The sequence below is a fragment of the Stegodyphus dumicola genome, chromosome 10 (assembly GCF_044657685.1).
Source record: "Stegodyphus dumicola isolate Sdum_Otavi_A_Nest chromosome 10, ASM4465768v1".
Lineage (NCBI taxonomy): Eukaryota > Metazoa > Arthropoda > Arachnida > Araneae > Eresidae > Stegodyphus > Stegodyphus dumicola.
Genome location: NC_140777.1, coordinates 42,608,437 through 42,680,525, shown reverse-complemented (window position 1 = coordinate 42,680,525; position 72,089 = coordinate 42,608,437). Strand labels below are relative to the sequence as shown.

The 72,089-nt window shown below is 32.4% G+C and overlaps 1 protein-coding gene and 2 long non-coding RNA genes across 4 annotated transcripts in view; 1 reads left to right on the top strand and 2 right to left on the bottom strand.

Moving 5' to 3' along the window:
- The window catches only part of LOC118195414 (uncharacterized), a 2,398-nt gene extending 186 nt beyond the window's left edge, over nucleotides 1–2,212 (bottom strand). The window contains exons 1-2 of one of the 2 annotated variants that reach the window (XR_004759243.2): nucleotides 1,617–2,212; nucleotides 1–206 (exon numbers count right to left, since the gene is read on the bottom strand). The exon at nucleotides 1–206 is cut by the window's left edge and continues 186 nt beyond it. This is a non-coding gene — a long non-coding RNA (uncharacterized LOC118195414). The remainder of the gene's footprint in view (nucleotides 207–1,616) is intronic. The other variant, XR_015043392.1, reaches the window with a different exon arrangement.
- A 27-nt stretch (nucleotides 2,213–2,239) lies between these two features.
- Nucleotides 2,240–5,359, top strand: LOC118195357 (mid1-interacting protein 1A-like). The gene has a single exon (XM_035366662.2). It carries the CDS (start codon nucleotides 2,297–2,299, stop codon nucleotides 3,095–3,097), a length of 801 nt encoding a protein of 266 aa, XP_035222553.1. The 5' UTR covers nucleotides 2,240–2,296; the 3' UTR covers nucleotides 3,098–5,359.
- A 14,473-nt stretch (nucleotides 5,360–19,832) lies between these two features.
- On the bottom strand, nucleotides 19,833–38,969 carry LOC118195422 (uncharacterized). Its single transcript, XR_004759247.2, has 3 exons — nucleotides 38,849–38,969; nucleotides 30,745–30,862; nucleotides 19,833–20,279 (listed from the first exon to the last, which is right to left on the bottom strand). It is a non-coding gene; the product is annotated as an uncharacterized LOC118195422 (long non-coding RNA).
- Between the last annotated feature and the right edge of the window lie 33,120 nt (nucleotides 38,970–72,089).

Sequence of the window (72,089 nt, the reverse complement as noted above, 5' to 3'; positions counted from 1 at the left end):
ATTCAGCGTTTGAGCATTGGTGGTTCGATGGGGATTCGAGTCCTTTCGAATGGACTGGCTGCGTGGAAGCTTTCGTGGTTTAATATAAATATGAGCCAGTTTATTTACAAATTCCTTCACGAAGGTATCCCTCTCGTTAGGCAAGTAGTCCTACGTCCAAATCCACAGTTCCCAACAACTTCACTTTTTATTTTGCAAATAAAGCCCTGGAAAAAAAGAAACAAGCATCGATACTTTCGCCCTCATTTGGTAGAAAACGAAATAATCAAACAAAATGATCTCTATCAAAATAGAATCTTTTTTTTTAAAAAAACCAACCAATCATTAACATTTTAGAATAAGTAAGAGCCAACTTCACGAAACAAAATATTTCTGATCGGAGAGAATGAACTAAAACTTATTATCTAAATGTACATCTATGTTATGCATAATAAAATTGTAATGCAGTTGATAAGTACAGAAACAAAGTTAAATAAAAAATACAGATATTATACAGCCTTTCCAAGAATATATAATTTTAGAACCACTCATACTACTAAATGCACTCAGATTCAAATAAATATCTAATTTAAAATATCGAAATAAAAATCTTATAAATGATAATAATTAGTAATCTTTCAACCATATTATTATATTTTTGATAAACTGAAAACAATTATTCAAAAGTAAAACGTGTTAGGCCATTAAAAAAAAAAAAAAAGAAATTTTATTAACTAAAAACCTCTTCTGCTATGGAACAGGTAAAATGTTCAATTTTTCAATGCCAAAAAGCTTTCAAAGATAAAGCTAAAATGTAAACAGATACAAAATAATAATTAATTAGCTGTTGGAAAAATAAAATTGATTTTATCTTCTATTAAAATTAATTTCCATAAGACTAAAGACCAATCATTTTTTAAAATATGCTTATCTTGAATTGAACATAGAGTTTAGAGAGACATTCATACTTTTGTTTAAATATTTCTGATCAAGTCGAAATTTGAATAATGTTTTAAAATTTTTTTTTTAGCCAATAGTATATCCTTTATTGAAGTTATTAACATCCATTACCTTTATTTTGAATTGTTTTAAATACATTTGTTTCGTATTCTTTTTTAAAAAGCCCTTAAGTAGCAGAAACAGGTATTGATTTTATATATTTACGACTTTATGCATTTATATTTTCTGTTCTTCCATCAATTGTTAACTTTTAAACTAATTTTTTTTCTTTCAAGATAATGATTTATAATATATATATAACATTCTTAGATTAAAAAAGCAAATCATATTTTATAATATATATATAGAGAGAGAGACAGAATTTAATGTGAAAATCACAGTTGTAAATGCTTTTAAATAATAAAATTGTTAATAATTAATATTTGCTATATTAATTATTAGAGAGTTCCATATTAGTTTTCTTTTTTTTAATTGACATTTTAATTTTATATACTGATTTAGAATGCGAAAGAACATTCTAAAATTCTAATCAAATTATATTTGTGCACTGTGAGCTACTAAAAAATATGATTAATACTACACGTATGCACATTTGCTCTAAAAATAAAAACACCCATTTTTCTTTTAATTTTAAATACTTAAATTCTATCGGCATACTAAACTTATCATGAACGTACTAAATTCTAATTTCACAAAGTTTTGAAATTTACATCAAACCTTCAACAAAGTTTCTCCGAGAAAATTATACAAAACTTTTTTAAATTGTTCATTACTACTCTATAATAAGGAATTAATATCAGAACATCATTTTAATAATAATAATTGCAGGCAATGAATTTTCAATTTTAAATCAGTAGATGTTAAAAATCCTCGCACGTCGAGCGAGCTATATTGAATCTGAGCGCGTCTCAGAAATTTACTATCGCGATTTCTCTGGAAAGCAAAGTAACCACTCAGCAAGCACGTGCCCGCCGGCATAGAGAGGCGTGGCGCAGTCTCTGACGCGCACCAATGAAATAGCCATCTGCTCACCTGATCATGGAACGATGTAATGTAGCGGATGTGGATGAATCCAAAATAAACAAGGGAACGGCCAATCCTTAGTAATAATTAAAAAGCGCTTTATATTCCAATAATTATATATTAATGATTGAGGAAAATTTAGAAAAATTGTGCTTATTTTTTTCTAATTTTTACGCCTTGATCAGGAAAAATTTTGTACGTGACATTTAAGTGTGACGTGGTTTCGAGACTGTATGATACGATAGTGACGTACTTCCTCCTTCGCTGCTGAGGAAAAAGGCTAAGTTTGCCTAAGGCGTTCTACACGTTTTAAAAACCTGCTGTGTCGCGCATCATGGAACGCCCAAGGCGATTGTCGTACGCAGGATTGGTGAAGCCACCTCAACAAAAATCAAGAAGAGTGTCTGACGCTGGTCAAAGCGGAATTTATTCTCCAGCCGCGTGTATGACTTTGAACAGCGGCTCTACAATCCACACACCTGAACCTGTATCCACTATGTTACACGACTCTGGTAGGTACGAAATGAACCTAAACCGACCGACACGTCGTACCAGCCGGCCCAGCCGTGGCGATGATGGTTTTACATGCTCGCAGCAATCAGTCCTCAGTGCAATGGACAGATTTGTTAAAGCTGTAAATAACATGGATTCCACAGTTTTGGTGCCTTCTCGCCTTCAAGATATGGATGTTTGCAACGAGAACAGTAAGTTTTCTCGGTGCTTGCCTGCAGGCCTTAGCAATATAGATGTGTACAGATTTTATGTAATGCTTAAAGATGTGAAAAATGAGTTATTATGGGGGCCAACGTCTGTAGGCCCCACACCTTCGTTACCCAGCAGTGGTAGGTCATCCCCAAGCAGCAATAGGATAATGAAGCATATTCGTCAGCCTTCCGACGATAGTTTGGGCAGCACAGGCTTTCCATCTGACCAGGAAACAGATAGTGATATCGAGAGTGTTGTGACTGATCGGGACAGTATGGACGAACAGACCACAGCTTCTCCTGGTAATCATTTAGCTTCAGCTTTTCGCCACCATTTACTGGGACTGCATACAATTTTGCATGAACTGGCAGATTCAGCTGATTATCTGTCTTCCAGGTATCAAGAAGAAATAGAGGCTTCTTCCTTGTAACCTTTGAGATGTATAAAGTTTGTAAAATTGAAGTAACTGCTCAGCAAGTTCTTTGTGATATTAATGCTTTATTGCATAATGGTAGCAAAGTTCTGCTGTATGACAAACTGTTGAACTCTTGAATAAGTGAAAAAAGTCAAGGAAACCCATGTTCAGTACTATTTAAGAACCAAGGCATTATTTTGAAAATTTACCACTTCTGTAAATGCAAGAACTATGCATTTCCCAAATAGCATCATTGCATCTTGTAATTGCTTTTAGAAAATATTACAAAATTAGTTTCCACTGCTTTTTGTCACAAATATTGAATGAGCAACAGGTCCCGGTGTAAATTTTGATGCTGTAAGATTTCATCCAGCTTTCTAGGTAAATTGTGTATTTCAGTATAAATTAAATTGTTCTTGCCCTTTTTTCCCCTCTAAATTTTGAAATAAAATAAAATGTCGTAAAAAGTTAAATTTATTAAATGTTGCAATTGATATTGTTGAAAAAATTAAAATGCTAGTTCTTTATGCCCTGAAAATTTTTCAGGGAGTTTGAGTTGCTGTTTTTGAGTAAAAATAATTATGGAAGTATAATATCTTGAAAGCAGTTCCTAGTCTTACTTTATTTAAATTTTTTGACATTCCTAACTTTTCTGAAGTGTAATTAGTATATTTATTTTAGTAATGTATTCTATATTTGTTAGGAACTTTTAACTGCTGATTTCAAACTATGGTCATTGCTGGCTGAGTTACTGTTCATATGTGTTATAATGCTGCAAACAGAATGTCAGAAATTTTGTATAGAGCATTATTGAATTCAGACCATATATGTGAATTCAAGCTTAATTAGCCCACATAAACCAGTTGTGAATATTTATTACAAGGGTTAGTTACTGGTCCTATATTTTGAAGATGAGACAGTTGTACTTTGTATGCTGAACATGTAATGCTATTCGAATTTCTGGCATTATTCAGAAGAATAGATTCCAATCTAGAATTGATATTAAGCTATTATCTGTTTTTAAATATGTTTCATTCATTTTATATTCATTGTTAAAAATTAATTCGACAGTCGTAAAAGGCATTCTTTTCGCATTAAAAATAAAGTGTTTCATAAATAAAAGAATTTTTAATTTACTTTGTAAGGGTAGTAATTTTTTAAAAATTCTTAAAGTTGTGCATCTTTTGTCATCTAAAACTATTCATAAAATTTGAAATGTTGGAATAAGAGTCAAATACCATTAACATTTCATTTATTTTCAATTAAATGTTTTTGTAATTTAAGTGCTTTTATATAGTATGTTTTAATTAAAGTAATTGTGATACTAAACAGATAAAATATACTAATTAATGTGAAACTGAACCATACAGCATATTTATAAAATTTAAAGTCCCACATTAAAAATGTCCTCTCGCATTTCATTGTAAAATATTTCATGTTTTCATTTTTGTTTGAATTTTATTTTAAAAAATGCAAATTAATATAACTTAGCCCAAATGACCTTTTTTGAAGTGTAAAAATATAGCGTAAGTTTATTATGTATTTAATTTCTCTGCATTATATTTATGTACAGCATATTTGTTTTTTGTTCAGTTTCAAAATAAACTGGTATTCCCAGAGATAAGCTAAAAAAATTACTAGTTTTTTAACATATCGTTTTGAGAGAATACTAAAAACTTGTTAGTTAAGCTTTTTGACGTGTTTCTGATTATGTGATTTGTCAGGGAAGTTTTATGAATCAAGTATTAACTGTAACTGACTTGACTGATTTTCAGATAATTAATATCATTGTAAAACCTTTACTCAAACTGAAGAGAACTTTGTTTGAATTTGAGACTTCCAAATTAAGTTTTTGTTCAGGAGCCAAAGTCATTTGATAATAAGACTTTGAATTTTAATACAGTTATTTATAATTTAATATCTGATTGTGTGTTGATAACATTAAGGCATATCATTCATGTTATTTATGCAAGTACATATATGGCATATTTGCAAATTAATGTAGAATGGCACTTTACAACCAACATTTGTTGTAGGCTTAACCTGAGATCGTTAACTGGGAAGGATAATGAAACCGTGTTCTGTTCTTATAAACATGGGCTCACTGCCACCACTTCTCATTAGCTACTTATATTAATGGGAAATTTCACCTATAGACATTTTGCATGCCAAACTACATGAACCAAAGATCATAATTCTGCATTAATGAAATGTTGTTAGCATTTTAAAATGTCTGTATATTGATGGTCAATCTAATAAATTTAAGCTATTGATAGATGTTTTGCTTTCTTATAATTCTTTTAAACATATAAATCAGATCTGAATTGGTTATTTTTAGCTGATTATTTAGCCTCATTATGCATCAAACATTCACTTATTCAAAATATTTTCCTTTTAATTATATTTAGCATAAGCATGGTGTCAACAGTTATGTTATTTTTTAAGGTAAGAATTATGTTTTAAGCATCATCTAAAAAGTGTTGGGGTAAGGTTCTAGACTTTATAAATTGCATCGAATTCTTACTTAAAATAACTAGTAAATATGATATATAGTATTTGTACATGTGAACATAATCATTATTGCTTTAAAGATAGCAGCCGTATCTTCGTTAAAGCAGTTGTTGGTGCAGATTTTACTAAAACTCATTTAAAATATTGCACAGTATCAATTTAAAGTAATATCATGGAAAGAATTTATTTGAATTTTATATATTTAAAAACTGGATAGCCATATAATGTTGCATATTAAAAAAAAGTAGCAAAATAAAAATTAGTGTAACACTTAATGTTGTATACAACAAATAAAATTAGGTGCATATTTAATATATTCCATGTTGAACAAAAAATCTATCAACTGACGGTCACAGCTGACTAGTGTAAGATTAAACACCAGTGTAAAGTTAGAATTGAACAAAATCAAGGTGGAGGGAATTAAAAGCAGTAAAAATGTGTTGTAAAATTTTATAACTTGGCTCATCTTATTTTTTCTTGGCAACATATATGCTTGTTTTATGTTGATACAAATGGTGAATTAAGCCATAATTAATTGTGTTTGATTTGATAAATATTTCGTATGTTTAAGAAAAATTAATTTTACAAGTTTGTGATCCAAGGCTTTCTGTCTGAAGAAATCATCCTAATCAGCAATCATTATTTGAGAGAAATGATGATCTTTAGATTTACTCTGAAGCTTATTTCTTTCATTATTAAACTGCGTAGATACTTTTAATATATACATGTCAAGAGATTTATTTTCCTCTGCAAAGCACACATATTTAAGTAAAACAAACTAAATGTTCCTCCTTTTCACACTGTTTTTTCACATTATTAGAGCCGTGGCAATATTGTCATAATTGTTTACAATCATCATTTTTAAAATCTGATAATTAGCATCACATATCTGCTTTTGCAGTTGCTGTTCTTTGTGTCTCAATGTCGCTTTATCATCATGATACAGTTTCATGAAATTAATGCTTTATGAAAATCTTGTATTGTACTTAGATATTTTAAGATTACCATTATCATTTACGAGAAGCTTTTCTTTAACTGGTCCAAATTAATTTTAGTATCTTTACTAGCAGTTATAAAACTGAAAATAGTTGATCTCGGAGTGCATGTTTGCAAGCACAATTTAAGTTGATAAAAGTATTTTACTTAAAGTAATTTTATTAGTTGTTATTCTTGGTATGTCTGTGCAGATGTTCATATCTGTAAGGCATCTAAAACAAAACAAAAACGAAATTCCTGTTTGAGGTGCATTATATACAAGCATAATAAATTTTCAGATTATAAAAATGCTTATTACTTATGCATGTAGTGCATAAGAAACTAAAAATTAACAAATTCTTCATCATTATGAACATTAATGCAATCCAATGTATTTATAAAGAAATCAGCTTCACTTCTTTATAATAGAAAATTTTTCCTGTACTTGTGTTATGATATTATAAAGATGAGTATATATTTTTTTTTTTCTTCTTAACTCCAGTTTGCGCATACCTATATAATCTTTTTTAACTTATCTCTGTGTAAATGGAAGTTTCTGTTATTAACTCGTAGAGCATCCAGATGAGCAATTTTCACTTTTTTTCAGTATTTGCTGACGTGCCCCTGTAGTAACTTGTATAGTTTTGGCAGTTGTCCTTTTCAAATTTTTAAATCGTCTCTTTCCTCAATAGCAATTTTTTTTTGGTAGTTCATATAGGTTATGATTAAGTTTTTTCCTGAATTTCCAGGAAGGATTTTTTTTGGTTTGTCTTAATTTTGAGTAGATTTTCTTACCATTATGATTGGAGATCAATAAGTAGACTCAAAATTCAGCCATTCAAAGATTTTGCACAAATTATAAATGCAAGATCCAACTTTTCAGTTATTTTTAAAGCAAGCACTTTAGTCCAATTTTTAAATGTTTCAAAAGCTCTAGAACAGTTATTTATATAAATCTATCCAAAATATATTTAACCCTCTTTCAACCATCTTAAAGGTCAGCTCTGAAGCACCCAAATTTCTTAAAAATGCCTTGGAAAAAAGTTGTCTTAATATTAATTATAAAATGCTCCTGTTTTATATCTGGATTCCTTTTCATTAAATAACATCCTTAATTGTTGGGACAGGTTTTAAAATGCATATGTGCATAATTATTTAGAAGCATTGGTAAAAATTTTTTGGACATATATGCCTTGGCCAGTTAGGGGATAAACTAATTCTGCATGGTGTTTAAGTACTGTGGTAACTGAAAGGCTTTGGCCTGTTTTATTAACAATGGCTTTATTTTTGGTAATAATCTCATTTCTGCAATTCATCAAATGAATACTTCTTTTCTGTAAGGTTAAGTTTAAGGTAAAGCAATTTGAGGGCTATTTGCATATGAGGAAGGATGCCTTCATGGAAGACTTTCTTAGGGAAATTGCATTGTATCTATGTTACACATAGGAAGAAGCATGAAAATGTTCATGCGGCTAAGTCTGTCTGCCATTTTTCAAACTTGGTTTGAAGTATAGGTGGTTAGTGTCTGCTAGTGAGCTTTCTGTTGCTTAGTTATTTTTGATATTTTACCCTTATTAACTAAAGCTACTTATTATATAGATACATGAACATAAAACTGACATGGAACTTTATTGGTAAGTCTCATCAGTGATTATTTTGTAAATGATAAAATTTAATATTATAATGAATCCTGCATTAAATAACCAAAGACAAATATGTAAAGCAGTGACACAGAATGGGATATCTATAGCTGTAGAATCCACACTGGAATGAGTCTTTCTGTGAAATGAGTATATGCGTGATTTGGATGGCAATGACTCTATTAAGAATATCTACATTGAGAGAAGTCTGAGCTTTTCTTATTTAAACAAAAATGGTGCATAAAGCAGGTGCAGAGATTATTGTAAAAGATTTTTAAGTGCACATTAAAAAGCTGGAACTTGATTTTTATAAAACTAAAATATATATTGTTTGGTCCTCAGTTTCTAAATTCATTCTTAAATTTTTTCTTGTTACAATGTTTGTACAATCAATACTTTATTCTGTTAAAGTTTAGATATATAAGCTGCCAATTTGCATTATCTTTGCAATTTTTCTCGAGTTTCTGTGGATCTAACTGAGCTTTTTATAGTTTCAATCCAGTAAAATTATAGCTTAAATTTGTTGCTGGGTTCTTCTAAAATTTTGATGTGGTATAGTTGATCTTCTGATTCAGTTTTGTTTCAGAACCTATCAAATGTTCTTTGTTAACCCAACCCTTCTGAATTTAGAATGACCTGGAAGGTTTTTCTGTTACTTGTGTTTAATGTTCAGTTTTAACTTATGTTAATGGATTAGAATATGCAGGATTTAATTGTACTGTAATATAAATCATTTAACAAATTGCAGGATTAACTTAGTCCAAATTAGCAAAAAATTTGTGATTATTTTATACATTTGAAATTTGATTTGAATTTAAAATTATGAATTTGACTGTAAATATTAGATCAGAAAAACAAATGAGATTTCAAACTTTATTTCCATGATGTATATTTTGAATACATGTTACAGTTAAGAATTCTTTTTTTAAGTAAAAAAAAAAAAAAAAGAGTATGTAAATAGGCATTAGATAAAATAAGAATAGAAGAGTTTTCCTTAGAAACTCCTCTGCAAAAGCATTTCTCTCCTCAAGCACATAACAGTAGTGTTTGATGTAATGTAATATCTTCATTGGATAAAAGCCAATTTCTTTGTGTAGCATCATTTTGGTGTAGGAAGAGTAACTACGAAGGTTTATTATTTTAAAAGTATTAACAATACAATTTTCATTGCTATTATATATTTGAAAACTTTAACATTCATTTAATATAAAGTCTCATCTTGCAAAGTTTAATTTTGAGGCCTGCTTACAATTTTTATACTGGGAAGCAAATTACAGTTGAACTTTAATAAACTGAAAACCAATAGACCAAAATTAAAAATAATTAATTGAAAATTTAAGATATCAAGAGAAGATATCATTAATTTGATGTTCCAGTAGTGGAAGTGGTTAAAGCATTGAATGATTGTTGTTTAACCCCAGAACTAATGGGCTGGCTGCATAGTTGGTTTTCCACATTGTGTAACATGATTGCAAGCCAGTTTCTCTTAAGTCCTCCAAGATGGCATTTCTTCCTTTAAAAAAGACAAGTCTCGTTTGTGTTGCCATATTGTCTCCTCAAGCTGCCAAGGGTTTGACCTTGAAATCTGAAGTTGCCACAAAGCTCCTGAGCTGGTAGTATTTACTTAATTATAATTCCAAAATGGCCCTCCCACTTCTGTACTGTGATGTCTTTTCTTCTATTAAATATGCTACTTGGCACATTTCAAGATGCATACATGTTTACTTAAAAGAATTGTGATAAATATTCATGAACTTATGAAAATGTTTTATTTCGTACAGTGTTGCCACTGCTCGCTTTGAAATCGTTGAGTTTGTTAATCAAAAATTCGTTAAAGTGTTACAAAATATGAAATTGATTGTAGAGATGTTAGGATTTTTTAGAAGCAGACAAGATGAAAAATAAGCAATCGCCTTTACCGGGAATCGAACCACAGACCTCTAGAATACCGGCCCAGCATGCAGAACCACTACCTTGGTCATTTAAAGATCTGGATTAGCCTAACCTAATAATTTATATAAACTTTAATGTTTAAACATCCAGTCCAACTTTAGAAATGTATATGGTTAGCATCAATTTTATGTTTTAATTAACATTAATTTCACGGTTTCAATTTGATTTACTGAAGATAAAATTGACAGATAAATTCCAGTGTATTTTCTACGAATTTCATATGTAAATTTCCAATATACATGTGGGTCCATTACCAGACAAGGATGTTTTTATGTTCTGGTCAGAAGGCTTCCTCTGTCATCTTTTATTATAGTACTTGGAAAATAACTTATTTATTTTAATACATTTGGTTGTTCAAGTAGCTACCCAGTGCTGTCTTAATGCATGGCCTATTGTGCATTTGCTGGAAGCCCCATGCTAATCTGTGTATCATTTGCCATTTATAAGAAATATATTTGTTCTAGGGATCCTGAGCACACTGATTTGCCCAGGTGCTAATAATACTGTTAAGATAGCACTGTGGCTCCTGTATATCTAATACTATGGGTAGCCAGGAGTGCATTTAGGGTAAGTTTTAATCTTCCAAGAAAACTGAAGAAAGCCTAAACAATTTTTTTAAAAAGTTAAATAAGTAAATCTAATCTTATAAAAGGCACAATTATGGTATTACAATCTTCTAGATTTCTGGTGATAAGAATGAATTTCCATCACTTACCATTAGTATTTGATAAAAATAATAATGTTATGCAATCATGATTCAAAATGAATATTATAGAAAAAATTAATTTCTCATTTTGTGCATAATTTAAAAAATGTTATCTGCTGCACTCATATCTGCAGCTACTGCAGAAAGACAGTTTCCCAATTTTAGATTTTTTGTTATTCTGAGAAACAGAATAATCATCATCAACCAAATGTATTAAAATAAATAAGTTATTCTGATTTTTAATGGTTTAGATGCCATGGGAAAATTCAGAAACTGTAAGGAAGAAATAATAAATATAACAGTGATGAGTTCTTAAATGTTAAGATACAAAATTGTAATAAATGTCATAAATGAAATAATGTAAGAATGAAAAGTGAAGAAATTAGAGATAGTAAGGTGAGGCATTGAGGGTAAAGAAAATAAAATGTTTTGATTACTTTAAAAAATATATATCATTGTCTATATTATGTGTCATAGGCTTTAAATTAATTCATCTCTTTCACATATATTAATCAACTGGATTGAATTGTCCTCCAAATGAGGGTGTTCAGTTTACATTGCTTAACATTCAAGTTTTGATTTAAAGCTTAAATGACAAAAAATGAAGTATTTATTCAATAACTAGCTCTCGTAATTTTTATCAAGAGCTAAAAGATGTATGACATGGCTAATTAAATTCCTATCTGATGATATGGCAGTTAACTTCTGTGATAAAGAAATACTCGAATTAATCTTACTTGAGATTTCTTCACTCCAGCTAGAATTTATTTCTTTCAAGAATTTAAAAGTACAAAAAACAGGATTCAGCTAAATTTGAGTACTGTTCCACTGGAATGTAAATGTAAATGATGATAAAAAATATTTGGTAAATTTTCAGGTGTAATCAGAAATTTGAATTTTGTTTTAGTAATTAAATTATTTTAAAATAATTCACTTTATATTATCTTATCAAAGCTTAGTTTGTGTTTTACCAAAGGTTTCCAACTTTTGTTTTCATGGCTTCCTTGATCCAAGGTGTATAACAGAAGTTTGAATTCTACTTCCTATTTAGCATATTTTGTATACCTTACTATTTTAGTATAGGTTCATAGTTTTATTAAATGAATACTATTTAAAAGGCTATTGTCATTGACTTTTAATTACTATTTTTTTTAAACATTTAAAAAAAAAAACTAATTCCAATTCCCATGTATCAATTATAAAGAGCATTTAATAATGCTACTAATTGCAAGTTAACAAGAGCTGGAATGTCTACGAGAAACTACCTGCACTAAATGTTAATTGTTTTACTATATTAAAATGTATCTGCACTAGATTTGGTCATCATTTAATGTGTTCCTGCTCAAAGACTTGTAATTCAGTAAAATGCTATTAAATAATTTTCAGTTTCTAACTGGTTTCAATAATTTTGCAAATTAACTTTCATTATACCGTAACAAATTGTTAAAAACGCATAAACTCTTAAAAATTAAGAGAAAATAACTTACTACAAGATTTTCCAAGTTTATATATTTTACTTTTATCTAAGTGAACGGTCTTGGGGAAAACATTTGACCCACGCTGCAAGGAATACATTGTTAGCTCTTCCGGTTTCAAGTTTTAAAGATCATCAAATTAGTATTCCTCACATTTAGATAACAGTGAATTATTTCACATAAATTAAGACAATTAATAACATGCCCTATATTTTACACTATGAGGAACTATCAATTTAAGCTGCAGCTTCACTGCATAGAAAGATTGTTATTTAAATATGCTGGATTTGGCAAGAAGTCGCCAAATGTGTAGCAAATTGGGGGAATTGAATCTCCGCGGGTAGTTTGCTGCGTATGGATAACTTGAAGAACAGGGTAAAAAGCTGTGAAAAGGTCGTTCTAACCTTGTACGTGTTCTCAGGTTAGCTTGTCGTGAAGTATAGTATGAATTATTTCTGAATGCACTGGTATCTGGTATCTCTTTCAGACCAGGAGTAAAGAGTAAGTAAGGAAAGATACTGCAACGAGGTGCCTTTGTTAATGATTCCGGTTGCAGGTCACTCCATGGGACAAAGGGATGAAAGAAGTCTTCTCATCAGGGTCAGAAAGCGGACACATTTTGCTACGTACGCGTGAAGAAATGGTTTTCCTCCCGGAGTTCAGCGCAGGTAACTAGCACTGGTGGATATCACAGCTAAAACTGCTACTACAATGACCAACCTTCAGTTCTCAGTCGAAGATATCAGGCCGTAGATCAAACGTAAAATTCTCAATGAATGACAGATTGGGAGGATCAAGCAAACAATTAGCAAAAGCTGAGAAGTGTTAAATCCACTGCTGAGTGCTGGCCATCTTTTGTAAACAGAAGGGAAGAAGTATTCTTAACTCGTCACTGAGACTCGCTCACTCTCGACTGACTCATGAGCATCTTCTGTATAGCATGAATATGAGCCTGTTTTCCTTAGAAAGTCAACAACAGAGGCATCTCTTCCCTCAGTATTCTCTCATGTATTGCTTTGCCGTATTCAAATAATTTGACCTAACCAAGCTTTATATCAGCTTTGGATGGAGAACTAGGTTCTGGAAAGAAAACATTTAAGGGTCTCTTAACTCTGTTTCTCAACCACCATCCTCTGGAAGGGATTTTTAGTTCAATGGTATTTTAAGTACTCTCATGCCACAAAAACTATGCATTGTCAAACATCCATGTCTTCTAGATTTGTACTAGGCCCACTGATATAGCAACCTGTACTGTAAACCACTGTACCAGTATGTTAAAAATAAGGAATTTAAGGGAAAAAATCCTTCTTTGGCTTATAATTGTAGTTAAGTTTTTTTTTTTTTTTTCAAACTTTTGCAGCTATGCAGCTAAAAAAATTCTCAAAATAATTTAAAATTTATGTTATTTGTTGTCTGAATTCTGATATTATTTAAATGTATTTCTGCAACCTATTTTCAAATTATTTTTGTGCTGCGATAAACACGAGTAATGTGCAATATTTGCTGTCAGTTACTGAAAATTCGTGCATGTATCTAATAGTAATTATTTCGAAATTTTTGCGATATATCAGAAAAATGTTAAATTTTAGCGTGTACGAGTGAAAACTGCATTACATATGATCTTTATACTAACAAGAACGAGATCTTTATGCGAGTGAATATTATAAGGTATTTCCTCTCTCTCCTTCCAGCATGTCTTCATGGTGTAACGGTCACACAATCGGCGCGTATTCGAGAGGTCCAGGTTTGAATCCTGGCGAGAGCATTGCATGTTTTTCACATCTTCTGCTTAAAAAATCATAATGTCTCTACAATGTGATCTTTAAGAGTAGAAATTGTATTTCGGGAAAACTTAATTACACAATTCTCTGTGTTTTAGCATTGTGTCTCTAGAAAAATTTTTTTCATTTACCCAATTATGACAAACCATGTGACAGCTGTCTGCTTAAGGGAATGTCTTATATTCATTACACACATTATTATACTACATTCATGGTGTGGGGGAAATGATAAAAACACCCATGCAGAGAATCCATTCCATAAAATTTAAACATTAGTCAAATTAGCCTTAGCCACTTGACAGGGAAGCGCCTAAAATTATTCGTTTTTGATCTTGTATTTTTTGTATGCAAACAAATTCAACATAACTTTATATTTTTGTGTTCTTAAGATTAATTAAAAAAAATTCCTTATTATTAGTTTCAAAAGCAGACTGATCACAATTTTTTATATTTATATGATTTGGACTTTTATTTAAAAGCCAAGTGGTTAATTATGACAAACAGTGAAGAACTGTCTTTCAAGGAACGGTTTCATAGAAGGCTTTCTGGGGATTGTGGTATTTGAATATGACAAGGTATGAGAACTATCTGCTTAAGGGATGGGAGGCCTTCATGGAGGACTGACGGAAATAAGGTCATTTTCATGTTACACAAATGGAAAACTACAAAAACCAAGCACGCAGCTGACCTATTCGCCTAGGATGAAAACCTGAGTCGAACTATCAGTGGTCTTAACCACTCAGCCACTGTAAGATTTACATTCTGAAGTAAATGATTTTTTCTTACCCAAGGAAAACTGTGTACAGTCAATCCAGAGAGGAGAAGCATTCTGCATTCAATAATGTTATTTGTTCATCTGTTATTATACATATGTAAATTTCAAAGATGAAACCGTTTTTTAATGGTAAAGTATAAAACATCTTCCATAAACTCTCTGCCCAAAGGAAAGGAATGCCTTTGTGGCGGAATTTCTGGAGGAAACCATGAAAATGCGCATGCAGCCAATCTGTTTGCCAGCATTCGAACAGAATCAAACTACCAGTGTTCATCAGTCTCATCCACACGACCACTAGCTGATCCTAAGAATGAATTCAATTATTAAATTGAATGCTATGGATTATTATGTATTTAAATGCGTAGTGAATGGGAAAACGTCTTACATAGCAGAAACTATCTTATGTACGGAAAATTTCCTGGGGTTTATTGGTCCTGTTCTGTTACTTTTGGTCATAATAGCTTGGTGAGAAAGACATTCTTGTCACTTTTTTCTTTTTGTTTTTCTCTGTTTTCTTTAGCTTATACTTGATTTTATTTATGATTGTTATTTTTGGTTTCATACGCTACTTTTCCTGTAGTTTCTCAATTAAGTGTTTTAAAAATGACGCCCAAAAGTAAGTATAATTTAAAGACTCTGCCGCGGAATTAAATTTTAATCCTTTTGTTGCCCAGAGTTTATAACCGGAGGTACCTGGAAAGTACGGATGTATTCATAGTATTTACAGACTAACCAGTACCTGGTCCATCGCCAGCAATGCAAGAACGATGTATCAACAACCCCTCCAAAAAAAATCGGGTTCTAGGCTTGCCATAAGGCTGTAAAGGAAGTGGATTCATGGGTGGTGATGTTGACATCGTATCGCCACTTTCTTTCCTTTTTCTCCATAATTATTTAAATTTTTCAGATATCATCTTGAAGTCTGATTTATTTATTACAAGGTCATACTGAGATGTTTTGCAATAATTACAAATTTTATTGCTCTTACAAATCCAAGAGTAAAAAATACTTTCTATTAAAAGTTTATCATAGCATGCTGTTTAATATGTAAGAATAAACATTTTAAACCATCAGCAAATAAATTAAATAAAAGTAGAAAACTGACAATTACGTGTTTGAATTTTAAGATTTTCACATAAGAAACTTTGAATTAACAGCTAATTGCATAATAGGAAAGCCGACATTGATACTTCTCTTTAATGAGAAAAAAAATTATGTTTTATGACTCAAGTGCAATTTTTATACTTTCAGAAATATAGCCTTCTAACTGGTGCAAAGGCTAGTTTTCCACTCTGTAGTCAAAACAGTGAAACACTAATATGCATATGTTGCACTGATAGGTAAGTATATGATTATACACGTGTAATATATTAATGATACTTCATTTAAATATACAAATCTGCATATTTTGTTTTCATCATATAAAAATTAAATTACTAGGTGTTGATCCATCGCATTTTAGTATTTTATGGCACATACTAAAATATTTAACTCAAAATAATGCATACTGTTATTGAAACTGGGTCGTATTTATAATGGTTCGGAATATGAGAAAGCTCTCATGTATGTTAGTTGTAGGACTAGAATTTTTTAAAATTCATTACTACAAAAGGTATGAAGATATTAGCTAAGGAAAGAAATGCCTTTCCGAAGAACTTTCTAAGGTAAATCGGCATGTTTTTGCCTTAAATGCGGAAAAAACATGAAAAGCAGCCCTGATAATTCGTTCTCAGGTGATTTCTTGGGAAACGGTCTAGTTCAAATAATTTTTTGTGAGTTTCTTTAGGTATAATATGACTACTATCCAGCTTCTGATAGAACGTCCTCTACGAAAGCATCCCTTCATTTTGACAGATAGTTTTCAGGTGCTTTGCCATAATCAGTTAAATTAGCAAACTACTGAGAAACAACCAATAGTTTGTTTTTTGACAAGCTAAGAATTTTTCGCAAAATTCAAAATGTGAAAAAATGAGTCTGCAAACCTAAAAGTTCCATACGTCTCCAGAGATTTCATCTCGATGATTTTTAAAGTGGAAGGACGATATCGAAAACAGAATAGTAAAGTTGTAAGGAGGACATAACAGAGTTTCAGCGAAGCTTACAATTGCGCAAAGAATCGTCTCCAGCATTTTCAGTCTCTGAAGCTAGAAAATGCAGCAAAGGGCCAATGCCTTCTTTTCTGAAGAGAATCGATTGAATCTGTATTCGGAATCCAAATATCAGCTCATCTGGTCTGAAAGGGGCTTCAAAAATGCATGCAAGAAAGGTATCTTTATGGTGATGATTTAGGGGCTGCACTATGATGAATAGATATACTAAGCTACAGGTACTGAACAGCGGCATCATGACAGGCGAACATTATCATAAAGAAAGTATTGGATATCATATTTGCCTAATGCTATTGGTGAAGCAAAGTTTTTTCTTTTCTCAATGTATGGTAATGCTAAATCTTATCGTCACAGAACTGTAGATTACCTCCACAGCAGAAGACGATCAAATCAGGGGTGTCATTGGCTCTGCTCAAGAGGTTGTAGAGACAGTTAGCTTTCCCAAATTGACGGTGCACAACCATCTGGTGATTCATCAGCAGATTGAGAGCAACAAGCTTGACAACATCTCTGAGTGTGATTAACTGTTCTGCATACAGGAAAAATATTTTTCAGAAGACTATTACGGCTGATGAATCTTGGATTCCATATGACAACTTGGAACGAATGCGGGATTAAGGAATTGCAGGAAAATGTTACAGATGGCAACGGAGCAGGGCTTTATCCAAACAAGGTTTTGCTGTTGATCTGTTAGGACCTTGCAGGAATTCTCTTTTTTATGCTATTTTCTTGTAATCAGACAGTAAACTTCGCTGCATGCCTTGCACAACTAGATGAACTGAAGGCGATGGTCAATTCTAAATGCCTCGCATTTACAAATCGTGGGGTGGTTGTATTTCATCACGACGGTATCAGATCTCATGTTTCATTAGAGGTGTGAACAAAGCTCCTGTATTTTCAGTGGGATTTTCTCTCACACTCACCATGTTTTTGGAATCTTGCACTGTCTGGCTCCTAATTATTCAGACCCTTAGAAAAGCCTTTTTTTCGTGAAGAAAAATTCATTTTTCTTGAGGGGTGAGTCTACCTAATTAAAACATACTTATAAAGGTTAATTTAAATTCGCCAGAGAATTTCAAAGAATACTTTTATTTATTTAGAAAATGAAAATCATCAACTAAAAGCGAAAAGTACAAAATTATAATACAAAGTATAGAACTGCACAGTGAACAATTACTTGGAGAAAGGGAGGGTGAAATGGACTGGGATCACATAAAGGATATAAAAGTTCATCTTTTAATTCGAATATGTTTCAGATTTCTACATTTCAGTTATCTTAAACAGCAAGCCGCCATCCTGCGATCCTATTTTCTCAAAAGCTACCGGAATCTTGGAGGAGAGTAGAAGAACAAGATGGAAACTATACAGTAGAATAAATAAAATTTGGAGAAATTTGTGTTTGTTGTGACCTTGGTGCAAGACTTTTCGGGGAACACAATGCATAAATGGTACGTAAAAAAGTCATTGAAAAAATCTAATAAAATTAAATATATTCAAGTAAATTAAAATGAAATTTAATAATTTTACAGAAAATTTAATAATATGAAAACTTATTAATTAAATTTAATAATTTTGCAGAAAAAAGTTTGAATTTAGCATTTTTATTGATAAGAATCTGGAACTCATACATATATTTTCATGGTTTCGTCTATAAAATAAGATATATTTGAAATATAATACGAAATTTTAATATGCTTTTCGTGTCACCAGTCCATTTCCCCCTCCCTTCTTCCAGGTAAATGTTGACTATAGTTTTTAATCTATCGTTTCTTAATCAATCGTTGACAATCGTTTTTAATTGGTGCTTTTCAGTTTCTTAATCAAAAGTATGCTTTGAAATTCTATAACGAATTCAAGTTAACTCTCTTAAATATGGTCTCATTCCCTTCTGCGTTTTGTTACGAGACAGATTTTATATCTTTGTGGGAGTTTTATACAGCGTGTGTACAAAAGTCCTTACTTGGCCTTTAGTTTCGCAACCGTTGGTCTTAGACATATACTTCCTATTACAAAAAAGTTTTAAATGATGAAACTATCTATGGTTTGGAATTTAAAAAAATATTATAAGAATTACGAAATCAATTTTATACGGTCACTTTGTCATTACATATATATTTCGGATATTACAAAATAAATAAATAAATAAATAAAAAGGTTTGACGCCCGTAAGACAAACATTGAACCAGATCTTCAGTTTCAAAATTTTGGGTATTTGATGTCCTTCCTTTTCATATTTGCTTTCGGAATCGAGAAACGTGAAAAATCAGTTGTATTTTCCATGTCCGGATTTGAACTATTTACCTTTTAGCTGCGAGCTCAGCAAGTTAACCGCTTACTGCATGACAACACACCAGGGAAATGTGATAATTCCTTACAACGTAAGGTGAGGTATTTGCATGGCTATTTTAAGATTACAGATAACCATTCATTTAAGAGTTTAGCTGTGCATTTATTAAATATTTTCATTAAAATTCAGTTAGCTGCTTGACACCTACGCCATCTGCAACTCTCGATCAGACTTGGTGCTGGAAGCCAAATTATTTTCATATTTAAAAAGAAAAATTTTGATTAGGAAACTAGTCACTGATGTTTCGATAAACTTTCTTCGGATACATAGCATCTGTTTCATACAAGGACTATCTAGAGACAAACTGTTGTGCTTTGGATTTTTACAGAAAGAAAAAAAAATTACTATACCAAATTCTCAAAGAAGTTCTACTCATTTTTTTAGAAAGATTCGATTGATAGCCTTCTTCACACATGTCTAGCAATGAGATTAATTCAATATTGCATCATTTCTAGTAACAAGAGATTTAAAACAATTAATTCTAATCAAGTATTTATTTGATTAATTTTTTAATATTATCGTGTTATTATTTGCACATTTTGGCGCAGGTATCATTGCGTGAAGTTTGCTCTAAATATTGAATAATAAGACATCGAGATATAGCTTAAAAGAGTGTGCGTGAATGTGTCACGTGTTTTAAAGATAAAGAAACAATTATATGTTAACAACTTGCAAAAAACTGACCCAATGAAAGAAATTACTCAAGATTTGTGTTAAATGCCTGTGGATTTGGTCTTTCCGGTCTATTCTTTACCGAACACGCACACACACACACACACACAACGGAAAAAAAAAAAAAAAAAAAAGACATTCTTGGCCATTGGTAGTTAAATATGTAACCAGGCTCCAGGCTTTCGTTCGAATATTTCAGCTGGACAGTCAGACATCAAACATTTGCATCAAGCTAAGCAAGCACAATCTTTCTGCTGAAAAAAAAAAAAAAAAAAAAAAAATACTATTACTAATAAGGATTTAAAATCATTACCTTCAAAATACTTTATGTTCTTTAATTCATAAAACACATTAGAAAATAATTTAAATCTAAATAAATGTATTATAAGGTATTTTCTTCATGTTTTTATGGTGTAATTGGAAAGCGTACTTGGCGCGTATTGGAGAGATACAGTTCGAGTCCCGAGGAGGGCACATTTTTCACATATCCTGCTTCCAAGAAAATCCTAATGACTCTACAGTGGCTCCCGAACTAAAAGGTGGTGGATGACGATGCTTCACCACCAGGATTTGGCAATTGGGTCCCCTAATAACTTGTCGCCCTTTAAAAGGGGGAGTATATAAGGTATTTTCTCCCTCCTTTCAGCATGCCTTCGTGGTGTAACGGTTAGCACACTCGGCGCATATTCGAGAGGTCCAGGTTGGACTCCCTGAGAGAGCACTGCTCATTTTTCATGTACTCCTGCATTAAAATAACCTAATGACTCTACAGTATATATGTATTTCTCAAGTTTGGGAAGGGAGAGGGAGAGATGACTTCTAGCAATGGTGGAAGGGGTGCACGGGGCAAAAAAGGCTGAGACGTTTTAAAGTACCATTATATATTTTTAATTAAATATAATTGACCATAATAATTATTAATAAGAAATAATGTATTGGCAATAAAAGATTCTTTAAATAGTTTAAACAGCTGAAGTATTCTTATTACATGCAGTCAAACCCCACTATAGCAAACTTAAAGGGACCGGAAGCTTTGTTCGCTATATCCGATCTGAAAAAGAAAAAAAAAAAAAAAAAGAAAAGAAAAAAAAAAAAGAATTATCTCATAAATAGTATAAAAGTTGATTGATGAATCATACAAAAAGTGTGATTAGCATTATTACCCAAAAGACTTTAATAGAAACTCTAAAAAAGAGCATAATTATTAAAATTAATTGCAGTTTTTATTATGGACAGTAACTAAGTTTTTCTTTCGTTGCTTTTCAGTTTCACCATACATTAATAGTTTTACACGAGAAAGTACTGAGCATAAAAATCTTGGTTTAGATTCATCCCTCCAGTTACACCCCCACCCTAAAATTTCTATCTTAAATACGCACTTATATGATTAACTGTAACAGAGTGCTGTCTCACAACTCAATCAAAAAACGGAATCAAAGACCCAATTAAAGCTCTTTTTTTCAATAGAGTAGCTACAGATGATCAGCAAATTTATTATAAATTATAATGTATAAGTAAATGTATCAATGGTGTAGCTACAGATGGGCAGTCCACCCTGGGCGGTACATTTTTGTCGGGGTCAATTCTTGCGTGAAACGTTATTTTAGAGGAGTTAGCCATGTGGATCGAAGCACGTTCTGAATTGCCATACGGAATTAATAGAGGGAAAAAAATAATTTTTACTCTACATAAAGTATTCAAAAATTCATCATGAGAGTTCAACAGCTACATATTTTTGATTCCATTGAAACATTTGAATAAAAATCCCGAATAAATAAAATTATGATCACTGTGACATTAATAAGGTAGAATTCCTAGATAAGAGAGAAATATTTCAAAGTGTTATTTTCGCTATTACTAGGAAAAACGAAATAGAAACGCGAAAGTGCGGTTCTTTTGAATTTTGCCGTTTATTCTAAAATACAATCTCAATGTTCCAACTACTGTAATACTGTAGCGAACTTTCTTTACAATTTCTCTAAGTGCCGCTAATTGTGAGATGAGTTTTCTAAATAAAAATCATTTGACTGGTATTTAAGAACTACTAACGTTTATTTTGCATCTAAGCAATCTTTCTATACTTTCTACTTTATAGCAAATGAAGCACTCAAAAGTAGACCTGTACCAGGGCCAACGCTAGGCATTTTGCAGCCCCTGTTGCAATCTTTGCAGGTCTTAAATTCTGCTCCCCCTGGGCTTTTATATATTCTAAAAAATTTTCTGCCACTAAATTGTGCTGCCCAGTGTATGCCCTAAATTCTAAAAAATTGCCCATCCTGAAATTTTGCGGCTCAATGCTTCACTTAATTCTAAAATTTTTACCGTCTCTAAATTCTGCCACCCGATGAAGTCGCACCGGATGTACCGGCTCTGAACACTCCGATGTTATCAATAATAATAATAATAATATACTTTTAAAATGTTAAACGTTTTTCAAAAAAATATACACATACAGTATAAATTCATTTCCTTATATGTAATTTTGAAATTTTTTTGTTGTTCTTTGTTTATATATTAAGAAGGGCAATAAAGAGATGATCAATTATATCTCAAGATGGACAGTCGAAGAGAGATCAATTGTATATGAAGAGACCGTCCCAGGCAGCGAAAGCTCTCTGTCTCCGTGGAACGGTGTTTGGTACACCAGGGTACCTGAGCCAATGCATTTCTTTGCCTGAGTGACAAGGCTTTACCCCTTGTTTGCGAATTTCGAATGGTAAGATGAAATAACCTAAAAGATATCTAAAGTAATTTGATTTTTCTAATAAAGTTTTTAAAATGAATAATTAATAATTTAGAATTCATCGAGCTGGTGAGCGTGTGGATAAAGACAAGGTTAGGCGAACACTGGTAATTTGAATCCGATAAGTAAGACATCAATTCTATGAACATAAGACTAAAAAGAATACATAGCAGATACAATAAAAGAAGATTAACATAAACGGTAAAGGCATTATAATAAATATTACATAGTATATACATTCAGTTGGGCCATAGGCTGTCCATATTTGCTAGGTCGTCGTAGTCATAATTGCAAATCTTAATGGTTGTTAACTGTTTTTTGTCTTTCATAAAAGCTTTTAGAAAGTTTATAATAATGTAAGCGTAGTTGCTCCATACCCAGTTCTTCGTGAATTCTATTGTTGCGGATATACCACTCCGTTTTAATTATTTGCCTAAGAACATAATTTTGGCAAGTCTGTAATTTTTTCCTATTGCATTTTTTGGTATAGGCCCAAACTGGACTAGCATAACATAGTAATGGACGGAGAACGGACCTATAAGGCAGAATTGCCATTGCAATGGATGAATGGTCCATGGGTCCATGGGCCATTGCACTGGATGAATGGTATCTGATTCAATAGCATCGTGTGAAGTAAGTTTATTGTATGTCTTGGTTTCCCAAGAACTGCGTGTTACACTGGTTGCATAGCCTTTTGTACGTAATATAAAAGACGGTAGGGGAGGAGATAAAGGAACAGTAACCTGAAGGTGTTTTTCATTATTCTAGTAGTCTAAACAAGGGGAACTGAAGGACTAGCCATTTTTCAGTTGAAAGTTGTTGAAATTCTGAGAAAAGAAAGTTTGAAAAATGCAAACAATTTCCAGTCCAAGATGAAACTCATTATATCCAATTCATACCCATTTGTAAGTTCATAATGACATTAAACGTATAGGAAACTGGACGGAACCAAAAAGTTATTTCATCACATCCGGGGGTTCTTTATAGGCTGGGCTCGCTACCGCAGGATTTCAGTGCATATATCTCTCGAAATGCTTGTGGACTCCTTAATAAGCTATTAGGTAATTATAGAAAGTTTTCAAAATCTGTTGTTTGAATTAATGTATTATGGAGGTATAAATAAAAAGATTTTTGAGCATTATTGACCTGGGCATTGTCATAAAACTAGATAAATAGAATTTAAATATATTTACAAGATGTATTTTTTTCAATTTTTTCTACTTCATATAACTCATCATTTTGGAATGATTCCAGTAATACCTTTTCTCGAAGTAGTACCATTAAGCGACTAAACAAAAAGCGAGAACTGCAGAGCGCAAATGTATTTCTGTTAATCTACAACTTTAAAATAAATTACCTTAGAGTCCTTTCTTTCCCTTCAGAATTAATGAAATAAAAATATTTGTGATGTACAGCACTTTTATCTTTTGAGTATATTTTAGGCTGATGGCACAAGCCTTGAAATGCTTATGAACTAAACCAAGAAACTATTGATCAACTAACTAAACTAAAAATTACTGTTCAAGCCAACTAAACCAAAAAAACTACTTGTAGTTATTTCTGTAGTAATTTTAAGCATGGAATTAAACAGGGAAAGGAGAAATGCAAGAAACAAGTATATTTCTGTAAATCTACAATTTTAAAATAAATTACTTTCTTTTCCTCTAGCAAAAGGTAATAAAAAAATTGTGATGTACAATTTATTTTTTGAGTATATTTTAGGCTGATGCACAAACTTTGAAATGCTTAACTTAACCAAAAATCTACTGGTAGTACATAATAAACACTATGTAAAACTTCATATCTCAGGCAACAATTAAATAAGTCTTCAACTAGTCTCTTTACTGGCAAGCAGGGCCGTTCACTTGAAGATTTCAACAATTAGAACACTATTTTTGGATCGTAATTAATATCTGTAGCAATCTATTGTAAAATGCCATATCTTGGCTCTAACAAGCCAAGCATAAAAAAGAGGGCTGCATTACGACAGATGCGTTAAACTGAAAATAGATTCCTGTCCTGGCCCATTGCCCATCTATACCTTTCTCCGTGTTGGCTAATAATTCTTCCACGAATTTAAACACATGAAAGCACGTGGTGATGCTTTAATGTACTGTAGCCTGTTTACAAGTACGAAGCAGAACAAATATTGTTATTCTTGGCTTGATGGATTAAATTATTCAAAATGCCGCCGATAGAAATTTAAAAACAAGTCACTCTCACTTAAAATTTCTAATTACAATTTAAATGTCTTTGCTACTAATTTGGTAGCTAATTAAATTTGAATAATTTGCTCATTCGAGAAATGAATAATGCATTAGAATGAATGTTCTTGAAACTAAGCATGATTACTAAAATTAAATACTTTATAGCTTGTCATCTAAAAATCTAAGAGTAAGCAATGCATTATTTCATGATTAAACTTTAAGTCAGCAGCTTAACATTATATAATAAGCCTGAAGATAATAACCGAATAAATATATACTCCTTTAAATTGTAACTATTGTACTAGATCAGGTATTAAAGAGCCGGTCTTAAGCATGAAAATAATACATAATTCCCCTGCAATATTGCTTTTTATCCTATAAAAAAGAATTATTGCAGCTTAGATTTTGTCCAATTAGAATTTCAGATCGGGAAACTTTTCCAACATAACGAACAAATCACAGTGATTAATGTAAAGAAAGTATATTTCTCTACTGATTTTAAAAGGTACTTAAGCCAACTGCGTTATTAAGAAATATTCTGTTAAACAAAATTAAATAAATTAAAAATAAAAATGTCTAAAAATTTGAAACTCCCTTCCCCAAAAAATAACATTATTTAAAAAAAATTGTTAAATCAGGTGAAAATTTTGCTTCGACATGCATTTGAATACATTTTATTCAAATGCATTTTTTGAATAAGAATGCATTTTTTTTATTATTAGTTGCATTTTTCATTTTTTATGCATAAAATGAAATGAAATGCAATATAAATAAAATGAAATGCATTTTGCTTGAAATGCATTTGCTTGAAATGCATGAAATGCATTTTTTATTATTAGTTGAAAGATATTACCAGCAAAACAATTTTGCTGGTAATATCTTTCAACTAATAATAAAAATAATAATAAATAAGCAATGCATGTCGAAGCAAAATTTTCACCTGATTTAACAATTCAATCATAACAAGAATACTACCATCCTACGATCTACTATTTCAAAATTAATTGCAATGTTTGAAGAGGGTACTTGTTGAAGGCAGTCTTATGTAACCTTTGTGTTTAGATTTTTAAATTTTAAAAAGATAGTTTTTATATGAATGATATTTTATATGAAAGAGAACATACTCGTTAATTGAGAAAAGCATAGGTGTATGATTAAAGTTTATTTTAAGTTCAGAAGTGCAGTAATAATATTTCTTGATCGTCATTACTATGAGTTTAATTTTGCGGTTTATTGACATCATTTCAGACGGCATAACGTTAATAAACAAGTAAAGCGATATGCAGTACTCTAAGAAAACCTTTAAGTTCGTAATAAATAACGAACTTGTATACTATGTTATTTCCACTTTAAAGTCAGTGTTTGAATCCATGAAAATGACCAAATACCAGCAGAACAAAAGCGCATTCATTAAAAAGTTCTGTTAATCTCTTTTCGTGCGTATAAACTCAAAAAATTGCTTACTTTGATGAACCATTAAAAAGAACATTCCTGGTTAGTTATAAATGTGCCTTCCTGGATTACGAACAAATCCTTTACGTAATGCAAGAGGGCCGTTTATTATTACATCACGACGTCATTTCGTGAAGCAAAGATAAACATACTTTACTTAATATAAGTTAAACTATTGAGTATATGTGCACGTGTCATCTTAAAGTAATTGAAAGGGCATTATATGCACCCAATTCAAGTGTGTGCAGCTTCTGGCATTTCTGTAACATCTATAAGGTAAAACAAAGATTACAGAATTTTATTTGATCTGCAAGCGACTAACATAGCACTTTTATGCTATTAAAAATATATATATATATAAGCGTATTAATATTAAGGATTACGTTGACTAATATTTAAGTGTTTTTGCTTCATTTAAAAAATTTATACCTTTAAGTTAAAAAATAAAAGAACATTCCATACATTTTTTAAATTCTGTGTTTTGAATCAGCACAACTGAAGGAAATCTGCTCAATGTTTCGGCTTTCTTCAAAAAGCAGCTATCGTAACAAAGGCTCATACCATGAGACTTAGGGGACAGATTTTAGAGACTGCGAAATCATTCTATAAATTTAGTAATGATGGAGTACCTTTAACGTACGTATATTTAATGTCGCAAAATTTTAAAGAACAAATGAGGAATATTATGTTACATTACAACCGGGAAAGAGAGTGTCAGATGGTCTAAATGAATGCTGGTATCAAAACCTCAGACAGTTCTTAATCAGATCCAGATCCTTATTATTAGAAACATACCTTTTTTATCTTCTTTATTGATTTATTGTAAAGTGATAATGTTTAGACGTGACTGCGAATGTTTTTTAGGATATTTCTTCTACAGAAGAAATGTAGGTTAGCAATGTAGTAAAATTAGAAGTAAAATAAAAATATTACTAATTTCCATAATAATTTTATCATTAATTAAAATATTACTTATTACATTTTGAAATTCTGAGACTTCTTCCGTTATGTGTTTCGATTTTGAAGGGATTCTGAATAAATTGAGAAAATCTATTCACACTAATAACAGACTATGTCATCAAAAATTGCCCCCTTCTTATCTAATAGCATCTTTTTTTTTAATTTGTTAGTTATTTCAAAACATTTGTGGTTTGGGCACGTTAATTTGCGTTGTTACCTTGTTCTATTCGAGACTGCAACTTCAGAAAATTTAAATGGATAGTTAAATTTTAACTGATTTTGTATTTACTAGCCATGAGGAGTTACGATTTTTTTTTATTTGAACGCATAAAGCACAAAACGATGCACCACAAAACACAGAGCTTACAAAAAAAAGTCACTTAAAAATTACATACGTTAATAATAATTATTACAATAACCACAATAATAATAAACACAACAGCAACTTCGCCAGAACAGCTAAGCTCACTGGTCAAGTCATGTCCAGCTTTTTAAGTGGTTCAGAAGGCATACCCTCGCTCCATAAAAAGTAGGGCAGCAGAAAATTAAATTTTTCACATCTTGAGGCACTTTTTTTGAACATTCACATGGATTACTTGATCTATGAATTTGCTTTTTTAAGTGGCTTATGGATGCGTTCAAATCAATAAACTGCATGTCAAATATTCCCCAGTCTTGACAATTTTCTTTGTTAGCTGAGGCTGACTGATGAGACTTCGGAAAGAAATGCTTGAGCTTACGTTTTTTATTTTATTCAAATACAAAAATTAGCAAGAAAGAAAAAAAAGGAGCGCCTTTTTTAAAAATCAGAACTAAAAAACATCGATTTTTGGAAAGTATACCGTATCTAATTCTTTTAAGCTTCGCTTTTAGACCAGTTTTTTCAAACTGAATTGTCCTGCGAAACGTAGGTCAACTGATAAGGATTAGAAGCATCCTGTTCAAGGAAGTTTCCGAAAACACGATTCAGCCATACGTCTTAAGTTAGGTTAAAAGGGTTGTTTACTTTCCAGTTACCTCTGTAAGCTATCCCAATGCTTTCTCTCTATTCCTCTCTTACTGATGTCCACCCTTCCTAGGAAAATGAAGAAATATATAGATGTGATAAGTAACTCGGAGATGGTCCAAGTAAAAGTGACCAAGTAGCAGGTAATTGAAAGGAGTCCTTTTCTATCTGATGGTGATTAGTTAAAAAGTCCTTTTATTTAAAGTACTATGATTTCTACTTTGCTTAGTTTAAGGAGGAAAAAAAACTCTTTTTTGGTTAATTAAATTTTAACTTAAAACCGCATGCTAAATTTTAATTGATGTAGAACAGGGCGTAGTAAATTTTAGAATGAATTAGAGGAAAAAAGTTAATGAAATTAGAAAGGAAGAATTTAGTAATTATAAGAAGTGAGGAATTAGAATAACGTTACATGCGTAATAATTTTGAAGAGAAGACGGTGATATTTACTATCATGGCAAGTAGAAACACTCTTTATTTTTTTGACCAAATGATATTTGTTGTAGATAAATATTTTTAATGAAAACATCGAGAAAAAAAACCTCAGAATCCGCCCGTTCTCGATTTCATTTCTGCCCTTTCTCTATCTTCATAACAATTAATTTCCATGGAAGAAAGAGCAACAGTAAGCGAGCTGATAGGATATATGCAGTAGAGACAATGCGACGTGTCTAAGGTGAAAATCTGGCTCAGAATAATTTAGCTTTTGTTAAATTTATTATTGATTGTTTATTTTAAGTTTTTTTTTTTCATTATATAAAATCAAGATATAATAATTAAATAAAACTTTGTAACAGAAAGAACACAGATAAAAATTGAAGCAAAAACAAAGCAACTCAGGAAAATAACGTAAAACTAGCTGATTGTAACGCCGAAAAAGGTTCTTAAAATGTTAGAAAAGAAGACATGGATGCGGGTAGTAATCACCACTCAAATCTAAGGTAAGATAAAATGAAAGATAAATGAAATGAAAATGAAGAAAATGAAAGATTTTTTTGCCAAAGTTTTGGTAGTTTTTAAAGCTTTTGGCCCAGAAACTTGGTGGTCGCGAGTCCAAAAACAGATCAACCTCATTTCGAACGTCCTGTGTACAATGGAAGATAGCAGCAGCAAGATGTAGCTGCAGGTGGAAGAAAAAATAGAAGCCGAAGGAGCGATGTAGGGGCTCTATGGTGGTTTTAGCAAAAGATGCCATTCGAATCCGTACAGAGTCTAGCCGGTGAATGCAGGTACATGTGGTCTTGCATTATCTTGATGGAACATTATCTTTTTGCGCCGGAACTCAGTGAGACGTTTTCCTTGGTAGCAGCGTCAACAACTTAACCTTTTGCTTTGGCTTAACATTTTGAAGTAAATCCGCTTTTCATCACAAGTGAACGATCCAGTCCAGAATTTTGTCCTTGCCTGTTTATTCGAGCAGATTAGTGCAGACTCGAACACGTCTGTTCTTATCTGCCTGAGTCAGCTCATGCGGCACCCAACGATTGAAATTGTATGTCAAGTTTATGCGATGCAAAGGACATGGCACTTACGAACTTCTTAACAAATTCTTGAGTGGTTGCATACTGATCTTCTTCCACAAGTTATCACAGACATCAACATCAGTAGGCCGGCCAGAGCGCTCAGCTTATTGAATGTCATAGTTCTTGATTTTGAACTTTTGGTACCAAACCTTCCACAGTGTCATATGATACAACATTAGTACTTAAAGCTATACACATGATTTGGTAACATCTGACGTTTTGCAACAGAACTGTAAATTCATGATGGTACTTATCTGGTATACGATGATAGTTCCGTTTCAGACACTTTGTAATTTATGATAACAATAATTTTTTAAAAAATTTCACAGCACAATGTTCTAAAACAAGTCTCTTTCTTTCAAATGCCAAAAATCATGTAACAAAAATCATATGACAAAATATGCCAAAAATCATATGACAAAATATGATTAAACACGCCAGTAATGATTTGCGCAGACAATATTTGCGGTGGCGGGAAACTTCCGTTAAAACCCGATAATAATATAAGAAATTAGATGAAAATTCTTTGTCTTTTTTCAAGGAGCAGTCGAAAATTTTCAGCAGAGCTACGTTTGTGAATTATATCTGTATAATTATAAGTTCATGAAAAAATGCAAAAGTAAGTGTTAAGTTAAAAAAATAATTAAAACAATAATGTAAGGCTATTAAAATATTTTATAATATGAGTTAAGAATGAAATAAAATAAAAAGTAAATAATTAAAAAAATTATTTGAAAAAATAAAAATAAAAAATTAATGATTAAATAACCTGTTATTTGTAATAGTTTTTAACATTATGTACATATATGAATTTAAAAATACACACACATTTTCCCAACTGGAATCGCTTTTTCAAATATTAAACTTTTTGATATTTTTCTATTACTACTACTTTCATTTTCCAATCGGGAAAGAAATGCAGAAACAAATGTAGAAGCTTCTCTGCCTAAAAAGAAAAAAAAGTGCGTTGAGTATAATTTTTAACATTTTTTAAGTAATAATATGTTTACATTTTTTTAAATTAATAGAAAAGGGTTAATGTTAAGTTTTAATATAACTCTTTTTGCTGATGTTCGAAATAAAAAAAAAGAGTTCTCTTTTTAACTACATTAGTTAGGAATTGCTCTTTTACATTTATTCTATTTGATTTTCAAGAGGAGGACTTCATATCCATGTCCTTGGGCGCATTTTATAATTTACGCATGTGATGACTTCACAATCTATTCTATTCATTAAAGTCCTTGCATTTGTTGTTACTTGACTTCTTTTAATTTAATTGCAGCTGTTTGCATTCCGTCGCTGTATCACTTCATTCAGCTTTTCATTCATCCTTTCAACTCAACTAAAGAAAATCCATTTTTTTGGTGTGTCTAATTATAATTTTTCTTTGGGTGGGGATATTTCAACTGAGCCCAAAAAACGAAACTGATAGGATAAAATCGGGGTTCAATTAACTTTTTCCAGAAGCTGCTACAAATTGTAAAACTATGACATCAATATTTGTCCTTGAGTTTGCTAGATGACAAATTCTAATTACTGAAGTTTCTAGAGGATGTCAGAACACGTGCCAAAATATAAACACGTAGTAGTTTGCAGTCAGAACGACAGGTGGATGAGCTTTAGTAGTTCATTGTTACGTCCAGAACGTTTTTATATTAGTGTCATTATCATACAATGATGTAACTTTTGTTGCCTTATTAAAGATAGAAATACTTGCTTGTGAGTAAAATCGCTTTACGTTTAATGCATTTATTTTATAAAAGTATGAAACTGAATGGAATAACACTAATCTTTTTTCTTCTTTCTTCTAAGAGAGAAGAAAAATTAGCAGGATTTCATGCTAAAATCATTGTAGAGATCTCGTCTCTACGTTCCAACAGGAAATGCCGTTATGTACTATATCTCTCTATATATAATATAAATTAAATAAATTAACATATAAATTAAATAAAAAATAACAGGTAAGATAAAATGAAAGATAAATCACGCGTTGAAAGTTGCAGTAATTTAGTGGCAATAATTTAAAATTAAATTTAAATTTAAAGAAAACTCAAATATACAAATCAAAATGAATTAGTAGAAAACAATGTGCACAATTACTACTCAAAACTGATGTAAGTGGAAAAACAAATTAAATAATTTTATGATATCTTTAAATTGAAAACAAAATTGAAACTGAGAAGAATTTTAAGAACACCAGATAAAACAAACCTGAACAAAAGTGAAATTTTGATAAAAAAAAAATCATTTAAAAATTTAAGGAATACGAATAAACAAAAATTTTTAAATGAACAAACATTTTTTTAAATAAAAATAAATGTATTTTACATTTCCCGGGATATCTTCTTAAGGAGAAAATACATTCCAAAAATGTAACAGCAAACTAGCCTTTTTCTGAGCTAACTAATTGACAAGAAATTTAACTAATATTTAGAAAACTTTTAGTCAGGAAAAAGAAATTAAATTTCTCGTTGTTAGACCAAATCTGGCAGGCCGGAGTTAGAAAAGCAGTTGGTTGAAATTTAAAAATACAGTAAATTATTATATATTTTTTAAGAAAGAAAATAAGTTTTTCTCATTTCCTTTTTTTTAGTCAAAAATGAAAAAACAAAAGAAAAAAAAAATCGGAAAGCTTTCAGATTTTAGATTACGCCCAAAGGGGCGTTTTTTTAACGTTTTGTGTGTTACCTTTATTTATTAAATATCATGTTCTTCCCACTTGAACCATAACATTCAGTTCAACAGCAGTATCGTAAAATAATTTTAAAATGAGCATACCTTTAGGATTATCAACAGACAGTCTGTTGCACTGGAGATAAAAATGTTTTTTTTTCGTTCAGTGTTGCCATTCCTCGCTTTGAGAATCGTTCAGTTTCTTAATCAAAAATTGTTTAATATCTGACAAAATATGAAATCTTTACATATAATAAAAGAAAGAGTCTGTTTGCATTTCGTTCGTGCGGCGCGTAAGTTAATAGACCCAAGGCTACGAAATTTGGTATATAGGTGCATCTAGACAAGAGTCAGTGCACCTCAAAGCCATTTTTTCAAAATTAAAATCAGATTTTTTTCAAATTTTATCTTTCCGGTTTTATCGCGTCACTTTGAATAGTTTCATTCTTTTAGAAATGTGGTTTTGGCAACAGTTTTTCATTCAGTTGTATACTGGACTGCTGACTGTTGAAAATCAGCAGTGTTACCACTTCGAAAACTGAGGGCAATAATTCTGAAGTTTTTAAATTTAATGTTTCTATTGGAAACTGGACGTTTGTTGAGAGAAGGCAAAGGGAATATGGTTAATTTATTTATTAGGATAATTAATATTTGTATTAAGGAATATTGCTCATTTTATTGTAAATTTTGTTATATGTAATACATTTTTTTAATGAAGTTGTTCTGCAGAGTAAAATTCTGTGCAATTTTTAAATTTAACGTTTGGTGTTCCCTTCAGGCATTTTTCCAGTACATTTAAAAAGACGAAGGTAGACGAAGGCTGGCAGCGTAGCTGCTAGTAGATAATAAAACAATTTTCAAATTAGGCCTTCCAGATGCTCATATTCGCTGCAGGATTACGTTATTCAAAATTTGATGGCTCTAGGTACCGTTGTTTTATCACAATTCGAGAAACATACAGACATTAATGTTATTTCTTCATTATTTAATTTCTTTAAATATAATACAGGACTGTAAAAGTTGGTGGCAACAATTTGAAAAGTGAATCAACGCAAAAAGCGAATCGACGCAAAATGCCAAAACGAAATTAACAGCCCTTCTGGGCTAACGCTCGTTGGGCTAAAAAAAAGAAATAAAGAATAAATATCTCGACATTTTTAAAGTAATTTTTTGATTGAATATCATTTTTGTTCCTGTTTGGTTTATCTGGTGTTTTTGGCTTTAATTTTATTTTAAATTTATTTTTAATGAAATGATTCAATTTTTAAAGATTTTTCACTGATATCAATTTTGTGCAGTAATTGTTTGCATTATTTTGTAATAAATGCTGCTTTTGGCTCTGTTCTGCCATATCTAAGTATAATATCTAAATTTGCTTTAAATTTTATTTTGATTTTAAATTTTTTATACTTAAATTATATATATATATATATATTGCGAATTTTGCAAATATGTAAATAATTTTAGTGAAAGTATATGTAAAATTGTAGTATTTTATATAGGGCCTCAAGAGAGTGAAGCTTCTTCGCAGGAAAAATAAAGTTCCAGAGGCCTGTCTGTCCATTTAAAACCGCTGTTGTAAATGGCAGGTTAGGGGTAAATTGGCATGGTTTTTGAAACGTATTTTTGTGGTGAAATTTAGCGATATTTTGTTCCGATCACCAAGCAACTAAAACTGATTCAGTCTCTGTGTTACTCTAACTATATCCGGCCCTATGTAACTGTAACTATTTCTGTTCTCGAACAGTAAATCGACGAAAGAGTTTCTGCTGTAGAATAATAAATCGATGACAGAGGTTCTGCTGCTGTTGCCAAGGAAGTTGACAGCTTCAAGAAATCCAGTCATAGCAGGGAAAAATTATGGTGGCTTTAAATTCCTTTCCTTTTCTAAAACTATCCACATATCCGCATATGATTAAAAGACCTCCCTGGAAAGAACCGTTGCCTTGGCTTAGTTGCCTAATTGCTTTTCTGACCGCAAAAACTTTGAGATAGTTCTTGCTGTTAACCACAAAATTTATATGACTGATCTCATTATGCTTAAAGACAGAAGAAAATGATGAGTAATAGAAAATACTTCCACTTTTCTGCTAAAAAATACCTGCATCATTAACTTGTAGAGACATTAGGTATTTTTTAGAAGCAGGCAAGATGAAAAATTAGCAACGCATTTGCCGGGAGTCGAACCACGGATCTCTGGAATACAGGCCCAGCGTGCAGAACCACTACACCACGAAGGCACGCTAAGAAGGCGGTAGAAATACCTTATAACCTTATACTTTCAAACGTTATTATCTGAAGTTATTTTCATCATTATTCTACAGTTGTTTTGACAATAAAACTTAAAATTTCTTATCGATATGAAGGAAACAAATGCAAGGCTTTTCTTATAAACTTTCTACAGACAAGGCTTTTCATCACATACTTTCGAAATTACTTTCATTAAATAAACCAGCATAGAATAAATTGTATTTTTATGCAGATAGCTCTTCTGAAACTAATGCGCCTGGAGCTAATTTTACTACGGGGGACATATGCAAGAGCCACAAATCTTCCGTGCTTCAGATTTTGAAGTTGCTATCAGAAACATTAAATAAACAGTTCGTAAACTTCCCAGTATCAAGATATCTTAAAGCGAGCGGTTTTCTCAATCGGCTCTAGGCCGCTATATGTGTTTCTTTTTCCTAATAATAAAATAACGCTTTTCGTTCCCGAAGTGAAACCTGAAACTAGTGAATATCATCTACTCCCGCTCAGAAATGATTTGTTATGGAATTAGAGCCATAATGGCATTCCTTGAAACGAAAGATTTGATTCTCTTGCGAAGAAAGGATGCAGATATCATTAACCATTCCTTTTTTTATCATATAAGTTCTTTTCTGAGAATCATAATACTGTATCATTTGTTAAAGAACACTGAGTGAGTACTACAAGAAGAAACTGGAAGCTTCTGTTATTTGACATCACTGTAAAAGATTTGCTTCTCAGCCCCTTTCTCGCAAATTTGTGACTTATCAAACATGAGTATTTACTTTAAACTTGAATAAAGGCATTTTCACTATACTGGCATAAATGCTTCTCCTGGCATAAATGCACTCCTCATGTACTTTTGCAAAGGTTATGGATTTATGTATCTTATCAGGTACGCCAGCGAGACTAGTTAACATATTCCGAGTGTCATTTTAATAATGAAAATTGGTCTGATAAAGCGGACCTTAGTCTGATTGTACGGAGCTTTTGTGGCAATCGGTCTCAATCCCTCGAAATAGAAAAGAAAAATTTAGTGCATTATTTTGCTTCTGAGAGATGCTGGAGACCTAGTCGTTAAATCGAAGACAATACATCATGAACAATTCGACATTTGAGCTGTAACATAAATATCGCATGTCTTCCGTGAGAATTTTGTGCAGAAGCAACGTGTCCTTGTCAACGGCGTCAGTACTCACATAGCGCTCACTTGTTCTGACCCTGAGTGTAAGCAGTGTTTTAGGGGCAAGGTTTCTGTGAGATGTTGTAAAAGCAGCTTCGAAAATGTTACAAACAGCAAGGTGTTTAGAAATGTTTTGAAACACTGCACGTGTGTTGAAGAGGTGTGTGACTGCTACAGTATATTATCTTGAGGATGGGTATATTTAAAACATTTTATTTTATAAAATTTAGCAGCAAAACAAGAATTTCAAACTTTAAAAGCAGCTATTACATGTATCAGTATTCATTACCAGGAAATACTATCTTTTACTGTCTCAGAAAGGGATCTTATTTTTGTAATGATGTTAAAAATGTTCACAGTCTTTGCATTGCTGTAAAAAAAGTCTTTCAATTTTTGGAGTCCGTGATGTTTTAAGTTACGCTACGTTAGAGTAAATGACATCTGTAAGTGTTGCCACTCTGAGAAAAATGATCTTCAATTTGTAGAGTTATTAGGATTTTTGAAGTAGGAAAGATGAAAAATGAGCAATGTCCTCGTCCGGACTTGAACCGGGACATCTCGAATACGCGCTGTGTGTGCTACCGTTGCACCACGAAGGCATGCAGAAAGAGAGAGACAATATCTTATAACTTTATGATTCTTGCAGCTTTACAAATAGTCTTTTCTTAATGCGCTACCATTTTATGCTTCATAAGGTCATTAATTTGTGACAAATTATAACTGTGTTTTTTTATTAAATTGAATAATTTAGGAATAATAAATGTAATTTTTAATAACTCATATCCTTATTTTATGTTTTAAATAATCTCTTTGACTAATATATATTCAATAAATGTTATGTGTAATATATTCAGCAGCTAATACTGATAGTATTTCGTTATTACGAAGAGCAAAGTTTTATGCTATGTATAACTTCTATTTATCTTCCATTATGTATTACTATCCATTTCTTTTCTCATATAAGGATGGAGAGAGCGTAGCTTGATCCGATACTTTTTATGTACGTTCGGTTTAATTTTAATCTCTCCAAAAAACGTGTGAGCTACAGTTTCCTCTGCAATGGGAATTAGTCCTAATTCCTGTACCATAGACTTCAAAATGTACGATTTTTGTGATCCACAATCGAGAAACGCTCGTACTTCTCTCGTGCCTGATTTCCCTAGCACATTGACTTTAATTGTCATGAGAGCTATCTCTGTGGAACACATCCCTCCCGTAGTTACCTGAACATTGTCTGGTTCTGTTGCATTTTCCTGCGTTTTCTGTGTCTGCAGATCCGGGCAGAGAGAAATTGTGTGAGCCTTACGACACGCATAGCAACCTACAAACTGTTTACACGACTTAGCAACATGTCCAGACGAAAGGCAATTTAGGTAACACCTCTTAAGCCTAATTTTGTTCTTTTTCTTGTCTAATGATAGAGAGCGTGCTTCGTAATAATCCTTACTATCATGTAGTTTATCGCAAAAAATACAGTTATTATCTTTCGTCGTAAGGAAACCCACCGACGTAGGTACAGTCGTTAATTATTTCGATTTAAATTTGCCTTTTAAATCCCTTTTCGATTTATTGCAATACTTGTCTTTTTGCCAAAAATTTCAAATCCACTCCACGCTAACTTAAGTCTTTCCTCCCCTTCCACTTCACATCTTAAAAATTTCATCAATTAGTTAGGCGAGAAATATCCTGACTTTCGTTTACTTCTCCAAAAAGCGGGCTTCTTTGCCAGGCTCTGAGAACTTCCTCCGAGAGATATGATTCTACCATGGGATATAACCAACAAGAATTGTTTCCCGTTTTAATATCTAAGGATTCGAGAGCTCTTAGTTGTGCTTCAATCTTATCAAATAATTGAGGCAATGGTAATTTTTCACTACTGCCTGTCTTAACATTCATTACAATCAACTTTGCAAGCTCTCTCACGTATACCTCAATTAATAAACCATGATTCCCAAAACGTTCTTTAAGAGCACTAATAGCTTTTGGATAATTTTCCCCAGACATTGAGTAACTGTCAATAAAGTCTCTAGCGCGCGTCCCTTGTTTCATGCTTTGCACAAGATACTGAAATTTGTCACTTTCGTGCAAATCAGTGTCCTCGTGTATTTTTTCGAACTGAGACCAGAACGGAAACCAGTTCAATAATTCTCCATCGAACTTCTTAAGCTCTATTTTCGGGTGCTTTAACAATCTAGTGTTACGAGGTGAATTACTAGAAACACTACTTTGCGACCTAGTTTCTAAATTTACCTGTTCTAAAGCACCTAACTTCTCACTAACTAAGCGAGAAACGGTAATAAATTCATCCTTATAAATATCCCAGCTTTCCATTTCATCGTTAACTTTTTCAGGCGTTACATCAGTCGAAATTATAGAATTCCAAATCTGTCCGTTAAGTTCCTCAATATCTTTCTGTAACATTTGCAACTTTGTAAATTTATCTTTAATTATACCTACTAAAACATAATCCTTACCAATTTCATTTTTTAAAACATTAACAGTCTTGGTAAAGGAAGAACGCAATCCCCCGCGTTTTGCAGTTAAAGGATCCATAATGAAACAATCAATTAAACCAGCTTTAATTCACAAAATACCATTCAACAAAATAATTCTAATAGAAACTTCATTGCATCCTGTCGCGGAAGCCACTTGTAACGAAAATTCAAAACCAAAACCAGAACTACACCGAGACTACTCGTCAACGGTTGTTCTACACATGCTCTTAATATACGTATATAAACTTAATAATAATTAGACACAACGAGTCTACTATTAGAACATTTGTTTATACTTTCAATATTTATAGAAAAAGAAATAAATTTTATCTACTTGGATTCTGCACATGCTTCTTGACGAATAACAATTTTGTTAACACTTGACATCAGCAGTTTCACAGTTTCCTTGAATTAAAGCAGGAATTCTCTACTAGGATATTATTAAATAAATAAAAAAATACAATATATAATTCAATTAATATCAACATTCGATTCATAGAACGCTTATATCACTAAGCAAACACGGATCAGAACGTGCATGGCAACGCCGAAAACTATGCCATCCACAAAAAAGAATACATAAAACAAAGTCTCGTGTTCATTCAACAAAGTTATTCATAAAACAAAATCTCGTGGATATGTCCCGAAGTTTATTGACAGCATTACGTAACATCTGCTATAACAGAAGTTATTTTATCCTTCCTAAAATTATGCAGATGCAATGTTGTTTATATGATTCATCAACATTTCTTGAAATTTTAAGTTTCAGCTAGTTCAGAGAAATCACCCATGCAACCAGGAAATTTATATTTTTATGAAAACTTAATGAAAAATGGAATTACTTTGGAATATTATTAGCACATTACTAAACAAAATTATTAAACTAAATAAACTTATATGATATGGCAAGATAAAATATAAGCATTTAAGAAAATATGGCATAACGACGAAAACTCAACGTCGAAATGGCGGTGGAGGATTGGCGTCGAAATGGAAATAGTCCGATTCAATCCGCAGCCTGCGTCCCACTTGCTGCAGCACATACGAGAGCGCGCAGTAGCTTGATGCAGATAACATGCGCCTTAGATCAGACTTCAATGGAGCACCGTGCTTTCTGCAGATGAGTCGAGATTCAGCCTAGACCCTGGTTCTCGGCGTACTTGTTTCTTGAGAGAATCTCTAACATGTTGTCATTACTCTCTCATCAAGGAAAATAATAATTATGGTGGTGGAGGTATAATGTTTTGGGCAGGCAATTATGTTGGACGGCCGCACATCCTTCATGTGTTTGACAAAGACTGTCTGAATGCCATAAAGAGGAGATCTTCGAACCCTATGTTGACTTTCCAGGTTGAAAAGTAAGTCGAACTTTCCAGGTTGAACAGTAAGTCGAACTTTCCAGGTTGCTGTGCCCGGAGATCTGGAAGACAACGCTTGTCCGCATAAGGATCAACTAGTCGATGATTAACTAGAAAGTGAGGGTATTCTCCTCATGGACTGGACAGTTAGATCCCCTTATTTTAACCCTACTCACCATGTCTGGGACGCTCTTGGAAGAACAATTTCATTGCGCCATCCCATTCGGAGAACCATCCCAGAGTTGAAAACTTCCTTGCTGGAAATGTGGGATGGACTGTCACAGGAAATCCTGTACTGTCTCCTGTCCAGTATGCCGTCAAGCTGCGTGACCTGTCTGATTGTGAAAGGGAACCATATCCTTATTAAACGCATTTTAGATTTGATGTCACAACGTGGAACATGCCTGCAGTATACTTTGCTGGTAATCATGCGTACATAAAATGACTTTTGAATGGTATATCTCCTTCTGTGTTATGAATGCATATTCATATAAAATTTCATTAAAATATGTCCATTAGTTTTTCAGACATAAAACATAAAGTTCTCTGAATTTTGCAGACGAGTATATATATATTACCAGGATTTTCCAATGTTGCGATGATAATGCTAACTTCTTTGTGAACACTGATACGTATTTTAGCGAATATTTTCGTATATATAATGAGTAAGTTGAAATCTACTATTCCGCAACTCAGTTGAGATCCTTAAAAAGAAGAGATTATTTTCAAGTCACTATAAATACTCGATTTATACTTTTTATTTTGGATCTTTAACGGGGGGATTTTTCAAATTTTATGATTGTTTCACCTCGGCAATCTGAGTAAAAAGTTTTTGAAAGGAATTTATTTTAAATTTATGTTATGAGCATAGTTCGCAAACAGAAATAAAAATATTTCGAGCCTTTTAAGCTTCAGCATACCCGTACACATAAATTATAATTCAATATACCTGTGTATTTTTTGGCAAGCATTTACTCTCTGCCTAATGTTGTAAATAAACGATGACATCATTCAAAATGTGTTTGTGACTACAATCATCTTGTGTATATTAATGAAATAAGGATCAATAAGAAACAAACAATACTTATTTTCCCCAGTATTTTTGCTGGTAATGAAAATTAAGAATGCCTATCTCGAATTCAGTTTTATCAAGTTGTTTAAAAAAATGCTGACAGATTTCAGAAAGAAATAGTTAATCTTGAAATGAATGCTACGTATGTTAAAATTATATAATTCTTGAAAAATTGGGCATCTCTGCCATTGATGAACAAGATTATTTATTATTTGTAAAAGTCCATTGGCTTTGATGCTAAGAAACCTTTGAATCGAGGCTTCCACCTCGGTTTTATTCTTGAAAGTTTTGTTGCATAAAAAGTATCTAGCTGCTTGAAAAAAAATGGAAGTCAATGGATAAAAGATCAGGAGAGTCTCGTATCTCAAACTACTCAGTTTCTGCAATGTCATCTTGGTTACATGTGGCCGTAGTTTGCCGTGGAATTGCGCCCGGACGATGCTTTAAAATCATGCTTACATGCTTTAAAATCGTATAATATTCTGAAACAAATGTAGGAGAATTGTTAAAAAATATGCATTAATTATTAAGCATGTAAAATTTTGTATAAAACATTGAAAACAACAGTAATTACTTTCAATTTAAAGGCAAGTTTAAAAATCGCCAGTATTATCCAAACAACATGATAATTAATTCAAAATTCCTTTTCAATTCCTCTTATTTTTAATGGGTATAGAAAATTTACATATCTTTCTGATTCTTAATGAAAAAATTTTACATGCTTTTCCTACATTCTTAACGCGCCAAGATAATAATATTCACATAGGTCATTTAGAACAAAACAAGTCTCCGGCGTGATAGAGTAGCTAAAATTATATGCTTTTAAAATATCAGCTAGTTTACTATTATAATAACATCTAATCTAAAATAGAAGCATTTTATAATAAAGTATAATATAGCATGTTATAATATTGTGACGAAATGTACAGGCGCGGTGAGATGGCTTCCCCGCAAAGCAGTTTTAAGGTTGCCATAAAATGGCAAGGAAAGGCAGGGTTGCCACATTTGGCGAGAAATCTTCCATTTGCCGACAAAATTGGCGATATGCCATGGACTGTTCGAGAACCTTCTGGAACGAATTCTTACCGGTTTAGCCCAGAAAGTTCTCCAACACAAGCCGAAAGCTATATAAACTCTGCTGGTTCGCAATCAGTCGGTAGTATTGAGAGTGCGTCTCAGAGAGTGTGCCTCGTCTAGCAAGCCGTGCGGAGTCGATCGAGTTGACAGCTGGGTAACGAGTGCCGAGTGGGTCGTCGAGTGCACCGAAGGAGTCTCTTAGGGTATCGCGGTTAGTGCATCGTCGAGAGAGCGTGTTGAGCTCCGGGAACGACTGAACCGAAACGTCGGGAGCTGCTCGTTTGTCGTCGAGTGCATCTCGAGTTGTAGCGCGGAGAGACTCGAGAGTACGTGGAGTTCCGAGAACGACCAAGCAGAGTCGAGAGCTGTACTCCGGAAAGCAGAGTCGGGTGCTTTGCAGGAAGCTGTCTCCACCGTGATAGCCTGGTAACCTGAAGGCTGTGTCGCTGATTGTTCCAGCGTGTTTATAGTGAATCTTCGACGACTGTAAAAGTGTTTTTTTTTTCTTTCCCTGTTCTGACACCAGTTGTTATTTTTTCTCTAGTATCCTCTCTAAGCTCCACGATCTCGCTTTTAATTTTTCTTGTTCCACTTTCATCTGTTCGAATTTTTCTTGCATCTTTTCTTGAACGGCTTTTATTTCGCTCTTGAACTCAGCCCTTATCTCCTCCTGTCCGGCTTTCATCTTTTTCATTTCAGCTTTCATATCTTTCAGTTCGGCTTTGATTTCAGCTTTCATCTCTTCCTGTCCTGCTTTCAACTCGGCTAAAAGGTCCATCAAAGTCTTCGTTTCTTCCGCCATGGCTTTCCTCTGCAGGCGGGTCACTGGCATTTACTCGCAAACTCCACGAGTGCTTTGCAAAAAGCAGTCTCCACCGTGATAGCCTGATAACCTGAAGGCTGTGTCGCTGATTGTTCCAGCGTGTTTATAGTGGATCTTCGACGACTGTAAAAGTGTTTTGGAGCTGTCCTGACTAATATTGATAAATAAAGTGTGTTTCGATACTTCATCCAGTGTCGTCGTTATTCACTCCAAATCTACGAACCCCGTACGAACGTGAGGAAGAAAATAACGCAAGAACTGGTGTCAGAAACGAAAAACGTAACAATATTAAAATTCCAAATACAAGAGCCGGCTTCAGACAAAAAATATGCACCGGTGTAAAATGTAGCCCTGAAAATAAAAAGCCCAGATCATTTGGTGCCAAACTCTTTTTTTTTATTTCCATGAAGGTTACGCTAACTATATTATATCATACAAGTACATATTACAGGAGTATCCAGTGACTCAATTTCCTAAGAAGCAATTTTGCGACAAAATGAGGCTAAGTCTGATAAAGCCTAGGATATCTTGAAATACAGTTTTACTGCAAGATCGATTAGAAGAGAATTGTTATTTACTTCATAAGATCGTAATTAACCAGGTGCTTTCTGATGGGGACTTAAAAAGAGCTGTTGTACACCAAGATTACTACATTGAGAGATTAGTTTTTGTGTGATGTCACTGACAAAAACGTCTGCTCAAAAGCAACTACTTCCTTTGTAGCTTCCAATACCAATACTGAATTAAGTCTGAGTTATCACGCAAATTGCAATGGTACCACTTCTGCTGCTGTACTGCCGTCGATCGGCTCATGACAGAAGACTTCATTAAATTGAGGTAAGTTCATAAAATGCGATGTTTATGTGGAAGTTTTTAAATCATTTATTGTTATTAAGCTTACCTGCTTTTTCTGTGCTTCTTCATATATTTATAAGATTTTCAAAAACACAAGCAACATTTAACTGCAGTACTACATGCCTTGCATGTTCACATCCGCTTACTTAATAATGCGCATATCCTATTTCTGCCACATGTTATATAGAACTACTATATAATTAATAAAGCAGTGTTTCCTAAATTCCTTTGTTAGTATCATTATATTACGGAACATAAGCTTCCAAGCTTATGTTTAAGGTAGCTTCCAGCTGATGTACGTGTCTGTGGCTTCCAGCTGAAAACATAAGCTATCGGGTACAGGGTATGGGATAACCCATGCAGGAAACTCACGAGTATTTTCTGTTGCTACACTAAATAATATACAGTGAGAGTAAATATATACAGTGAGATTTCGAGAACTTTTTGATCGCACAGCATAAACCTGCAAATAAAATAAGCTAGCCAATGATATTGATGAACCGGCCATCAGTATGTCATTGTTGGTATTGCAATCGGGAACGGCATAATGATGAGACGACAAAACTCAATCATTTTGTCTAATGAAATATTGGTTCTGTGTTGAAATCTCTAGTGGATGATAATCACCTTATCTGAGTAAAATATTCACTGGAGTCTCTAAGGTCTCAAAAGTCTTCAGATACAATATTGGTTAATCTTTGATGACTCCAAAATTGCCATTCGGGTAAGATTTTAACACACACGCACACTCATAGAAAAAAAAATATGTAATAAAAGTAATTTTTTTCAGTGGCGATTCCATTTGGCCTGGGATAGGCTAAAATGGAATGAGATAACCGGTTAAGAATTAACTGGTGACTGGTAGGTAAAAAATTTACATTTCGTGGGCCAGAATTTCTCAAACAGGGATAATTCGCTAGAGAGGGAATTTTATTGTTTCAGCGGGGAATGTGGTCAGCTTTTATTCAGACGTTTTAAGTATTTAGATTTAATGTTCTGAATATAAAAGAACTAAAAGTTCTGGCAGTTATCAACATTTTCTATAATTTTGTTTAAATAAATGTGCATATGTATTTTTCGTGTTTTATAAAGGACGGGGTATGATCTTCTAGAGATGGTGTAAAAGATGTGCATGGGGCAAAACAAGCTAAGAGTCATTGTTCTTAGCAGCAGCTTTTTTTAAATGGATCTTAATAAATATAATCAATCTGGCACATAGCGATGAATGCATTTCTAGTTTTCACACAAACTGACGATATAAGAAACATTAACTAGCATTAAAAACAATGGAAAAAGTTATAACGAACATTATTTTTTATTTTTATTTTTATTGCCTGATATTTCTCGCTTTGGTATAATCATTAGATAAATTTTTATTAATTTATTATTTATTTATTTTTATTAATTTATTATTTATTTAATTTAAATTTGGTATAATCAATTTAGATAAAGCTGACATAAACTAAACTTACTTATATTAGAGACATCGAGTCAAAATGTCAGTAACTGTTTTCAATATGTCAACGTCGATGACGAATCTAATTTCTCATGAAGAATATTAAGGGAAGAAGGCAGTGACAAAGATAAAAGCAGGAGACAAAGTATCATTTTGGGACTTTATGGAGCATATGTAGACTACGCATGTTACATTAAAGCATACCAAGGCGTCTACATTACACTGCTGGCCATTAAAATTGCAACACCACGAAGAAAAGCAAATAAAAAAAAAAAAAAAAAAAAAAAGATATTTATTGCACTTAAACAGTATGGCATGAATACAAAATGATTTAATTTGTAAGCATTTTGGAGGTTTACAGGCGTGCGAAATTAGTAGAAACAGCTGCCACCTCTGGTAGCTGAAACGGCCTTTACCTCATTAGGCATGGAGTCAACCTAGGCTTGGATGACAGAAATGGGCAACTCATTCCATTCTGTTTTAAGTCTATGCCATACTTCATCAACCGTCTTAGCTGCCAAAGGATGGCGGGCTAGTCTCTCAGCAACCCATGACCAAATGTTTTCAATGAGTGACAGATCTGGAGACCGTGCAGGCCAGGGCAGCAATTGAATACTCTGTGTATCGAGGAAGGTCAGAACATGACATGCAACATGTGGTCTTGCATTATCTTGTTGGAACATGGCGTTTGGAGGCCTCGAAGATAGGGCACATCTCAAAAATGTACCCATCTGCATTCAAATTACCGTCGATCCGAGCTAGAGATGTGCATTTAATGTACCCAATGGCTGTATAAACCATCACACGAGGTGCAAGGCCCCTATGCCGATATCGAATGCAAGCAAACGACGTGCGGTCTCCTCGAACACTCCAGACACGTATACTGCCATTAGAATACTGCACTTAGAACCGGGACTCGTTTGAAAAGGCAACATTGTGCCACTCCTGTACACAGCTTTGTCATTTGGCGCACCAGAGTCGGCGTCTCTCTCTATGCTGCATTGTCAAGGGAAGCTGAAGTAATGTTCCCCCTGCTGATAGCCCACCCTGTTGCAAACGTCGATGCACCTTCCGAGCTGATACTGGGCGTGCTGCAAACATACCTATTTCCTGACTAATGGTCCAAGATGTGGTCGTACTATTTTGCAGGGCTGACCTCTCTGCCGTTAGTCATGGGAGGGCGTTGAGATCCTGCATGCCGTTCAATATAACTCTTAGCAATCCATTGATTCCATATTGGCATGACAGTGGTTGAATGTCGAGCATATATTTTGACGTTCGTCAGATTATTCCTTCCTGGTGTTGGAATTTTAATGGCCAGCAGTGTAACATGAGACAATCGCATTGTCTCATAGGAATCTGATGTAATTATGCTCATGTTCAAAATCAAAAGACAATTGTAAAAATGATGCTACAAAAATGGTTTAAAATTCCGCCCAGTATAAATGTTATGGTAATGATACACTACTGAGCAAAGAAACGTATTGGTGTGCAGATATTTGCACACAGAACGAGCAAGTAAGTCAACGGTGGCATATATTTTTTAGTTAAAAGTAAAACTGTAAGTTTGAAAGTAGCCATATGCTGCTAATCTTGCCTAAAATAATTCTTAAAATAAAGGCCAAAAGTGGCGAGTGACCAATGGAGTTGAGAGTTGTCAAAAAACGCAGTTGAACGTCTTCAGAAAGTTGAGTATTCCCCAAAGTATGATCTCAATCATCTGAGGCTTCTTTGAACGGTCTTTCTTGCTGGTCAAGGTCGTCCGAGGGTAACTGCAGCATCTGACGGTTGTTATTAATCATCGTTGGCATAAAGAAAATGTTACGACACTTTTACAATTATCCTCTAATTTTGAAATCCAATTGGAATTTAAGCACGCTTGGAGTTATAAAAATACTTCGGTATACAAATTATTATTATACTTAACTACAAAAGTAAATTTTGGGGAACTTTTTCTGCTTCCAGTAAATGAAAAACTAGTAAATTCCTGTGGGATCGAGTTAACACGAAATATGTTGGCTTTTTGTAATGATCCAGATAATTGTAATTCTTATGGAGTTAACTGTTTTCATCTAAATGCTTTCTTCATTATTTTGTCAGGTTTTGTACTGCTTTAACTGCGTATAATTAGATGTAAATGCATAAAATTAACAGCTGCATAAAAGTAATCCGAACAGCTGTTTTAAACATTATCAAACAATTCATTGAATGAAAACTTCAGACTGCAATCTAGCGTTTCGAAGAATTGTTGGCTCTAATCTTCCAAAAGTTAAAAAAAAAAAAAAAAAAAAAAAAAAAAAAAAAAAAAAACTAGTAAATTTATGCTAGATAGAGTTAACACGAAATATGCAAACGTTTTGTAATGATCTAGGTAATTTGTAATATGTTCATATGGAGTTAACTGTTTTCACCTAAATGCTTTTTTCTTTATTTTGTCAGGTTTTGTACTGACAAAATAATGAAATTTTATGTGCAGCACGACATGACTTTGACTATAACATTTTATATCAGCATTCGTAACCTGAACAGCTATTTTAAATATTTTTTAAAAATTCCTTGTTTGAAAACTTCAGACTGCAATCTAATATTTCAAAGAGTTGTTTGCACTAAACCTCCAAAAAATTAAAAAATAAATCGAAAAATATAAAAATTGTTACCTTAAGAAGAAACTGCAATCTGATCTTTGTATGCAAATATTAATTTAACACATAAAACTAATTTTAAGCTATGCGATTACGGTATGGTAGTCGTTTAAGAATTAGTCCTCTAGAAATTAAAGATATAGAACATAAAAACTTATATTTAAAATGAGCTAGAAAATAAAAAACCCAAATCGTAAAAAACGTTGTTATAATATTATTTTATCATAAATTTACACCACAATGAAGACTCTTAGCACTTATAAAGAAAAGACTTAGTTATTCAAAACATAGCTGTGTGTATTCACTGGATTTCTTGCTCAAGGTACAGCAAAAAGTATTTCCATCAAGTGGCAATAATGGCCACGGCATAAAATTCGCTGCATGGGAACAAATGATACCTCATAGAAGTTTTCTTCAAGGTGTTAATTAAAACATTTTGCAAATGACTTTATAACTAAACAATGTAGTTTATCATAAGATAAATTTATATTACAAGCAAGCCTTTTGTATTGCTTATATATAACGTTTATGGAAGCGCTTTTAAGCCAAAACATATGTTTTATATTACATTTCATAATCCCTCTTATTAGTTCAGTGATAATATCTTAATCGACAATAACAGTTTAAAAATGAAATGCTTTAAAAAATCGTCAATTTAAGCTTATTGTATTGCTTATATATAACGTTTATGGAAGCGCTTTAAAGTCAAAACATATGTTTTATATTACATTTCATAATCCCTCTTATTAGTTCAGTGATAATATCTTAATCGATAATAACAGTTTAAAAATGAAATGCTTTAAAAAATCGTCAATTTAAGCGCAAAAGTTCGGTGGGAAAACTTCAAGAATGCAACAAGAATTTCAAATCATGCAAGACAAAACGTCAAGAGCAGAACCCAGTTAGAACGAAGGGTCAGAATATTCACGAACGTAACTAAAATTATTACACGTGGGGAAGTCAAAATGTACACAAAGACGAAGGACGAAGGTACTCATTTAAACTCTCTCACCTAATGTCAAAATATGGGATTTTCCTGTAATCAGTGCAACCCATCCCCCCCTTGCTCACAAATCGGAAAGATTATTATTAGTTTTTTTTTTTTTTTTTTTTTTTTTTTGGAACGTACGAGAAGCATCAGAAGTTTGTTTTATTTTTAGTGGGTAAAGGAAACCTGTCTAAGGCAACTAGAACTTTCGCTTTAAGTATGTGTTATGACTGGAGAGAGTAGCTGGCACGGAAACAAAACTAAGGAATGAAGCGTAAGCAAAACAGAGTGGTTTTGCCGTATGTCCTATCGGGTGCGAAATTTTCTGTCGGGTTTCGTTGCTTCATTCTAATAAAATTCCCAATTATTTAATACTTTGAATGCCTAATGCGAAAGCAGAAGATTACCGGAGATAAACACAGAGCACTTATTTTAGGTAAAGTACGAGCAAGGACTAAAATTTCAATTAAATCTTGAACTGAAAGTGATAATGAAACTTATTCAGGAAATGTAATTATGAAATTTGCCTCATCCATTAAAATCTTCTACATGGCTCTGTGCGGAAATACAGATCTTAGAATGATTGCCCTCTTAAATCAATATAATTGCATTGCTTAAGTACTATATAAACAACGCAATTAGTACTGTATATTTGAACTACAAGTCTATCATTAACTATTATAATAGCAATTATTTACCTAAATGATTTTAGTTTTGATCCGTATCTTCGATACAGGTCACTGGCATACCATAAAACAAATAAACAATAATGTATCACTAACTTTTCGTAAATTTTCTTTCAGTAGCATAATAAAATAGTGTATTTAATTAAATAGTTTGCTTTTCATTTTTATCAGAATCACTGTCACTCTCATCAAATTTTTATCTACATTTTTATTTCTTAAAATTTATCCTAAAATTTAAGCAGAGTCTGTATTCGAGAGGGATTGTATTTTCGTGTAAATACGGTAACTTCAAAAGAGCATTTAATATCGCGAAAGTTATCAAAAAGTCCTAACTTTTTATCAAATTAATTCAGCAACTATTACACTTCGAAATTCCGTTAAGTTTTTTAGTTGAAAAAATCAGCTACTATAAAGGAATATTCAATTTTAAAACAAAGTTAATAAATTTGAAACCTGATTGTTTCTCGAAACATATATTAATTAAAAGGAATAAAATGATTGAAATATTTTCATATCTAAGAAATCTTCAAATCTGTAAAATATAAACAATTTCTGACAGAAATATTAACAGAAGAAACAAAAGAAAAATGATCAATAAAGATAACTAGTTTTTGGCTTCATCACTGCTGTCATCAAATTCAGTTTATTTACTACCGGAAAGTTATTCCTTTCCAAGTCACTGTTAAGTATATTAATTCTACGTATCAACCATCCCAAAGCTATACATCATATAAGGTCATAATGGGCACACAAACAGAAACAACTGCAAACTCGTAAATCAAAAACCGCCTGTGGGCAGCAAACAGATCTCCAAATAATCCAGAATTCATTCATATTCTTTTGTTTTATATATCACATATAAGCTAACTCTGTCATCCAGTTTTCTAAGCAAGTTACTTGTACTCTGCGTATCAGCATGTAGTAATTTCATTACTACAAGTACATTACTTTTATTACTTTCATAACTTTATTACTTTCATTACTACTGCATTATTACAGTAATATTCCCGAGAAATACATTGGCAACTTTATTTAATTGACAAGAGCGAATTAGCAAGGAAACATGAGCAATTTCTGTTTTCGTTTGTTGTTTTCGTATAAAATAATAAATTATCTATTATTTCATAGTTTTCTGCTCTATTTCTTATCGCATCGATATCTGTGTGCTCAAAGCTTTCGGGGTCTTTCAAATATGCATAGATACAAATTCAGGATCAGCTTTCAATTCAGCAATAATTGTATCTCTAGAATCTAAAATTTTTGAAGTCAACACAGCGCATTTCATCGCCTAGTTTTATACGAGAAAGTGCGTCAGCTACATTGTTTTCCTTACCCGGTTTATATTTGATTATGAGATTATATTCTTGGAGTTTTAAAGCCCATCTTATTAACCTGGGCGTTAGGTTTTCCCTCGAGTAAAGTCTACCAACAGCCGCATGATCCGAAAAGACTGTTACTGGCGCTTTGCCGAAATAAACTCGAAATTTGTGTACAGCCATTAATACGGCTAATGTTTCTCTCTCTGTAGCTGTATAATTTCTTTGTGTATGATTCAACATTTTACTAAAAAATGCCAAAGGATGGCCATTTTGCATAAGAATCGCACCCACAGCATAGTCCGACGCATCAGCTGCAATTTCCAGGTTTTCGTCCCCCTCCGGGAATTTCAAAACAGGGGCATTGATAAGCGCTTCTTTTAACCTTTCGAATGCGGTATTTGCTTCTGCTGTCCACGTGAATTTATTTTTCTTTCTTTTAATTACTAACAAGGGTTCAACAATATTAGCAAAATCTTTTATGAATGACCGATAATAAGAACATAACCCAAGGAAAGAAGAAAGTTTCTTGGCGGTGTTGGGATGTGGGAAATTCTTGATTGCTTTTATTTTTGAATCTTGAGTTTCTATACCCTTTTGCGAAATTTTATAACCCAGATATTTAAGTTCTTTAGTTCCGAACTTGCATTTTGAGGCGTTAATTGTAAGACCGGCCTCTTTTAATAATTTAAAAACTTCTTCTAGATCTTTAATATGTTGTTCCAACGTACTACTCGTTATAATTATATCATCTAGATAGATTAAAGTCGATTTCCCTAGGACAGGCTTTAGAACAATGTCCATAGCTCTCTGGAATGTTGATGGGGCCCCACACAACCCAAAGGGCATGCGTAAAATTGCATAAATGCCCGATTTTGTTATAAACGCGGTTTTATGTATGTCTTCGGGTCTCATAGCTTTTTGATAGTAGCCAGACGTTAAGTCCAAAGTAGCCATGTATCTTGTAGATTTAATCTTTCTAATAATTTCCTCTATAACCGGCAAAGGGTAAACTGGGAATTTAATAATACTATTAAGTTTTCTGTAATCGATAGCAAACCTCCAAGCCCTTTTATCCGAAGGAGGAAACTCGTTCTTTTTCCTACATAGTACGACTGGACTCGCGTACTCACTATTTATGGGCGTGATTATTTTGTTCTTTAACATTTCCTGAATATGTTCTATGATTTGTTCTTTCTGTTTATCATAGCGGTAAGGTTTAGTCCTACAGGGTTTGTCGGCAGTTAACTGTATCTCATGCTTAACTATTTGACAGCTACCAAGCCGTTCTGAAAACAAGTTTGAAAAAGTAATCACCACTTGCTGGTTGGCTTGACTTTCATGGTCATTCAAATGGCTAAGGTCAACTTGCGGTTGTTCCACTGGTTCCACCACCCTCCGATCCATCTCCAGCACGATAGAACTTTCCTGGAAATTCAGTTTGGCCCTCGCGGCCCTTAAAAACTCCATACCTAAAATAAGTGGATTTTGCAAGTTTTTTACTACAAAAATTAATACTTTAAGGCTTTCGTTCTGAACTTGTATCTTTAAAGATAGTTTTCCGATACATTGACAAGTTTGTCCTTGCGCTGCTATGATTTCTGTGTTTTTATTTTTAAATAATCGTAACCTATTAAAGTTCTTATTAAAAAAATTATCACTCATAAAATTACCTTCTGCTCCTGTATCGATGAGGGCTTCTACTGGAACATCGCCAACCAGGACTTGTATAATTATTAGATGTGAGTTTTTTACGATGACCGTATTTAAGTATCTTTTTGATGGTTTTTTCAAAACTTCCGGGGTCTGGACCCTCGCTTTCACAGGCCCCTCTATTCGTTTAAAGCTTTCCTTTTAACTCCTGCCTTCTGGGTACGCGGACGGTTGTTTTCAAATTTCCTTTTTGGACCTTGACCTTCGAGCTTCGATGAGTTAGCTTGATAGCTCTTTCCCCCATAAGAGCGGTTTGCATTTCTGGTCTGCTCATTTGAAGATTGCCTTCGGATACTTTGAGAATACGATGCCCCTCTAGCTTTTTCCGCTATTCTGCGATTTTGAAACTTGACTGCAATGTGCTTGGGTTTCTAATTTCGAAGTAGTCTTGAACAGCAGGTAACAATCTTGGTAAGCTTACTTCAATAATCTCCGCGTCGGGTTTCTTCCCATACAGCATATCCATCAGCTTAATTTTTTGCAGAATAAAGTCCGTCAACTCTTCTATATTCCGTTGATAAAAACTATATAGTTCGGCTTCTAGCCTTGCTCGACCTTTCACTATGGGGAAGGCCTTTAATAACGATTTTTTGAAATTTTCAAATGTATATGTCTGGCCTCCGAATTCCCCTAATAAAAATTTGCCTATATTCTTCCACCATAGCGCGCCCTGTCCTCTTAGTGGAGATGTGGTGATGGCAACGTTTTGTCTTTCAGGCACAGGGTAGAGCTGGAAGTGATTGTCGAGGCCTTCTAGAAATATCGCCAGCGAATTTTTTTGTCGAAATTGACGTTTGGCATGATTGACGCTCTCATCGACTGGACCAGGTATCCAAATCCTTCCAATTGGCTTGCCATTTCTTGTTGTTGTCCAGCAACTTCCATCCAATTTTAGGCCATTTCAGTTCGACAAGTGTTCGGGCGCCAATGTAATGTTGCGCGCTTCCAACCTGCACGCAACAATAGTGGTGACTGCTAAGAACTGGAAAGTAGACAAAGTCTTGAGAAGGGTTTAAATCCCTTCTTATTCAACTTAGAAATCACAAATGCGTGCTCTTGACGCTCACAAACTACGCCGACCCGGCGGTAAAATAAAAATAAGAAACTAAAAAGAGATAATAACAAGTGACTAACTACGAGGCTCTCTAAACGTAACTAACCTCACCGCGTTCTAAGATACCGCTGATAATTCAGCAAACTTCTGAATATTACGTTGAAAGATTAACAATCTTCCGAGGCAAGCACACAGGCCGAAACGCGTGGTTCTTCAATTTCTAACTAGCCACCTCCACGCTCGTGAAGCAAGAAAGCACACTTTCGAACTCGTTTCCCTTCTATTTAACTCAGATTACTTCCGCTGACAATTTGAATCCTTGCGCGTTCTACTAAAATTTACATACTCTGGCATTGGCAATTCCAGGGGAAAGTAAGGCTTGACAGGAAAGGTAGTTTAAACTTAAAATAAATGTTAGTTAAAATAAATATAAACCCTACAAGTTTTAATCCACCAATTCGGTTATTTGAAACCAGTGTGTTGCTATTGCCTTTAATAGAATACTTATTATCGCCAAGTACCAGCGTTGCCGTTCAATAAAGCGTAAGATATATAACTTTCAAATTTAATCTTTCTTCTATTGAGTAGCAAACCAAGTCATTGAAAAAGAATAGACACATTTCCTTAAAAATATTTTTCTCCCTTTTAAATCTGATTGATTTAATTAAAAGTGCATTTAAATTATGAAATGTCTATGAAATGGTACTAACTAGACTCATTAAAATCATTATATACTTTTACTTTTTCACGATGTCTATTTGAAAAATTTGAGATTTTGTTGAACTGCATGTCGCGTAAGTGCAAAGAAAACGATGCTTAATAATAAAATAAAAAAAAAAAAAAAAAAAAGGAAAGGGAAAAAAAGAAAAAAGAAAATTGGGTTAACAGGTATGAGTGCAAGAGCAGACTACTAGTAGAATGTTAGCTCAGCGAGAGCATAAAAAACATTAGCAAGCCTTTTTGGGCGACCGTTACAATTTGAAACCTTTCAGACTTTTTAATTGATTTTTTTAATTTTTTTGGAACATATAGAACACGTTTCTCCGAAGTGTTTATTGTTTTCAGTTCCCGGATTTTGAGTTCTGGAAAAAAGAATTGTCCCTACTTACGGAAATCCCATTTCTGTACAACTACGTTTTGAAACTTAATTCTTTATTGTTATTGTTAAGAAAATTCACGTGGGATTGATTTAGAGTGAAACCATGTCATAGCAATATTTTTTTCTGTATTTCGGCTTTGCCATTGTAAACATATCATTTTAAATATAAGATTTTAAATTTTCTATTTTAAATTTCTGTGGATTAAGTAAGCTTAAATAAAAAGCTCAATTATAATTACTTAAATTAAAATTGCTTTAGGAGTTAAAGTGAAATTTCCGTACCAAGATCAGTATACAATTTCTTTTTTAACTTCTGGAAACTTTAATGATAACTCTTTCTAAAAAGATGTTAATTTTAAAGGAGCAATGGTCTTTATTAAGTATGAAAACTCCGAAAAATTCGGGTTTTTTCCTCTTAAGTAAACGAATATACTGAAGATTTCCTTAATTTAATTAGTTTTGATTCCTCAGGATTAATTGCAATTTGAGTGAGAGATTCCATGTTACAAAATTGTAAATTATTAAACGAGAGTGAGAATTATAGTGAGATAAGGTTTCCTTTTATGAAAAACCTGACGATTATCTTCAGCATGGTTTTCCCTTTCCTACTGCTGATAATGTTCATGCAAAAAAAATTCCGATAAATTTTTAACTAAAGTTTACAAAGCATTTTATTATGCTGGTATGTAAACGACAATATAAGAAATTCTTCATTAAGAAAATACTAAAGCAAAATATTATAATAATGCTATGAAGTAACCAATTTCAAATATGATAAGTTTAATTTAAGCTTTTATAAAATTACTAAATCTAAACTTCATAAATTCATTTATCTTGGAGTGCAGTTAGAATATGTTCAAAGTATGATTTGTTTTGCCTGGCACTTGAATTACATGTAACGTTTTATTTACGTCGATTTCTTTTATGTAGAATTATAACTAAATATAATCAAATCTCTAGGTTAATAGTTATTAATTCTGAAGTATATATTGTTATTACTGCTTTATGAAAAAAACTCAGACGTAGACGAAACACGAAATTATGGCGAATCTGTACGCTATAACAGATTTTTCTTATCAATACAAAATAGTGAGCTATTTTAAAATTCACATTTTAATAATAGTACTGTGACTCTTTTCAGTTGCAGTATGATTTACAAAATATTTGCTTTTGAGACTATTTTGTGAATATTTTCTGTTTGATTCGTGGTTTCCATGCTTCATTTCATTATTCTTTGTAAACAGAAATTCAAAATTTTTAAGAATAGCTTTTTATTATTACTATTTATATTATAATTATAATTAATAAAAGACATTACTAACTCCTTATATTTTGCATTTCGTCCATAAACGTTTTCTGTAATTTAATAATTTTAATATTTTGACTGTAATAAAATTTGTCTTTGTTCATTTGTATATTTTAATAAAAATTATAATTATAACTATTATAATTATAATAACTATTATAATTATAATAACTATTATAATTATAACTATTATAATTATAATATAATATACAATTATATTTTAATTATAATTGTATTTTTACAATATAATATACAATATATATTATATTAACAATGTATATTATATTTACAATATAATATACAATTATAATCTGTATTAAAATTATGGGGCAAATATACAGATTGTAACTGTGTGTGGCGGGGTTTTCTCAGTTTTTATTTAACTGATTAATTTCATTAGATAATAATTCATTCATTCATTAGATAATAATTCATTCATTCATTAGATAATAATTCATTCATTCATTAGATAATAATAATTTTTATTTAATAAGAGAAGAAAACCTATAATTGTGTAGTTGGGTTAGTTCGAAATATTTTAATTGCTTTTAAATTTACATACCACACACACACACATATATTTCACTTGAACCCAGACTGGTGGTCTTTTTAGGATTCATTATCCAGATAATTGGATGTTTTTTTTTTTTTTTTTTTCAAATTAATCATTCTTACTTCTATATTTTTTGTGTTGTAATCGTTTTCTTAAAATTATTTTTATTAAGTTTAATCAGTTTAAAATTTGTAGCTTATATAAATTCATTGCTTAACACATTTTAGACTATGCTACTATGCAAGCTTATAGTATATACCTATTTTTTCATTTCAAAACTTTTTTTGCTCTTATATTACATATTTTAATAACTTATTCTTCTATTTTTATTTTATAATTTTTAGAAAAAACTTTCATGTATTCCTTTTATTTTTGCATATATTGGATTACTTCTGTTTTATATGTTTTTGGACTCGGTCCACTCATAATAAATAAAAAAAAATATTAGCTGTTTAAGCTTTTTTGCTTTTTCTTGCTTGTTTATTTTTATATCATTATCCTATTATTTTTTTTAACCCGGCCTATGCATATTGTTTTAATACTTCCAATTTTGGACCTGTTTGATTTTGGCTTATTTTGCCCCATTATTTCCTGCAGTTTTCAACTGTGCTTCTTTTCTTCATTATTCTGAATCTTTCATAAAGTTACGCGCTTTAAACTGAAGCGATATATCACCTTGTGATACCCTTCAGAATCAGATTTTAGTTCCTTTTTTGTTTCCGTTCAATGTATTTGCTCAGCTCTCCGAGAAACAAGTGGAATTCAGAGAATACGATGAAGAAACACGTCTAGAATTTCATCAGTTCTAGTTTGAAGATGGGATGTATCATGCAAAAACGGTTTTAAAATGCAAAAACATCATTCCAAAAACGGTCAGAAAAACGCTCAAGGACGGTTAGTGCATGTACTTAACAAAGATATGTTGTATGATATCTATTGTGAACAGAAAAAGTAAATGTATGCATGTTTTTATCATATAGTAACAGACATTATTATCATGTAATTTAATGAGAGTTTATAAAATATAAATATCAACACATTTGTTATAATTAAAAATTAGAAAAACTATATTTTTAATCTTTTTTATTAATTTACAAGCGCATGTGTTTAAGAAGGAGTTTCTTTTTAATAACTCATCTTAAGAGATTTCAACGCACTGAAAAACAAAACTTTATGTTTATTTTGAAAAGGAAAGTATAAAAAAATTAATTATAAATTATATTAGAATATTAACTAAAATATTCCTATATATCTCCCGTTATACTGGACCGATTGAGGAAATTAAACTTGCATTTTTCATATCTCGAAAGCGCAACTTAGGTCATATATTAGATTTATATACAACATCTTTTTCTAACATAGGTATTTGGACACAAAATCTAACTAACATACCTATTTTTTCTGTATTTCGATTCTACGATTCAAATTATACGAAATGCTAAGTTTTGAAAAAATCGCAAGAATAGTTCTTAAAAAATTAGCTCTTAAAATTTTAACTTCTCATTGTTAATTGAATATATTTACTAATCTCTTTCTTCAATAAAGCGTACTCGATTCTTTCTTTCATAGTTCATAATTGATAATTCATTTCATAATTTCACAAATTCAGGTTCAATCCAAATAAAATTCGCAGCTATTTTCTGGTTTGTTTTTAAAATTTGTATTTTTCAGTAACTTTTATAAATTTTTCAAAAAAATTTTGACTTATAACTGTAAAATTTTTTACATTTTCTTAAAGTAAATGTATTTATAGACGTGCCTCAAAAAATTAAAATTTTTCATGCCTGAAAAAATTTGAATTCGTCGAGACAAGGAGTAGTAGAGGTTCCTAGCGACTCATTCTGCCAGGCATTCATCAGTTGTCGCTCCAGATCTGCGATATTTTGTGGTGCCCGAATCTGGCGGCCTACCATGTGCAGACATGCTCGATTGGTGAAAGGTCTGGTGACCTTGCTGGCCAAAGCAGAGTGTAAACCGCACGGATACAGTCCGGAGATATATGCGTGCTGTATGTGGCCTGGCATTATCTTGTTGAAAAATGGCCCCAGGTTGACGTGCCATGAAGGATAACGCAACCGACCGCAGTATGGTATCAACATATCGTTGAACTGTTAAAGATGCACGGAGGATGACCTGCTGTCATAAGAAATACCGGCCCACACCATCACACCAGGGTTTATACGGCTGTATATCTTTGTAAAACAAAGGCTGATTGGAACCGCTGGCCTCGTCTTCACCAGACATGAACACGGTGGTCATCTGCTTCAAGAGTGAAGCGGGATTCATTGCTGAACACTATACGATGCCAATCTGATAGTAGCCATGATGATCGACAGCGACACCACTCCAGACGACTCCGCCGATGTTGTGGGGTCTTAAAGGCCTCTGTGAACGTAACCCCGTTTCATACAAGAGCCATGAGATGGTGGACGGTAATCCCATGGTACCATCCACCATCCAGACGTGGCTCTAGTGCGTTGAATAGTCGACAATGATACCGTTGGGGCGGTTCGGGTCTGGCGAACAGTCATCCTATCTTGCCTCGCATTTATGCTCCTTGGCCTTCCAGAGCCTTCATTTCGTAAGTAATTTCCTTTTAGCAACCATTTCTGCCAACATCTTTGCACAGCAGTGTCTGTACGCTGCAGGTGGCTACTTATTGCTCGGTATGACCACCCAGTTTCACGCAACCCTACTGGCAGCAACAAAAAAAGATAATTTTTCCGCCTCTGTTACTGATTTTATATTTTGCGAATTGCGCACTAGAAAAGCTCACTATGATCGCAATTCCTGCTCATTTGCCTTGAAATTTTGATCATTTGCATGTTCGATCAAGATGTTTTTGCCTTCTAAATTTCGTCACGATAGCAAAAGTCTTTCTTGGTGCTTCGATTTTTTTTGCAAAAGAGTGTCAATTCCAGTACTAACAAGCGGGATGAATCATGTCGGTTATTTTACACTTAAATAGGAATATAGATTATTATTCTATGAATTAACTTATTAAAGTATAGAACTGTTAATTTATTACATTCTTTAACTGATTTCATCAGTTAAAATTTAGAAGTTCTATGAAATAACCTATTTTATACTTTAAGTGTAATAAATACGAAATGTTGTTCATTATAGAGCTGTCAGTCATATTTTAGCAAAAATGTTCCTTTTTCTTTAATAGTTTACAATATTTAAACTATTTACAATGTTCAGTTGTTGTTAATTTAATGGTTATTATATCGTGATTAAATGACTTGATTGTAGTTAACTGTGATTAAATCACTTGATTCTTCGCTTATTGATGGTAATTAAATCACTTATGTAACCTTTCCTTTCTCACCTTCGAAGCGACCTTTTGAGTTGCACCTTTTTTTGCCATATCGTACTTTTGTTACAGTTCCAATTTTACTTCAGCTCACCAGCTCGACTGTTTTGTGTCTTCCTCCTTTCGTGAAATCTAATTTTATCTTCCTAAAACCAAAATCATTTATTCTACCTATGTTTAACTTAAAAAATTAGTTAAAACTAAACTATATATTAGTTCTTAGTTATTCTTTGCCATCTATTCGAAACGTAAACATGTTCTACAGGATGTAGGACTTTGAGCCCAAGTACCCTGGTGTTTGACACCACTCTACTACAGTCCATCTATTGGTAATAATTATTATTAACGTAAAGGCTTTTTTATGAAGTACCGAAAGAAAGGTGGATAGCTTAATTACTTAAACCAGTAAAACTCGATTAATAATAATCCTACATGAGTCTGGAAAGTGCTTTTTAACTTAAAAAGTCAAACAAGTCTGAATTGTTAATTTAAGACTGAACGGGAAAACAGATACAAAATTATATATATAAAGTACTGAAAGAAATTGCAGATACATTATATAAAATAAAGTATTCGCAATATTTATGCAGTAATCTAAAACCGTAATAAACAGATTGCTCTTATTAATTTGATTTAACGAATTACTTCATCTGAATTTTCATGAAATTTTGCTCTGTCATATAGACGTATCCTTATTCCATAGAATTCATATCTCAGAACACTGACATGCATTTGATATTTCCGACAGCTGATGTAACCTCTTTTTACTTGTTATTGTCCGTTTAATACCCTCACATAATCCACCTGCTGATTCTTACTCGCCTCATATCATCTGAAAACGCACGCAAGGCTCCGTAGAATTCGCCATTTCTGCTTATAATCCTTCAGTTCGTGAACCTGTAGTGGGTTACTGAACAAAAATGGCGTCACATAAGCTTGGTATCCGACAGCTCCATTTTCCGCCCTTACGTCATGTCCGTCCGTTGCCGGCAAGAGAATGCTATTGGTGCAGAAACCACGCGATATGGTGTGGGATCATAATTTTCGCATCACCCGATGCTGCATCCTTTGTTTCCCTCGTTTTATTTATTTACTTGCTCGCTTTTTTTTTTCTTCTCCTCCCTTTTATGAACTCGAGATCATTGCACAGAGCATTCGAATAACAAATTTTCTACTTTGGAATTTATTTCCAGTAATATTTTTTTTTGAAATGATTCCAATATTATTTCCAATAGTCATTTTTGAAATGACACAGACGTACAGCATATTTTACGCCGAATTCATAATTTTTTCACAACTTTCTTATATATTTTTATACGATTTAGAATAACATTCAGTTCTGTTTTTAAATGATTTATAACACACTTACAACAAAACCAATATTTTTAAGAATTTTCTTTCAAATTTAATTTGAAGAATATTCCTTTAAAAAAAAAGTCCTAGAATGGATTTTTTTTTAACAGTCATGCTTCTTTTTAGAGCAGTAGATCTAATATAAAGTGACCACATTTTCATTGAGACAAAGCGGGACAAATATAATGAAATGAGAATTATAATTTAGTTATGAAAGCAGACCAATAATTCAAAAAAATATATTTTATTATATACATTCATATACTTGTTTATAAATATACAAAAATATATTTATCATTAACTATTGGTAACTATAAAAATATTTGTAAAAAACAATAATTTGAATATTATGTTTTTAAATTAATTTAATATTTTGTTTAAAAATTATGATTTTCTTTCACGAATACTTTGCAATAGATGCGGATCATTTATTAAAATGTCGTGAAATTTCTCACATGAATAGGTGAAATTATATTTTAGGCTTAATACTGATTTTAAAGTTTTAATGTTCAACTGCGTTTTTTCAATGGCCCATATTTTGTTGACACTAGAAAAAGCAAGTTCTATTGCTGCATTTGTTCCTGGAAAGGAGAGCACGTGTTCTACAATTTTCAAAATATATTCGCAAGGAATATTATTCTGTTTAAAATGACGGAATAACTCCGTACTTTTTTTGTCTGTTTCCACATTTGCAGACAACCAACATTTAATTTTTTCACCCGAAACGTATCATTTGACCAATGACACCTCATCAAAAAGATCATTTTCCCAAATATTATTTTTCCAAAAATGGTTACTAATATATTAAAAAGATTTTTCCACATATTCCCATAAAATCTCCTTTTTTAATATTACCCAATGAAAGTTTTTAATATCCTCGAATTGAACTGTCCGTTCTTCAAGATATTCCAAGCAGTTACTGTAAAATTTTCTGACTTCTTTCAGAAAATCAGGTCGTTTAATCTGGCATTTTGTTGTTCCAACCTAGTGATGTTCTTTCGAATAACTAGAGGAACGTAATCATTATCAATTCTTTCTCGCAATTTTGTTTTTAAATTATTGATTTCATTTGACACTTCCGTAATTGAAATTTTGTCTCCTTCGATAATTTTCACAGCATTGTGAAATAATGTAGCTTGTTTGTGGATGAACTGAAGACAAATTTGTGATGTTTCATTTTCAAGCCCCTTATGTCATTTGAATAATTAGTTTAGGACGGGAAAAATGCATTCATTAATGTCACTCTATACCCATTTGCTTAAACTTATTTCCTCAACCGGTTACTTCTCAGAATCAACAAGAAATGTATAAATTCCTACTAGTATGAGTTTTAAGTTTTTTCTCTACTTCCAAATTTCTTTTAAAAAAAATGTCGTGTTTCCCTAAACAGATTTTTAGGAGCTTTACCACAGGAAAGGCATATATTCCTTTTTGTTGAAAGATAATTTTGCAAGACGCAATAATTTTTGCACTTCATAGTTGTCTTTACTGTTAAATGGAAAATCATAATTGCATAGCTGCTGTAAACTGTAACATTTCAGAGTGTTACGCAAGAATACACGGAAAATTTTGAATGGATTTTTTATGTGGATTCATTTCCAAAGTGTTGCACAAGAATCATATGAAATAGTGTAGTTCAGTAAGATATATTATAAGCAATTATTATTTTTAGACAAAAATGGGAAATAGTCAATAAAAATGGAGAGTTAAGGGACTATTGAAAATTAAACTTAGAATTTGATTTACACATTTTTTTATTGTACATATGTAATATTTTGGAAAATGTAAGCAGATGTTGATGCATGAAAAAATCATGGCTAATTTAACTATTGCTTTTTTACTTTGATTAACATACCTACTTACAATACGAATAAATTGGCTCAGTAAACGCGCTTGTTCTAGGACTTTCATACTTTTTAGATGTTTTTGTATGAATAAGCACAACAAACGGCAGTCTAGACAGACAGATATCAGAAAGAAAGCGCGATTTGTTCGAAATAGAAACTTAAAACAGAAAAAAAGTTATGATTCGCAATTAGGTAATTTTAGTTTGCTTTATCTGAACTGTATGTTTAAACTTCTAAAATTATTGCTGGCTGAAGCTTAATGTAAGTTGAAAAGGCTCTGTTAAGAGAGATTTATTACAAGCAGTTACTATTTTTTGGATAGATAAGGGACGCAGTTAAATTAAAATGGTGAGTTCAGGGACTATTGCAAATTAAAGACAGAATTTTCAGTTACATATTTTTCTTACTTATATTATACATTTGCTTTTACTAACAAAATGGGTCTATTTCAAATTTCTGACTCTACTCAACAGCTCTTGAAAGGAGCAGATTTCTTTTATTCCTTTTCAAAGCAGACAATTAGCCAGAAATTAATTAAGTTTTTTCGTTTAGTCAGTTTTAAAAAAAAATGTTACCAGAAGATTATTCCATTCAGCAGCTTTCAAATTAGCCACACGCCATTTCTTTATTTCTTTTTCCTTCCTTCTAAAAATAGCATCCAACACGTCCTCGCCTACGCTCTCTCTCTCTTCCCCTTCATTCTACATCCCGTCTCGAATTCCAAATTCCATTCTGCGCACGAAGAAATAACGGAAATATTATATAAGTTTGACAGCTAACAAACACATAAGTTAATTTTATTCATTTCTGGCCTTTAATGTATATTACGTAATTTTTTTCATACTTTCTTAGCGTTTGAATTTGTGTTATGAGAATATATTTTTGTACATTTGTTCTTCGTTTTTTAAGTGTTTTAACGGAGTTTGCATTGTTTTAATAGGATCAACGGCGAAAGTGTCGGGAAGCAATTTTCTCAAGTAAAAAAATAAAACTCTTAAAAGAATTACTTAATATTCCGATTAGAAGATTGCATTTCAAGTTAGACAGAACCTCCAATTTCTTATTGATTCTTAATCAGCAGTTTGGATAATGTTAACTCAATCTTACTAAACAGCATTTTTAAGCTTGATACTTACTGGAGGAAAAGAGGAAACACTTTTGCATCTATTATTTGTGATTAATTGAATTGTGTAGAATTCATAGTATATATATAGTAGAATTCAATATAGAATTCATAGTAGTACAAACTCTAAAAATAAAAATGAAAATGCAAAAGGGAATAAAATATACAATATAATAAAAATATAAATTAATCTCCTTTTACTGAAACTCCAATTCAAAGCTCCTCAGGGGAAATTGAATTAAAGATTCATAAAAGTCGATTAATTTGTTTCGAAAACGTGTTTCGTTCTTCTGGTCCATTTGAGATCAAAAACTGATAAAAGAAGCTATTAAATTTTCATTTAAGACATTAAAATTCATATAAAACCGAAAAATCGAATCTTATATGTACCAGGAGTTTTCCTACACGCTTTCGAAGCACTTGAAAAAAAGAATCCGCTTTCTTGAAATAAAGTGTTCCCTTGATTTTGAAGCTAGATAAGAAAAAGAGCTATTTCTGTCTATCATATATTGCATATACTAAGTATGTTGATTGAGTTATGTTTTAAATGCGACAGATTGATCAATAAATATTCTTTACTAATATGTAACTGTTTGCTTATTGCAAATTCCCTGTTAAGCAATTATATTCTCAAGTAATCTAATTCGTCAAAGGACAAACTAAATAGCACTTGTAAAAGAGGCACTACAGTTTTCATTCTGAAACTTCATTCATCTTTTGATTGGCGCTGCTGTTAATTAAATACTTTATGGATGTTTGCTGAAAAGTAATAAGAAACAAATTGCTTTTTCTCAAATAGTAAAATTTTCCTGAATTTAAAAAATAAATTTAATTTCTATTGAGGCCTTGATTTTTTATTACTAATTGTGGGCTTTTATATAATGCAAATTTTAATTTCCTATACAGAAGTTTCTTACATGAATGCGGTTGTAACGTAACAACAAAAACCATTATACATATCATCAAAATCATTATACATACCGCAACAAAGAATTGTAGCCATTTACAAAATTCTGCGAATTGCGCAACCACTCGTCACTACATAGGTATAAATTAACCACCTAAACAACCAAAAGACTGCACTGCTGGCTTTTCTTAGGAAATACAATGATTGTAAATTAAAAATTTCCTAAGACACATATTGATGCATCAACGTATTTTCTTATCCCTGATCAAGAAGCTGTCACAGTAGCAGAGGTTAGCATTAGATACATACAGTATTAGATTTCCAAGCTCGAAGTGCCTGTTCAGCTACATTATTCGGAATGTAGCTTAACAGGCACTCCGAGCTTGGAAATCTTATACTGTATGTATCTAATGCTAACCTCTGCTACTGTGACAGCTTCTTGATCAGGGATAAGAAAATACGTTGATGCATCTTGTGTGAAGTTACAGAACTCTGTTAATTACTCTACAAAGACAAAACCCAAAAGACACCTTTACATTCACAATCAGACGGTATGGTAGAGATATTTAAATCGAACCATCCTTAATAAACACTCTCTGATGGTTTTGAGAAACCAACAGGACTGAGAACAGATGTTACCTTTGTTCTTACAGGCTTATCGCAGTGCTAGTAAGATCAAGATTACCGGCTATTCCGCATCTCAGACGCTCTTCTCTCGTGACTTTCGTCTGCTTTTTGACCTCTTGTTGGTCTTCCTCCTGATCCGCCTTCACCACTTGAAGAGTACACTCATGATTTCCAAGCGCGGTTTAAAGTAATGTATAATTTCGCATGAGAGGGGGTCATTTTGGAGGAGTAGAGGAAGAACCGGTACGACATGAAAACCATAGGACATCGATTCAACGTAGGTGACAAGGCATGTATTCGGAATCCCACGCGACGAAAAATACTTTATTCTAAACTGCAGTCATTCTAGAACGGTTCTTATACAGTCCTAAACAGGTTAAACGACGTCGTAGTTCGGACTCGTGTCATTAAATTCTAAGTTTGATGTCGCTCATTACGACAGGTAATAGTGTACTATTACCATGGTATTATGTGTATATGATTTTATAAATGCGTGCATTTTTTTATGTTCTACGTTATTTATTGAAATTATTATTTTGGTATTGCAGTTTGTATTCAGTTATTGATATTTTTTAGTTGCAAGTATGGCTTCCTCTCCAGGGATTGTACTATCTTGAACGTTCAAACCTTGGGAAAGGGGCAATGTTATGAATTTTGTATATATGTAAATAATTTTAGTGAAGTTATACGTAAATTGTAGTATCTCTTGTATAATGTAAGATGAAATGCATTAAGATACGAAGCAATTTAGAGAGGCAGCGAACTTCGGAATTTCGAAGCTATATAGATTGCACGGGACCTAGCGCCGTTTATTATCTTATCGACATTCTCATCTGCGTAAAATAAATTTCTTCTTAAATTGAGTCACAGCAAATATTTATTTCGAATAGGAATTAAAACTAGCGCTTTTTTTGGTCAACTGGCAATATTAATACTGCATAATTGATGCCATTCACAATATTTTCTTAATTCTTATTAAAATTTTATGGTCTAAATATCTGGCTGATCACGTACTGAGTAAGGAATACTGACATGTTTCAGAATTTGAGAATTACCTTGAGAATGTATTACTGTGGGCATTGGTAAAAATCTGCCAATGATTAGGCAAATAGCTCATCTGTTACCGACGATATCACTGATATATGTTCCAACAATGGCACCAAGTATTTTCATATTACCTGAAAAGCAGACAGTGAAAAGTAGGTAATTCGAGGGTAAAATGTTGAAAAGAAAGCACAGTACAATTAAGTTAGCTAACTTTCTAAAAAGTTTTAAAGGGAATCTTAATCTACTAAACTGGCTGTGAAGGTTATTCAGCTTGCGACTTCACTTTCTTGTATACCAAATTATAACAGGAATGAGTTAAATCTAAAAAATTTCCTAATCCCATTTGTTAGATTCAGTTTCGCAATTGGAAATTATCAGGTCTTTGATATTGTGCGAAATGCCTCCAAATTTTCTCCAAAGTTTCTTAAAATGATAACTGATATTTTTAGTTTTAGTGAAAAGTGGTCATTGATATGGCATATAAGGTTTATAGTAAAGCAATGAGACTTTTCATAGAAGCCCAGTTATTGACATTCAAATTACAAATCCATCCATTTACCTTCTAAAGAACTCCCTTGGAAAGTCACGTAAAACCTAAAACGCTGTTCTCACTCTTCATAGCAGCGCTGGAACTCCGACATTAAAATGGCTATCAGCTGGTCTTTCGCGCTTTCTTTAATGTTTTCTATTGTTTCGAAATGGTATAACTTCAAAAGGAGTTTCATTCTAGGGAGCGTGAAAAAGTCACAGGAGCTGAAGCGAGAAGAGAAAAAAACAGGGGCTGAGGGAAAAAAAGGATACCTTTTCAACCCAAAAATACACCATTCGTAAAGCGGGGTGTGACAGAGCACATTAGCAGTATTTGTTAAAATTTGTTAAGCAGGTTATACAACAATTAGTTTTGCTTTGGAGTTTTGGATCTTTTGGAGCGAGGATCATCTTCCATTGATTCATGGCGTTCTGGAAAGGCTTTAAACCTTTTGAAAACCTGTTTTCTTTAAAAAGCAGAGTTTCCAAAATTTTTTGAATTTTTGTAAAAGTTATGATCGCCTTGTGCCTTAGTTTGAAACAGAACTTGATGCCGCATCTTTTTTCATAACTCAGATATGTCATTTTTGTAACACACGAAGAAAACTCACACACGCAATAATAAAACAAAACACAATAGCGCAATAATAAACACATAAAGCGCGATAATGAAAGAAATCCGAATTCTGCGAGGCGGCCGCTTGAGCAAAAGCTATATGAGAGTAAATAAATAACCAATATAGTCAAAAAAGTCGTGAATATAAAAATAAATTAATAATCTTCGTGTCTAAACAAATTGATTTCTTGAAAACCAACGAGGGACAACTTGCTGGTATCCATATGATTTATTTTGTGAGCATCGAATTCCCATTCTAAAACTCTAAGCTATACCGATTTGGTCTTATACAAAGAAGAGCATCAAACTAAACATAGGGAAACATAATAAGGTTAAATACATCAATTTATATTGAACTCTTAGTTATCTTGCCTGAGATCCGAATCTACGCCCTTCTTCTTTTTATACACGCACGAGCCCATTTTTGAATAAGTTGATGAAGAAATGTAAGTGAGAGGTGAACGCATTTTCTATGGGTATTAGATCTGAGAAAACCTCAGAGTGAAAGTATAACTTTATTGTTTCCAATATGTCATCCCAGTTTTGATTAAAAGCGCTACGCTAAATGTATCGATACGCATTGCACACTTTTCCTTTTTTTTCCATACGAAGGGCCCTTCTCAAATTAACTTATTTTGTGTGTCCTTGTACTGCTTAAGCGCATTGATCATACCTTATACGGAACTTTGTAGAGTCATTAGATTTTTTTAAAGTATGAGAAGGGAAAAATATGCAATACCCTTTCCAGGATTCCTCCGGGATCCGTACCTTCTGGAACTCAAAGAAAATAGAGACATTTTATATTCGCCCCTTCTTAAAGGGCGACTGGAGATGAGGGGATCCAATCACTAAATGATGTTTTTCAAGAGTTATCGCCCACTACCTTTTAGTTCGGACGCCACTTGTAAAGTCATTTTGAATTTTTCGAAACAAAGAAATCGAAAAGTCCTCAGTGTCCTCCCTAGGATTCGAATACCGGATTTGCCGAGTGCTTGCCGGGCATACTATCCAGTTACACCACGAAGGCATGCAGAAAGGAGGGAGAAGATGCCTTATAATATAAAATAGAACTTTTGTCCTTCTAGCTTCTAGGTTGTCTACAACACTAACTAAAATGCTATTACGTTCTTCTTTTAGTGCTGTTTGATGAATATTAAAGTTTAGTTTATTTGTTTTATCAAAAGATTTTAGAATTCTTTTAAAATGAGAGAAATTCTTTAGTGATAATTTACGTATAGTTTCACCTTTAAAAAATTGCAAAGACGTAAAATACAAGGAATTCTTGAGGCAGTAAATTCAAATTGATATTACTCCTTACTTTCAGCATGATCGAACAGTTTATCGCTCCTGTGTAGGTAAAATACATATTCATGTAACTTTGCAATACCAATTTGATCTCGAATACAAACTATATAAATTCATTTACACTATCTTTTTGTTTTTTTTAAATGCTTATTAAGAAGGATGGTCTCTTTGATCTATAATAATATTGTACGCTATCACCGAAATCGTATTATACTGCTATGCAACTGAAATGAATTTTTTTCCGGCAGGCATGCAAAAATTTATTTATTGTTCTCTGTGTCCTTCCCGGAATCACTGATTTATTACATATGTAAGAATACGCTATGATACGGTAATTTAGAATTTCGAGAAGAATATCAGTAATTATTGCTGTGATTACCATACTTTGCCCACATATTTTTCTAGATTGAGCTTTCGCTTATAAACTCATACAGGAGTTTCATTTAAAAATATCCAGATAATCTTAATTTCTTCCAGGGAAAAAATCCTATATAAATTGCAGATCACTCACATCCGTTTGTCACCAATATGCTTTATGAATTCGCTTCTTAATTTAAATTAAAATTTTGTAGATCCCTTCTCTATGTGGAATGTGACTCAGAGATTCAGTCTTCAGAAAGATACTTTTTCCTTGCCCAATTCTGGCGTGCTTAATCTTATTTTCGGTTGCAGTGGACTGAGAATAACTCTGAACTGAATAAAATCTAGGTTATAAGAAATTTTTTTTTCTCCTTACGAATTTCAGACAGTCAGCATCTTTTCGCCATTTACTTAGGCATAAAATCGGAGAAAAATTCCATTTTCTGAAAACTACAGTAGTAGTGTGCACAGCTTTTGGAGCATTTTAATTAGACAAGCAATTAAAATTAACGAGACATAGGAAAATAATTGGCAAAAGATTTTTTCGCTGAAAGGTAAATTATTGTTCTAGTTAGCAAGAATGTTATAAATCAAAATGGCTGATGTAAACACATTTTAGACAGAATGTTAAGTTTTGAAGTTTTTGAAAAAAATATCCTAATTTTTCATTAGAAAGGATGTAAAAATTTTAGAATCATAATAGTTAAGAGCATTAAAAATAATAATATTCATAACAATGGAAAAAAATTGACAATCATTGCCATCGACATAAAAAATACTAAATGTTTTGCATAAGTAAACTTGAGTGCACAAAAGTGCACAAATTGGCGTATTAATGTAAACCCACTAAATCAAAACTTCTGCTTGTTAAGAAGATATAAATGTCGTCCAGCCACTTAATTATATCTTTTTTAAAAGCAAAAATCCCATAGCAACTAATACAACGTACTTTTGTGTTCATCTAAACACTCGATTAACCTGGAAAAATCATATTAAAAGTGCAATAGGAAACGCAATAATTCCTTTCAAATTTTTATTTGAAAAATCATCTCATCTCAACCTGCCAAGCAGGGCTGTGGAGTCGGTTGGGAAAATGACCGACTCCGACTCCTGGAATTTTAATGACTGCGACTCCTTCATATATATGTAAACATACGCATATAGGTACAGCTTATTTTTTAATGTAAAAGAAGTAATAGATGCGACAGAAAAAATTGATTCATAACACATTTTTTATATTAATTAGAATTTATTATGAAATGGAAAAACTGGCATTAGTAATTTCTAAGAAACAGTAAAACTTCGGCAAGCTCTTCTTCGTTAGAGGACCATAGATCTGATTTGACAAATTTCAGATCTAAGAAGAGTCAACACTGACTTGAGTGGGAAGAAGAGCTGTTATTGTTAGGGCTACTTCCTTTAACTTTTCAGGAGAGATTTTTATAAGTTCTAAAAGAGGTGTCTTGCAAGAGCAATAGTATTTATCTATTTCTTCAAAAGCCGTGTATAAATCTTGTTTGTATTTTTTCATTTTTATATCTAAAGTCTCTTGGTTATTTATTTTCATTCACTTTGCCTTAGCCTTTTCAATATTATCCAAATATTTCTCAAAATCTAATTCATCAGTGGAAGAGGATGATAGAGACTCAGTGGCAATATCTGCAGTTTGACTGTCCTGATTTCAATACTACAGTTGCTCTGAGAATAATTTCATTCTTAATGAAAGTTCATAGATGGCTTTCTTTGCCTTTTCTTCATTGATGAAATGATTCCTTCTGCAATAAACCTTCCATTTAATAAAAAAAAAAAATCGCATTGTTCCAATCTTGCCTCTTGTTAATTCTTCAGATTGTAGCTTTTTTGTGGCTATATACGATGTTGAAAAAGGGGTTTTCAGTTCTGTAAGATCATTCCACAGTCTTTCTGTTAGAGAAATGTTAGGGTTATTTACATCTTCTGAAAAAGTTCTTAATCCTAACAACCACTGTATCATCAAATATGTACTTCTCCATTGCGTTGCTCCTTTTCCTGCTCGCTTCCAAAAAATGGCATCAATTTTGGGAGTTCTTGCTGCTTACCTAAATTCACCAATGAGATTAGTAACTAAATGAATCAGTTTAATCAATAATGGCAAATATCACGTCCATCCTGCTCCCTTATATTTATTTACTAATATGCCAATAAAATGTAAAATAACTATTTATTAATGCATAAAGTCAGTAAATAAAAATATTTACTCAGTTTGTCATTAATTTTTCCTCAATTCACTTTAATTTCATTTCAAATTCAAACTGTTCAAAACTGGAGTCGGAGTCGACGTGTTTTTTAGCGACTCCAACTCCGACTCCTTTTAGCGAAAAATCTACCCGACTCCGATTCCTACTCCATGACTCCGGCGCCGACTCTACAGCCCGGCTGGCAAGTGAGAGAAGGTAATATAATCACTAATAATGTGTATGCTTCTCTCGCTTAGACTTCAGCAACTATAACGGACTTCAAACAACTTCAAATTTTTCAAAAGGGTTACTTGTGCTCTCTGGTATTTACG

What these genes read in the sequence shown, in the direction of transcription:
- LOC118195357 (XM_035366662.2), top strand. Translation starts at nt 2,297, where the DNA reads ATGGAACGCCCAAGGCGATTGTCGTACGCAGGATTGGTGAAGCCACCT.